General features: G+C 41.9%; 2 protein-coding genes across 2 annotated transcripts; one reads left to right on the top strand and one right to left on the bottom strand.

The window, feature by feature from the left end:
- Window positions 1-15,652: 15,652 nt before the first annotated feature.
- On the top strand, window positions 15,653-21,301 carry LOC311098608 (diencephalon/mesencephalon homeobox protein 1-A-like; the record flags this gene model as incomplete). The annotated part of the gene is made up of 4 exons (XM_084139140.1): window positions 15,653-15,806; window positions 15,940-16,118; window positions 18,672-19,056; window positions 20,877-21,301. 4 exons carry the CDS (start codon window positions 15,653-15,655, stop codon window positions 21,299-21,301), a joined length of 1,143 nt encoding a protein of 380 aa, XP_083995266.1.
- Window positions 21,302-29,959: 8,658 nt separating this feature from the next.
- nsun4 (NOP2/Sun RNA methyltransferase 4) lies at window positions 29,960-60,672 on the bottom strand. Its single transcript, XM_084188321.1, has 6 exons — window positions 60,347-60,672; window positions 50,862-51,247; window positions 48,941-49,095; window positions 48,644-48,804; window positions 30,770-30,894; window positions 29,960-30,564 (listed from the first exon to the last, which is right to left on the bottom strand). Exons 1-6 carry the CDS (start codon window positions 60,437-60,439, stop codon window positions 30,288-30,290), a joined length of 1,197 nt encoding a protein of 398 aa, XP_084044447.1. The 5' UTR covers window positions 60,440-60,672; the 3' UTR covers window positions 29,960-30,287.
- Between the last annotated feature and the right edge of the window lie 11,417 nt (window positions 60,673-72,089).

The raw sequence follows: 72,089 nt of genomic DNA, 5'->3' as shown, positions 1-72,089 counted from the left end.
TTACTCAGTACTTTGTTGAAGCACCTTTGGCAACGATTACAGCCTCGAGTCTTCTTGGATATGACGCTACAAGCTTGGCACACCTGTATTTGGGGAGTTTCTTCCATTCTTCTCTGCAGATCCTCTCAAGCTCTGTCAGGTTGGATGGGGAGTGTCGCTGCACAGCTATTTTCAGGTCTCTCCAGAGATGTTTGATTGGGTTCAAGTCCGGGCTCTGGCTGGGCCACTCAAGGACATTCAGAGACTTGTCCCGAAGCCACTCCTGCGTTGTCTTGGCTGTGTGCATAGAGTCGTTGTCCTGTTGGAAGGTGAACCTTCGTCCCAGTCTGAGGTCATTTGCGCTATGGAGCAGGTTTTCATCAAGGATCTCTCTGTACTTTGCTCCGTTCATCTTTCCCTCGATCCTGACTAGTCTCCCAGTCCCTGCTGCTGAAAAACATCCCTACAGCATGATGCTGCCACCACCATGCTTCACCGAAGGGATGGTGCCAATTTTCCTCCAGATGTGACGCTTGGCATTCAGGCCAAAGGGTTCAATCTTGGTTTCATCAGACCAAAGAATCTTGTTTCTCATGGTCTGAGTCCTTTAGGTGCCTTTTGGCAAACTCCAAGTGGGCTGTCATGTGCCTTTTACTGAGGAGCGGCTTCCGTCTGGCCACACTACCATAAAGGCCTGATTGGTGGAGTGCTGCAGAGATGGTTGTCCTTCTGGAAGGTTCTCCCATCTCCACAGAGGAACTCTGGAGCTCTGTCAGAGTGACCATTGGGTTCTTGGTCACCTGCCTGACCAAGGCCCTTCTCCCCCGATTGTTCAGTTTAGCCAGGCGGCCAGCTCTAGGAAGAGTCTTGGTGGTTCCAAACTTCTTCCATTTAAGAATGATGGAGGCCACTGTGTTCTTGGGGACCTTCAATAATGCAGGCATTTTTTGGTACCCTTCCCATGATCTGTACCTCGACACAATCCTGTCTCGGAGCTCTACGGACAATTCCTTTGACCTCATGGCTTGGTTTTTGCTCTGACATGCACTGTCAACTGTGGGACCTTATATAGACAGGTGTGTGCCTTTCCAAATCGTATCCGATGAATTGAATTTACCACAGGTGGACTCCAGTCAAGTTGTAAAAACATCTCAAGGATGACCAATGGAATCAGAATACACCTGAGCTCAATTTCGAGTCTCATAGCAAAGGGTCTGAATACTAATGTAATAAGCTATTTCTGTTTTTCATTTTTAATACATTTGTACAATGTCTAAAAACCTGTTTTCGCTTTGTCATCATGGGGTATTGTGTGTAGATTGTTGAGGATTTTTATATATTTAATCCATTTTAGAATAAGGCTGTAACGTAACAAAATGTGGAAAAAGTCAAGGGGTATGAATACTTTCTGAATGCACTGTAAATCATTCCATAATTCTTAATCATTAGGCTAAAAACTGGTCTTACCAAAATAAGCCAATATATTGTTTTTATCTTTATTTAAATGTTTAAAGCAGGTGTGTGCATGTGCATACGTGTGTGCGTGTGCGCTGCAGAGGTAGTGTGTGTGCTACAGTAACAATGGAAGGGAGTGGTGCTTGGGAGAAAAATCCATTTGCAATTTAAATGGAAATGTAATGACCCTATGGAGGCAGTGAATAAGCCTGCTGATCAATTGATAATGTCATGGACAAATAGGTAAACAAACATGCCCATTAGCTCTGCACCTCCTCCTCCTGCCCCGATCTCTGGCGCTGGAGGATCTCAAACAAGGGGGGTAATTGTAACAAGGCCCTGCCTCACTTCTAGTGGCTGAAAAAACACACACACAGTCTCTCCCCACTCCCCACTGAGATGGACCTGCCCACCTCTTTACGGAGGCAGTTGGGCCCAGCAAGACTCCTTTGAGAGGCGGTGGGGAGGGATGGCAGAGGAGGGAGTGAGGGGGCCTCAGAGACACTAGAGAACAAGTGAGGAAGGTCCCAGAGCACAGCCGAGTGGAACCAGACCTGCTGCCAGGCCTCACCCAATCTGCCCCCCGAAACAGAGGCATCTGGGAGAGAATGAGGTGTGTGTGTGTGTGTCTTGGAGTGCCAGGGAACCCATGGGTATTGTTAACTGGTATGAGGATGGGGTTGGTGCTTAGTAATTGTGGGCAGCTGCCATGACGACATATGTCTTTCAGTTTGTTAAAAATATGGACTCTGAGATTTATTGTGACAATCAATTATTGGACTAAATGTAAGAGTTACACCCAATTCCCATGTTGCACAAATTCAAGCATTAACATTTTTAAAAGGAAGAGACAGCACTTGGATCTATTTAAATATTTCATTACCACTCCAGAACAAACTTCACTCCAGTCCTCCTCACTTGTCTCAAACAATGAAGCGCACATTTAGTGAAAATCAAAATATCTAATTTAACACCATTGAAATCCACAATTAACTTAGAAATTAATAGTTTAATACACTTATTTTCTCCTATCAGTCACAGTTGCTTAGTTCTATTGTCCTCTAGATTTCCAGGTTCAGTAAAAACTCTTGGGCCGCTCAATCTCTTAACATAATTCACCCTAATTGGGAAACAGATAAAGACTTTCTCTGACTTGATAAGGGTTTTTAAACATCTTGATTACAACAAAATGGTTGAAGTCTGCATCAATAGCTCTAGGACAGGGATGGGCAACTTTGATTGGGGTGGGGGCCACAAAAAATCTGAACTCATCATGAGGGGCCGCAGTTGCTCGCGGGTCTGAATACCCACATCCATGAGAGTTGGCCCACAGAGTTCCTTATTTTGGGTTCTTGTGCTAAATCTCACTACCTCCAGGTGGCCTTTTTCAGGTACCTGCTCAGCGAATAATATACTGCATACTGTACTTTTACAAAGAGCCTACTTCTGAATATTACCTCAGCCTTTGAGGGCAAGGACATATGGAAAAGCATTTGAGAATTATAATATCTTGGATATTGACCTATTTTGGTTGCATGCCAAGATCTAAAGGCTCAACTATTCTGCTACCACTATACAAGTTCCTTTGGAAGGGTGCCAAAACCTTACAAAACTACAGAGCTAGCCTCTGAAGCTCACCTTTACAGTATCTGACCTGACCACTGTCATAACACACCTGTATCACTGCTATGGCACCCTATGACATGGCGGCATATGGCACAGCTACAATGTATCTAAACCACAGTGAATGAAACAAGTAACAAAAGCTACACTCCAGAAAATTACGAGACAGTAGGTTAATACAGGATTAGTTTTTTTTACCCGATACAAGGCAAAAAAGCTTTTTAAAAGGGTCATTTGTAAAACAAGGAGTTTAAACCCAGATTATAGGACAACAATAACACAATCCCTTATGTTCAGTGCCGTAATACGCTGTGAAGAAGCAGATTTATACTTATTATGGCGATGCAGACCATCAGGCAGCCTCACTGGGAAACATTTGATCCCAAGATAGGTATAATCCCTGTGTGGGGAGGTGCTGTACCTTGATTATCCAAAATGTCTGAAGTATTAGCACTTCAATCCAGTTGGACTCAGAATATCCGAAATTGTGGAAGTATTAGCACTTACCACCAAGGGGAAAAAGTTGTTCAATCCACCAGTCTATCTGTGGTTGGGGGGGTTGATGATGCTATTGTGACACTCCTCAACATCCCCCTAAGCATTGGATTGCATTGGATTGGCTTAATTGGCTCTAATGGCTAAATTGTCCTCGCTCCTCACTTCATTAGCTTAGCGTTAGCTCTGTTAAAGTGGGAAGAGAGCCAAAGGAAGACGGTAATTGTCTGAGTGTTAATGACCGCATCACACAAGGCAACCGTCCAAATGTAACTCTTCTATAAGCATACAATGCTACTAAGGACGGCAGAAAATCTCCCAGAGTCAAGTGTATTTTTACCTTGCAAGCTCTCCTCAGATGTATTCCTCAAGAATTTCAAACCTGACAGTTCGGCCAAATCAACTGCATGTGAGGTTATAACCAAATGGAGGCACCGTGACTATCGGTATTTAGTTCATAACCAGAGTGATTAGTAGTGTGAACAACAGGTGGGCTGAACAGTTTGATCACAGGAGACCCAGACAAAACACCTAAGTGGATGTTTTGTCTGTGTCAGAATCTAGTCAATACAATACCCACACTGCTACATAAAAAAGTTTAATCAAGTACAATACACAGCAATGGTCTATTCAGCACTAGCACAAGTATTGTATATTTTCCTGCTGACTTCTTGCTAGATCTCCTTTGCCAAATAGTTTTTTAACCTCAAGGGATCTAACTTCCCTGGCTAAATAAAGGTTTAAAAACATAGCCTACATTCTCAGAGCATAATTATCAGTCCCTTGCCTAAATTGCCTCACTATCTAGTGCAGCAGGTAATACCAACTAGGCTACACCCTATCCTCCACAGCCCTCACTAAACCCCTCCCCACATGAGCTTCCATTCTCTAACCCAGATTATGGACTGATATTCCAAAGAGGAGCAGATACAAAGGGATTTGGGAAAGTAAAGACAGATGTTTTAGGCGATCGACAGGGAGGGGTTTTGCATCAGGGGAACAGAGGGCTTTGCTGGGAATTGTCATCACCAGGCAGATTGGCACCTACTGAACCCATCCCTTTAATTGGGAGAGGAATTTGGGCAAATTAAGGGCACAGCCCTATCTGGCTTTCTATATTAGCAGAGTGGGGAAGAGGGCAGACCTAGCAGTAATTCCATATATAGGGTGGATATATGGTAGATCAGGGAGCTCAAGAGGTAAATTCCTCCACTGTCTGTCATTGGGCTAAAGGTATGTAACAGGACCTGATCTAATTAGGCCGCCATATGGATACTAAAACCTCTTACCTAATATCTACTGATATGTAATAATCGGCTCTAAAATGCTGCTGTAGATTCAAATCTCTCTGCACTGGTCAGATCACACAGTTCTGATAAAATCCAATAACATAAACCCTCAGTACTGCAGGTGGGTGCTCAAAATGGCTACATTTCACTGCATTGAATGCCACAAATCAATAGGCCATCTCTCTGGGGATGCTGGTATTCCCACCCTGTGACCCAGCACCACCACTTCTCCCTGCTGGCCTTTCCATCATAAGCTGCTGATTCAGTACTAATCACCCAGTCAGTAATGAGGTTGAGCCCTGAGCTCTCCAATCATTCCCCTTAATGAGCCCTCTCATCCTACAGGACTAACTGGGAGTATAAAGGCCACAGCAGCTGAAAGGACTGAAGAAGCCATTGTTAGACAATGACTGGATATGCTGACATTTCCAACACTTTTGGTGACGCTGAAGTTAATACTTTTAACACTTATAGGCATGCCATTTCTGCTATGATAGTGCACAGAAACCCATGTAATTCAAACTTGTAACACCTCACACACTTTGTGTCAGAAATAAAGTTGACTCAAAATGACATACCCAGGCTGTGAGTACATACTGGACACAGCTTTTTTGACCCTATAGGAGCGTTAGGTTGAAGCATGTTGCTACGGACAGCAATATAAAACTGCCCCCCTGAATGACTGTACGTGAAGTTGATCATTTCAGAGCAGATTCTCATCTCACTGCCTCTAAAAACTGAGTCAACAACATGCAACCATCTCTCAAGAGAAATGCAAACTGTAAACTACAAAAAGCATGCAAGAACTCAATGCTTTTTTGTGGTTACCAGGGGCAATCTTATAACTGATGACAAAAGCTTGTCAGTAATGGTTAGTTTCTCCAGGAAATTCACTCCTTTGGGTCTGAGCTCAACCCCAGAGTGTTTTATTTTTTACCCCTCTCAGTCCCCCCCCCCCCCCTTCTTTTTTATTTTTTCGAAGCGAAGGTGGATTAAGGCAGAGGGGCTTTTGTTTAGATAAAGCGAGGGATTAGGGAGAGATTTGCCCCCATAAAGTTGTGGGCTTGATGGGCCTTTTATCCCTCCATGTCGCTAAAGCTGTGTTGCCTCTGGATTAGGACTATACAATGGGGTCCCTTGTGCTGAGGGATCCGGGCCAGAGAGAGAGAGTGAGAAAGGGTGAGAAGGGAGAAAGAGATGGAGAGGGTGAGGGAAATAGAGGAGAGAGAGAGAGAGAGAGAGAGAGAGAGAGAGAGAGAGAGAGAGAGAGAGAGAGAGAGAGAGAGAGAGAGAGAGAGAGAGGGTGAGAAGGGAGAAAGAGAAGGAGAGGGAGAGGGTGAGGGAAATAGAGGAGAGAGAGAGAGAGAGAGAGAGAGAGAGAGAGAGAGAGAGAGAGAGAGAGAGAGAGAGAGAGAGAGAGAGAGAGAGAGAGAGAGAGAGAGAGAGAGAGAGAGAGAGAGAACGGGAGAGAGAGAACGGGAGAGAGGAGGAGGAGAGAGAGAAAAGGGGGTGAGAGAGAGGGAGAGGAAGAAGCAGAGAAGGGAGAGGGAAAGAGAAAGGGGGTGAGTGAGAGAAAAAATAAGAGAGAAAAATAATGGGGGAAAAGGTACAAATCGAAAGAACAGAAAGGATAGCAAAAGAGGTGAGAAGGATAGAGAGACAAGGGAGAAAAGTGGGGGGGTGAGAAGGATAGAGAGACAAGGGAGAAAGGTGGGGGGGTGAGAAGGATAGAGAGACAAGGGAGAAAAGTGGGGGGGTGAGAAGGATAGAGAGACAAGGGAGAAAAGTGGGGGGGTGAGAAGGATAGAGAGACAAGGGAGAAAAGTGGGGGGGTGAGAAGGATAGAGAGACAAGGGAGAAAAGTGGGGGGGTGAGAAGGATAGAGAGACAAGGGAGAAAAGTGGGGGGGGTGAGAAGGATAGAGAGACAAGGGAGAAAAGTGGGGGGGTGAGAAGGATAGAGAGACAAGGGAGAAAAGTGGGGGGGTGAGAAGGATAGAGAGACAAGGGAGAAAAGTGGGGGGGTGAGAAGGATAGAGAGACAAGGGAGAAAAGTGGGGGGGTGAGAAGGATAGAGAGACAAGGGAGAAAAGTGGGGGGGTGAGAAGGATAGAGAGACAAGGGAGAAAAGTGGGGGGCTGAGAAGGATAGAGAGACAAGGGAGAAAAGTGGGGGGGTGAGAAGGATAGAGAGACAAGGGAGAAAAGTGGGGGGGTGAGAAGGATAGAGAGACAAGGGAGAAAAGTGGGGGGCTGAGAAGGATAGAGAGACAAGGGAGAAAAGTGGGGGGGTGAGAAGGATAGAGAGACAAGGGAGAAAAGTGGGGGGGTGAGAAGAGAGAGAAAGAGATTGAGTGGAGAGAGAAAGAGCGGGAATTATACAGCTTTTAGAGAGAACTGACAGGTTGAAAACTTTTAGAGGGGGATTTGCTGAGGAGATCCTGAGATCTTGTCATGAATAAAAGGATTTCAGGAGGATTCGGAGGCGTGGCATTAACAATAAACCAAAAAGTGTCCCTGTCCCTTTAACGCAGGTATCTAATTTGGAAAATATGGGAGTAAAAAAACGGGTTTAAGATGAAGGTGCTGCTAATAACGCGTCTAAGAGATGGCTCCTGGCAAATTGCTTTGTTATTCTTGTCAAAAAAGGTCTCCTGAAAGAAGTCGATTTTAAACTACACATCAAAATGATTAATTGCCCTGGGATGAACAGATGCTGAAATACCCTTGAATGGAGCTGCGGAGGCTAAAGCTAGCTGGATTGCAGACCTAATGTATTCATGAAGTTACAGAAACATCATTAGGACTATTAATTAGCTATTAGTGAGCAGTATTCACTGGCAGTGAGACATTTTTCCCTCTTCTGTTTTTCTCCCAAATCTAAAAAGTAGTCTATTTTCATTTTTATGTAAATAAAATTGAAGACAGTCATCCAATTGGCGAATAAAGTTCCAACGCGCCATTATCAACCTTTTTTATAGGCTGCCATCTTAACCTACATTATTTAAAAACTAACTTCTATATGTTTTCAATTGTCAAAACACATAATATAGAGATCAATGAATAGGCCATAGGGAATTAATACTATAGGAATAGGCCTAAAGGCAAATCACATCAAAATGAGGGCTAAAATAACGCTAAAACCCAGGATAAACCTTCGAATAGCTCCAGTCCCAGGACCGTGGGGTTATATATCGGAAAGGTGAGGACACTTGGCAGGGCTGGAGAGGTATTCTTAATGGGAAGCTCTTGTGACACTCCGGCCTTTAAACCTTTCAGATGCGCTGGACAGTAGTCGCGCTAAGCCCAGCGCAAAGCAGCTTTGGAGAAGAGGCGCTGAGAAGAACTCTTTCTCGCTTTAATTGCTTTAGAAACGGTCTTCACAATGAGAAATTGCCTAGATTTACCTCCCGTTTAAATTCTTATTTCCATTGGTTCACAAGTTAATCCTCTTTCTTTCTCAGACCTCAAGAAGAAACCGAGTGATAGACGAAAGCGATGGAAACCGGAGAGGGACACGAGTTTGGTTGCGGGGCAGAGAAACAGTATAGCAAAACGTTTTACTGTTGAAATTACTATAGTCTACCATAAACTGAATAGTCTATGCATGGACGTTATAATATCTGCAAATGCAAACACGTTTGATAAAATAAAATAACATAATAATAATCATAATAATAACAATAATCATAATCATAATCATAATTATTGTTGTGGTTATTATTAGGCCTATAATATTAATGTTATTATAACGTTGAAATTACATTCATTTCAATCACGCTCATTTAACCAAGTATAGGCTACATAATTTTGTCAACGAAGTGAATAGTTCTGAATAGGACGAAGTATTCAGTAAAAAGCTTGCCATAATTCAACCCAAACAGCCTAATTTAAAGCAAAGATAAGGACCAACTTCTAAGCGTGCAACTTGTGCATTTGGACCATAAGGAGCAAAATGATTCCTATACCACCAAATTGAAATCTAGACAATATGTTATCTAGTGTCTAGAGATAATGTGTAAAAACATAAAACTATGTTAACCCTATTTTCTTGGAAAATCGCAAACTTGTTTACTGCACAAAAGTGCTCCATAATGGTTCCAGTTTCTCAAACTTTTGTATATCCCATGCAAAATCATATTCCATGTGGTTTAGCTTCAGACTGCAGATATTGACAGCAGTAGGCCTACCTTCGAATATAATTGGAATTAACTTTATAACATTGTTTACAGTGTAATCCGTGCATAATACGTGCGTAATTTATACACATCTTGGGTATCTGTAAAACACCAACTCTCTCTCTCTCTGTCTTACACACAGACACACACACACACACACACACACACACACACACACACACACACACACACACACACACACACACACACACACACACACACACACACACAGTTGGACAGAAGTGTACGTTTCCCAAAGAAAGTTTATCCTTCAAAATTCAACTACTTGAATTGCAGAACAGGCTAAACATTCAAAGTCCAAACATATTCATGCATTTGAGTGTCATACATATTTAAAAAGGGGGCATATGTGATATAGAGGGTGAAAATGCAATATTCTCCATTCCATAGGATCTTTTGTCTGCAATTCAAATATCTGTGGATGAGAAACATGGTCAGAGATAAAACTCCGGTTAGGGAGTTTCACGCTGCCCTCTTTCCCCAATAATCTTTTACAAAATATGCAAGCTTTACATTAAAAGGCTACTTTGCGCTGCCCTTAATTCCCACCTAAACGGTTTTGCTCCGCGAGAAGAAATCTTCTCTAAAAACCTTTCAAGAAGAGAAGGGCATTATTGTTTTAATCCTCTTACCCGCAGTCATTTTAAGACAGGGGTTTTTGGAGGCTGGGATGGCGTCTTGTCTTCCCTATCCTAGCCCAAATCCTTCAAGGCCGGGAGAGATTGTAAAGGCACTAGCCTGGCATCTATTAGCGATCTCTCCAAAGTCTTTCCACCGCGCGCTCTACTCCAATTGCATGAGGAAAGCCGAAAAGCAAATACAAATCCACGTATAAGGTATTCGGTTCGCCAAAACGCAAAGACTTGCATCCAAGGACATCACTAATGTCAAAGTATTCTGAGAAATAAACATTTAATTGCAAAAAAATACAAAATTCTGAAATGTCTTACGAAAAAATACAAAATAATTTAAGATACGGATTTTTTTTATATATAAAACTGCAACGACTGTGTCTGTCACTGGTAATTGGAAACAACAACTTTGTAGGCTACTACATTGAAATAAAAGATGCCCAATTTTCCATTTATAAATCAATATAATTAATTATTATAAAAGTATCTAAAATATTAGAAAATAAGTATTCAATCTTGTTTTATCTAAGTTTAAATATAATTTAACAGCGTTAAAATTCTGGAAATGTTATCCATCTACCAATTAAGGGCTACACAATATCAACACAATGTATGTATTCACTGACATCAAATATCCCTCAAAGGCAAGAAAAATATCAAATAGAATATTAATGATCTATTACAAACATCTTATAGGCGTACTTATTTTGTACACTTGTTTTCCAGAATTAAAAGGAGTTGGTACTCTTCTTAATCCATACATTTACTGAATGTTTATCAATTCAAACACAAATGCAAAACAAATACATGTAGACTGACATATGGGAATCTGCAGACATTATATTCTAAAGTTTATGATTTGGAATTGTATAGGGACATTGGCCAAAACTCTGCTACTAGTGGGGGAGAAATAGTCTCTTTCTTTGATTGACAGCTTCAAGGACCACTAGAAATCTTACATGACCTCACAGAGCACGCTTTAAAATCCCTCTTCAGCTCGTGGCCGGGTAGATGGCAGCTTCCTATGTTGAGCAAGAGACGCAGACGATTCAGTCACGCGGAAAGTAGCAGAGCGCGCGTTTTTACACAAGACGAAACTGTGGACTTGCAATCGTTCCTTCCAAATCGCATGAAGAGCACGAGAAAGGTGGACATTATAAACAAGGAGACATAGCTATAATAAGAAATCCTAAGAAATCACTTTAGAATCGGGATACACTTTAGCATCACAACATCCAAAGACAACTCGGCTGTGTTGGCGAGAGGTAAGAACTTTTTGGACATCTCTGGGACTGTGTCAAACTTGTAACATGTTAATACATTGCTGGAAACAACAGTGTTGATACAAATATGGTGACAAAAATTATGTATTGGTGCACACTCTATGCATATAATATACCTTATCTTAATTGCACGATATTATGTTTTACAAGAAGTCGTCGTTGTGCCAATATCGAGCGAGCATTTACAGCTATAGTAATTATACTTTGGGCGCAGATGCGGCAAGACTCGACATAAGGAATAAAGTAGAACTATATTGAATTCGTACAGATTCATGTACATCTTTGTTGAATTTAAATGTGATGCAGTAAAACAATCCAAAACATTTCGAAGATACTTTTTTACCACAATTGGCTAGGCTATTTCATGGGAATGTGAGGTCATGCAAAAATGAATGGGAGATCTTGCAATTTTTTTATCTAAAAAAATAATAATACAAATTAATATGTAGATATACAGTGTTTTGTGGAAGCACTTCAGCGATTTCCAGTTAGGAATTATGAGGCAAGAACTTATTGAGTGTATGAGGCTTTCATGGCCTTCTATTGCTATTTTTATAGCCATAACAGCCACATCCTCACTTAGAAAAAAAAGGTTCTGGATAGAACAAAAAATAGGTTATATTGCTTGCTTCATATGTGGCACCCCTAAAGGTTCTACATTGAACACTTTTGTAGGGTTCTTTGATCAGAACCGCAGGAGTTCTTCTTCACTGAACCAAATTGGTTCCATATAGGGTTCTATATGGAACCAATTTCGGTTCTATATAGAACCTTAAGGGGTGCCATATATGAAGCAAGCATAGAACCCTTTTTGGTTCTATCAGAACCTTTTTTTCTAAGAGTGTAGACCTATCATTTCTCTTTCATTATTCTTAACATTCAAACAAAGTACATTTTCCACCCTCAGTTCAGATGGAATAAGCCCATGCAATTGTGTCAATATGAAATTGCAATTAAATGATGGTTTAATCGTAAATTAACGAATAATAGTTTGGTTTAGGCTGTTGTTAACCCGTGTGGCCTCCTCTTCACGGGAAATTCGCTAATCAAACACTTGTCTCGCGGCCTTTGACAGTCTGGAATACAAAATATGTCTGACACCATGGGCAGATTGTCGCTTGCCATACACGAGCCGCATAGGGCCCAAGGGTTTTTAGTATAACATTTTTCCTAATTTAGTCAGATCATAGAGTTGCACTGTACATGGCAATTTACATAATTACGTTTTAATAATCGAAGCATTGAGCAGTGCTGCCTGTGGCACTCAAACATACAGCCTGGAGCAAGGATAGGCGTATGAATAGACAACAATGGCAGCTAGACAGAATAAGCAGGTTTGTGTGGTAAATATGGTAGGCCTATCATACATGCGCAATGCTTGTTATCAATATCAAAAATAAGGAAACACATGAGAAGCGTAAATGTAAAAATAACAGTAGAAGCCTATCCCTAGTTCTCCTATCTCTCTCCACGCACGCACGAACGCACGCACGCACGAACGCACACACATGCACGCGGATGAACCGCACTGTACGTCCGTCCGGTTGATGATGAATGGAGGGCCTCGCAGTCGAAACCTATTTGCACTTCCATTAGACGGGGAGCCAAATGGAGATCAACATGCATATTTTACCCGCGGAGAAGCCATACATCTCAGCCAAAACGTTACCCCGGGGCGATGGGATAAGAGGCCGCGAGAGAGGGGAAGGAGGAAAGCGGGACCCATTCAACTCAAATACTTGGGGGAGCAAAGTAAATGTTTAGCGAAGCACCTTCTGTCCAGGCGAATTAAACTATTCCCTCTTGCCCTGTGATCACATTCATCAGGCACTGTGACTTAATAGGTTGGGAATGGGCACTGCGGGCATCATTTACACACCCACACCCACAGCTGCCATTTGCACACACAGACGGCTGCGAAATGGATATCAGCTTCATGGTGCTAAATCTGACTTTATTGCTCAAATTATTAGTGGTTGCAAAAACGTTTCATAATGCAAGGGGAAAAAAGGCAAGTTCGTACTTATTTGGATGGAGTGTTTGATTTCAATTATTTTATTTTATTAGTTAGTAAAACAATTTTCATGGCCCAATAGAGATCTCTATTTGAACTCATTTTGTAATAACACAATTATCAATATTATTCATACTACAATTAGGGTATAACATTATAAAATAATCATAGTAATATAATAATCACTAATAATAATAACAACAACAACAACAAATAATAATAGTTTATTACCAGGCCTATTCAATTGGTGTGCAGGTTACAACTATAGCCTATCATTTAAGGTCTTACTGTATCATAAATTAACATGATCAACGGATTAAGTAATATTGGATTAACTGTTGTGAAGTGAATTAACTTCAAATAAAGGCTTACTTGTCAAACGTGTTAGCAATTACATGTAATATTCAATTAAATACATCAATTTGATCATTATCACAGACTGCATGAAGTGCAGCATCACTGTTTTCAGAATTGAATTGTGTGTGGATAAATTAAATTCGTGACTGAATTTGAATTATAACAGCATCTTTAGCCTTGGGCAAGACTTGAGGCAGTTAATTATATTGTATAATGTTCTTATGTAAAATGTCAGATATATAAAATTAGAAATAGCCATGAGCACCATGACATTTCGAAAAACGACGACCTTTTTGAATGACTTGAATACCTACATTTTCAGTCAGCCGAATTACACATGGACATATACATTTTTGGATTAACTTAATTCAAAACATTCATCTTAGAAACATTTTGTCCCCAGTAACCCATGGTGAACTTTCTGTATCGAAGATGCTGAGTGGGCCAATGAAAATAGGCCTAAAGGAGCACAGACACCGGTGAAGAAAAAGCATTATGGGCTACCTCCCAGGCCTAGCATGTCAAAATGCTATAGTGAGGCAATTTAAGACTAGGATCGCTCTCTAGCTTCCAAGTCCCCAGATACCTGCCATGCATAGGAAGATTCATTTCTTATTTCTTGGACCTCTCTGTAATAGTCATAACTGCTCGAGCCGCCAAGATATCCCTTCTTGTCAACGACCTCGATACTAATACATATCTAATCGTGTCCTGAAGCAGTTCATTTAAAGCGGCGAAGGACCTACAAAAATGGAGGATGAGATAGTTGCCCTCGGAGACCTACATATAAGGCTTTGATTCCTTGTTGTAAAGTTATTCTGTCCAATAAACTCAAGGCTATAATTTGGGTATTTTGATTAGACTTATGGTAACTTAATATAAACCAACATTGTCCAACAAATAGTAGTTAAAATGGAATAGAGTGACTGCTAAAATTCATAGGCTAACCAAAGGACATAATTCTAAAGCAAACGTATTGACAGAAGGTATTTCAATTTCAATAGCCTATCATAACTGTTCAATATAATCCTCTGTGATTTCAGGTTACCATTCTGGCCCGGAACAAATCGTTTTACAGATGAAGGATCTTAATTTCAGTCAGTTTGCTACAGCAGGAAAATAATCCTGCAGCAACAGTAAATGTGAATTGTGTGATTATAATTAATGGACATTTTTGTCAGGGTTGATACATTAGTAAGGGAAAATCAAGTCTGAAATTTCAAAGTGGAAATTACAAACTTCAAAAGCCTTTTTAATCCTCAAATACACTACAAGTTTAAAATGTCATGCATTGCATGACAGTTATCTTGCAACAGGGTGATTAAATTAAGATCCTATATCTGTATATCATTTCGAAAGCATTTAATAAACGCAATGATCTCTCAAAGCATGCAGCGCTTTCAAAAGGGATTTGCACTTTTGCTGCGATCACAGGGAAATGAAGTGATTAAATTTATTTATAAGGCATCCGTCACGCTTCATTAAGTGAACGAGTGATAATTACCCCAATTAAAAGCCTTTTGTACAATTAATGGCTTGAACCAAGCGATAATTGGATGTTAATGGATAACGTTTTTGTCTGACTCCAGTCTGCCGTGGCGAAAGGAAATGCGTCTATATCCGATTCAAATGACCACCAAGGAGATAAACTTTCAAGGGATATACAAGATGAATGGGCCTAGTCTATTACAAGCGCCACACGACTTTGACATTTTAACATGAACAAATTAAGCCATGGTTTATCAAGGATCAACCAACCTACAGATCACACGAAAGGTCTGCAACTTTTCATAAGGTGATCAAATGATGAAATACAGTATGCATAAATTGAACGTGCCCCACTGTCTACTCTAGGCCCTACCTACACACAACATCGAAAATATCAGAACGCGTCAGATACCCCAAACACACCATGACAGTCGTGAAGAGGGCACGACAAAGCCTATTCCCCCTCAGGAGACTGAAAAGATTTGGCATGGGTCTTCAGATCCTCAAAAAGTTCTACAGCTGCACCATCGAGAGCATCCTGACTAGTTGCATCACTGCCTGGTATGGCAACTGCTCGGCCTCCGACCGCAAGGCACTACAGAGGGTAGTGCGTACGGCCCAATACATGTGACAAATAACTTTTGATTTTGATTTGATAATTTTAGCCAACAGTGAATTTAGACCGTTCATTACACGCGTATCCAAAATGGGCAGGTTAACACACGCAAAAAATAGCCTATGAACAGCCCGGACAACTCCCCTTAGAGATAGACAAATAAAAACATGCAAGCAAATACTAACATGATTTATATGTGTGTGTTCCCACAGGTAGTGTCCGTCATGCAGCACTATGGAGTGAACGGCTACTCTCTCCACGCGATGAACTCCCTGAGCGCCATGTATAACCTGCACCAGCAGGCCGCGCAACAGGCGCAGCACGCGCCAGACTACCGACCTTCAGTGCACGCGCTCACCCTAGCTGAGAGACTTGCTGGTAATTGAGTCCAACAAACAAACCTTTACACACATACACACCTTTCAATTCATTATAACTTTCGGACATATTCCCGTGTCTAATTAATTAAACTTGCCGAGTCTCTTCTCTTCCAACGGCTGCACATTTCAAGACATCATCCTGGAGGCTCGCTACGGGTCCCAGCATCGCAAACAGCGCCGGAGCCGCACCGCGTTCACGGCACAGCAGCTTGAGGCCTTGGAGAAGACTTTCCAGAAGACCCACTACCCCGACGTGGTGATGCGCGAGCGCCTTGCCATGTGCACTAACCTCCCCGAGGCCCGTGTGCAGGTATGGAAGGCAAAGTCACTACAGAATTAACATTCAGAATACATAGTACCATAGTCTGACATACACATAATACTATTGGTTGATATGGCACATATTGATGAATTGTATCTGATCAATCATAATTCATGACACATTTTTATTTTTTTATTTTTTTATTTCACCTTTATTTAACCAGGTAAGCCAGTTGAGAACAAGTTCTCATTTACAACTGCGACCTGGCCAAGATAAAGCAAAGCAGTGCGATAAAAACAACAACACAGAGTTACATATGGGGTAAAACAAAACATAAAGTCAAAAATAAAACAGAAAATATATATACAGTGTGTGCAAATGTACTATGTTATGGAGGTAAGGCAATAAATAGGCTATAGTGCAAAATAATTACAATTATTATTAACACTGGAATGATAGATGTGCAAGAGATGATGTGCAAATAGAGATACTGGGGTGCAAATGAGCAAAATAAATAACAATATGGGGATGAGGTAGTTGAATGGGCTAATTTCAGAATGGCTGTGTACAGGTGCAGTGATCGGTAAGCTGCTCTGACAACTGATGCTTAAAGTTAGTGAGGGAGATAAGAGTCTCCAGCTTCAGAGATTTTTGCAATTCGTTCCAGTCATTGGCAAGCAGAGAACTGGAAGGAATGGCGGCCAAAGGAGGTGTTGGCTTTGGGGATGACCAGTGAGATATACCTGCTGGAGCGCAGACTACGGGTGGGTGTTGCTATGGTGACCAATGAGCTAAGATAAGGCAGGGATTTACCTAGCAGTGATTTATAGATGGCCTGGAGCCAGTGGGTTTGGCGACGAATATAATAATAATAATAATAATAATAATATGCCATTTAGCAGACGCTTTTATCCAAAGCGACTTACAGTCGCAATATGTAGTGAGGACCAGCCAACAAGAGCATACAGGTCACAGTGGTGGGTAGTATAAGGGGCTTTGGTGACAAAACGGATGGCACTGTGATAGACTACATCCAATTTGCTGAGTAGAGTGTTGGAGGCTATTTTGTAAATGACATCGCCGAAGTCAAGGATCTGTAGGATAGTCCGTTTTTACGAGGGCATGTTTGGCAGCATGAGTGAAGGAGGCTTTGTTTTGCGAAATAGGAAGCCGATTCTAGATTTAACTTTGGATTGGAGATTCTTAATGTGAGTCTGGAAGGAGAGTTTACAGTCTAACCAGAAACCTAGGTATTTGTAGTTGTCCACATACTCTAGGTCAGACCCGTCGAGAGTAGTGATTCTAGTCGGGTGGGCGGGTGCCAGCAGCGTTCGATTGAAGAGCATGCATTTAGTTTTACTAGTGTTTAAGAGCAGTTGGAGGCTACTGAAGGAGTGTTGTATGGCATTGAAGCTTGTTTGGAGGTTTGTTAACACAGTGTCCAATGAAGGGCCAGATGTATACAAAATGGTGTCGTCTGCGTAGAGGTGGATCTGAGAGTCACCAGCAGCAAGAGCGACATCATTGATATACACAGAGAAAAGAGTCGGCCCAAGAATTGAACCCTGTGGCACCCCCATAGAGACTGCCATAGGTCCAGACAACAGGCCCTCCGATTTGACACATTGAACTCTATCTGAGAAGTAGTTGGTGAACTAGGCGAGGCAGTCATTTGAGAAACCAAGGCTATTTAGTCTGCCAATAAGAATGCGGTGGTTGACAGAGTCGAAAGCCTTGGCCAGGTCGATGAAGACGGCTGCACAGTACTGTCTATTATCGATCGCGGTTATAATATCGTTTAGGACCTTGAGCGTAGCTGAGGTGCACCCATGACCAGCTCGGAAACCGGATTGCATAGCGGAGAAGGTACGCTGGGATTCGAAATGGTCGGTGATCTGTTTGTTAACTTGGCTTTCAAAAACTTTCGAAAGGCAGGGCAGGATGGATATAGGTCTGTAGCAGTTTGGATCTAGAGTGTCACCCCCTTTGAAGAGGGGGATGACCGCGGCAGCTTTCCAATCTCTGGGGATATCAGACGTTACGAAAGAGAGGTTGAACAGGCTAGTAATAGGGGTTGCGACAATTTCGGCAGCTAGTTTTAGAAAGAAAGGGTCCAGATTGTCTAGCCCAGATGATTTGTAGGGGTCCAGATTTTGCAGCTCTTTCAGAACATCAGCTGTCTGAATTTGTGTGAAGGAGAAGCGGGGGGGGGCATGGGCAAGTTGCAGCGGAGGGTGCAGAGCTGGTGGCCGGGGTAGTGGTAGCCAAATGATTATTGAAATTCTCGATTATTGTAGATTTATCGGTGGTGATAGTGTTTCCTAGCTCAGTGCAGTGGGCAGCTAGGAGGAGGTGCTCTTATTCTCCATGGACTTTACAGTGTCCCAAAACTTTTTGGAGTTAGTGCTACAGGATCTACACATCTTTAACATTGGGCAAAAAATGTCAAAAAAATGACTCAGGCCAATTATTTTTTACAAGTTTTCATAAGACAAATAGTAAAACACACATACACACAGAATTAGCCTTTCTCAAACATATTTTTATAATTATCAGGGAGCATGCTTCTAACCGTCTCCCAACCTTGCACATTTTAAACAGGTGTGGTTCAAGAACCGCAGGGCCAAGTTCCGCAAGAAGCAGCGCAGCCTGCAGAAGGAGCAGCTCCAGAAACAGAAGGAGGCCAACGGAGAGGGAGGTGACAAGGAGGAGGCTCCCACCACCATCACTCCAGAGAACCAGCTCCCCCCATCCTCCTCCTCTTCCTCCTTGGAGGTTGAGGGTCCGCCCCGTCCATTGGTGTCGGAAATTAGCATGGAGTTAAACGTGACCTCGGCAGAACAGTCGGGCTGCGAGTCGGCCACCGAGGACAACGCTACCGATAAGGAGGAGGAGTCTAAGCCACAGAGGGAGGAGCTCAAGAGTGAGAGGGCGATGACGCCAGGCAACGTCTCGCCACCCTGCAGGCGGCTTAGTCCCAAACCCGGTAAGGACAAGGTCTTAAATTGTGACTGACACTTGTACATCTCTAATATACATAGCTTCATTGGGGGCATTAGAAAACAGACAAAGTCAATCAAATTTAGAGGCATCCTTCAGGATAGTCAATTAAGAGTAAACATATGAAATGCTTACATTGTCGTCCAACATCAGTTCATTTCAGTCAGTGGCAAATGAAGAGGTGGCACAACAGCTTTGCCGGTTCTTAGTAAATTATACATAGGTCTGCCTTCCTGCCTACCAGAGAAACTTAGTTTAAAGTCCTCCTCCAGTCTCCTTTTCACCTGATTACTTAACAAAAGGCACATCTCAATAAGATGTGCCTTTGACATAAGAGGGGGACCTTCCCTCTTTTGTTCTCTATTGTTCCTCAAGCAAGGTGGGAGGCTGATGACATCACAAAGTCCCCATCAGACCAACTCCTTGAATGCTGTACTCTTTGAAGTTTGCAGTTGTGTCTAAAAAAAATGTTTTACACTTTTGTGAAGTGTACTTTACTGCAGGGGTATTCAACCGGGGGTCCGCGGCCCCCCATGGGTCCACTGAGGTACTGCAGGGGGTCTGCAAAAATATATGTACAAAAAGTGGCACTTTCATTTTTATTTCAATGTTTTTATGAATATCAATAGCAACAACAGACACAGCAAATGTTGAATTATACCTACAGTAGAAAAGAGGGGAATATCTTATTTCTAATGATGTCAACTTTGTTTCTCAAATATTGAGCAAAGTACACTCACTGGAGTATCTGACATAGGCTTTGAAAAAGCACCTGTGAGAACCAGTCGTGGCAAGTGACGCTGGCTGCTGGAAAGCTTTCTTGACTTGGACATACATTTTTGCCAACACATTGTGCTTGTTAGGGAGCTTATACACATTATTTTGTAGTTGTATTGTTTGTATAATTTTGTTGTTGTATTGTTTGTATATTGTTATTTTACATTTGTGTGACTGTTCTTGTCTATCAGTGTATCAGTGTTTTGTTACTTGTCATGTTTTGTGTTTTTGTGGACCCCAGGAAGAGTAGCTGCTGCTTCTGCAAAAGCTAAATGGGGATAGCTGCTATTAGCTTTTCCGTCATAATGCTTACATTTTAGAAGGGAGGATTCAACTTTATATTCAAGTAGATATAGTTTACCCAATAGCAGTTTTACATTTTTACATGAAGTGGGTAAAGTTAGTAATCATTTTATGAGCAGAACGGCACAGTTAGGGGGATAAACTTTATTTCCAAAAGATCTAAGCGATCAAAACGATTCGTTCTTGAAACGGGGGTGTCACCAAAGCTGTGTTGTATTCATTAGATATGTCTTTCAAAGATGCATTATAAGCTCAAATTTTTTTCAACAAAAATGACAATTATGATAATAACTGTGACTATTTGCATGACAATTAATCGTTAACCCAAATTCCATAATCGTCACAGGCCTAATTTGGAGTTACTTTTCTAGCTAACAGGCTATGGTAGAGTTGACACTTCTTCCAATTATAATGTGGGGAGGTCAAAATAATGAAAAACTATCTACCAAATCTATTCATTTTAAAATGTTGAATATTTGTCCTTGCCATTATCATTCACTGGATAATAAGACAAGATATGTGGAAAAAAACATGTTTTGCTATCATGATGGGGGTCTCTGGGTCGCTGGTTTGCCTGGTGGGGGTCCCTGGGCAAGAAAAAGTTGAAGACCCCTGCTTTACTGTGTTTATAATTGGGATATCGCTTTTCAACAGGAAAAGTAAAACAAAATCACTGGAGGACATCTTTAATGTTCTTGACTCTTATCTGTTTTTTCCTTTACTCAGAATCCCCCATGGTCTCCCCGTCTGTGACGCCCTCGTCCATTGGTGTCAGTGGTGGGATCTCCCAGAGCCACTCCTACTCCTCCTCCCCGCTCAGCCTCTTCCGCCTGCAGGAGCAGTTCCGCCAGCACATGGCTGCCACCAACAACATGGTGCACTACCCTTCCTTCGACATGAGCACCCCCTCCTCCCTGCCCTACCTGGGCATGAACGTCAACATGTCCCCGGGACCGCTGGGCTCCCTGCCCTGCCAGTCATACTACCAGTCCCTGTCCCACCACGCGGCCCAGCAGGTGTGGAACAGTCCCCTGCTCCAGGCCTCCGGAGGCCTCCCCAACCACAACAGCAAGACCACCAGCATCGAGAACCTCCGGATGCGGGCCAAGCAGCACGCAGCCTCCCTGGGACTGGACACGCTGCCTAACTGAGCCACAGGATCTGAGTGCGGCCTAGCAGGGGCATCAATCCCACCCATCCCATGTCTGTAACCTCTGTAGTCCTGTAGGAATCATACCCTCCAGCAGAGGGTTTAGGGACATTGGTAGCCAGAGTTTAGAAAACCAAAATCATCTCACCCTGGACCGAGTTCTCTCCAGCTTCTTGCTTTATCAGTTGCCTAATTTCTGGCTTTCCACACAGCAGAGTGAAACACAACAAAGCACGCATAAAAAAAGAATACTTATTTGACCAACAACACCTGATGAGTCTAGGTATTCCTTACTCTTATGCTGCTTTTCGACTAACACCAGCGTTACACTAGTGTATACACCCTTATGTTATACTAGGGAAATTGTGTTTCCATAGCTAGGGCTGACAGTGAGGACTTGTTAAGAGCAGAATCAACAACCTCTGCATAATCAAAACAGTTGCTTTGTGAGGTGTTAAAGTTCACAGTTAGCCATTGTTATGTAAATGTGAGCTGAAAAGTACCAGTGACCTGGCTTTGGCCCCAAGTGAGAGCAGGTCCGCCGGAGCCATGGCCCAGTGAGACACGGGTGCCGGTCCGTGTAGATGGAAACAGAAAAGTCTGAGCCTTTTGGGTAAAACACTGGGGCAAATCCTGTATGGAAATGCACCATTAAAGGGAAATGGACTCTAAACCTGACATTGTGAAAGACCAGGCTATACATAGGGTCTCTACAGCTGAGCAAATACAGTTCCTTTATAACAATTTACCTGTCTAGTGTTGCACTTGGTGAAAAATACTCTGCAATGTAATGTTTACAGAATTGAGGCACTTTTAAGGGAATTTGGGTCTTCAGGGGGAAAAATTAATCTGTGCCAGCATTGGTACCATTGAGAGACAACTTGTACTGTGGGACCATTAACAATTCAATTAGGCCTTGTATAGCACATTCTAAAAAGGCAAGCACATACATAAATATAAACTCAAGCCATGTTCTCCTCTATTGCTTAATTAGAAGTGACTAATTTACCAGTTTAATGGCCAGTATTAAACCACTTTGTATGGAGACTGGCTTGGTAATGAGAAAATTATTTCAGTGACTAAATGTGCAAAGCTTTTAATTACATTTTGCTCTGGGCAGATGGGAAGGAAGCATATGCAATTACGAACATGTATACCATTTATTATTCCCTTATATCCAAAGCTCTGAAGAAAAAAACTGCCACAAAGGTAAGCAAATGATGTGTCACAACTCAATGTGTCCTGCTGCACAACCAAAATAAGACAATACAACAAGTAGAAACACAACTGGAGAAATGAACCTGCATATTTCATGTTTACACCTCTTTTCGCCATCTACCCCTTCTGATGTAACTTGGTAACAGCATCCCTACACAAACTGAATAGAGGGTCCTTTAGGGCTGGTGGGGGGAGTAGTATACAGAACTTCCTGTTGTAACAGGAAGTTACTCTTTAAGCACTTGGAGGAGTGGCCAGTCTTTCAATTCTTGTCAATTATGTGTCTCTGATTCTCTCTGTGCTGGGATCCCATCAAGTCCATCCACTCTGACAATGTAAATTATTTCAATATGTAAATTAAGAAGAAGAAGAAGTCTATCTATTAATGTTTACTGGTACGGGAAATATAAAGGTTCTCATGTTGTAAATATATCATAAAGTCCGAGTTGGGGATTCCTGTAGTTGTCAGTTGTAACATTGTATTCAATGGGCTCACGCCATTTCCTTACCTTCTCTTCCCTGGACTACCGAAGGTGTATCGTCTGGTTGTCTATGTGTCTCCTCCAGTCGAGTTCCATTGTGGCTGTGATATTAAAAGTTCTACTGTTTCTCTCCAGCTGTCTCTGTCATACTAATTGGTCCAGTGGTAGATTTAAACGATGGAGAGTAATCCATAGGCATTATTCTTTTTTATCTGTTAACAATGTAGGTTTGAACAGTGATGTTGCAAAATAAACCCTAAATAAAGCAATGCTTGGAGATCTTTATACACAAGGCTTCCTTCAATGTTTTTGTTCTCATATGACAAAGCTATTCACAGCTACTTCTAGAATAAACACAACATATACATATAACATATACCACATATATGTAACATATATACATACACAACATATAGTTGCCACTACAACATTGAGTTTGTAATACAGCAAGAATGTTACATTAGATTGAACAATAAAGTTAAGGGGGGCATAAAAACAGTAAAAGACAGGTTCATATTCATATTGCAATAGGGGAAGTCAGAGTGCAGTGTGGAGGAACGGAAATAAACATTTACAGGATGAGAGAGAATGTGTTAAACAAGGAGGGGGGAAAGAAAGGTGACAGGGATAACAAGAGAGAAAGACAGAGAATGTTTATACACAGGAGCATGGCAGAATTACAGAGAGAGAGAGAGAGAGAGAGAGAGAGAGAGAGAGAGAGAGAGAGAGAGAGAGAAAACATGGTAATCTGGAGAAATAAAAAGTGTGTGGGGACATAAGCCATCCCCGATGAATAAGCAGCCCATTATCCTGAAGAATGACGGCCCGGGGTGGTGATTATGCAGCTATTATATCTTAAACAGCGTGGTTTGTCAAAATGCATAAGACCACCCCCCCCCCTACGTCTCTCTCTCTCTCTCACACACAACACACACACACAGTCTAGCCTCTAGTAGGGTTCTATGTTAGGACCACTGCCATCCTCCCCAACACCACTTTCTCTGCACCCTTGATTTGCCTACTAAACTGTATGCCGAGAGCCTGGCTGTGTCATTGTTCAACTGCTAATTGATTTGGCCTCGTTAAATAGATCCTCCCTCCCGGTATAAATACAAAAAAATGTACACAAGGCATCACCTGCTGTAACGGTGAATTTCTCTGTTATGGATGAACACTACCTCAAAAGCGGACACATGGGATAACAACACAGATTAGCATTGCGAACTTGAACGTAACACCGAACTTCAACCTTGCTGTGTTTTATTACATCGTAAGCGCCCTATTCCAAGGGCATCCTTGCTGCAACACTGATATGATTCTCGATACGTAAAGCTGAATGTCCTTGTTATTCGAGGTAGCAATTTCCCCCCTGGGATTTTAAACCAGCAAACACTACCAAGTGGTCTTTATCCTACCCCCAAACACATAAATGCATGGACACACATACACACACACCAGTGCCTGAGGGCCCAATGGGGATTGCTGTAGTGTAGATTGTAATGATGTAGGGTCAAGCGTGTTCAGCCCTTGATGCAGGATAAGGTGCTCTTCTCTATAACATTCAGAGGAAAGTCTGCACATTGCCCAAATAGCCTACCTCCCAATCCCAACAATATCTCTGGACATCAATCTATAAATTAATCTAGCTGGAATAAGCCTCTACACCATAGCACACTGGATCATTGAGTTGAGCTCTTCTCTCATCATCAGTAACACTAACAATATGACTCTTATCCAGTCAAATGCTGTTCCAAGGCCTTTTTCATTTTGTTTCTGTTGTCCTAAAGGAGGGTCAATTCACAAAATATAAACTTAACCATCATGCTGAGCTGGTTCAAACAGGACAAGTGCATACATCCTGCTTGTTTGGAATTAGTATTTGGGTTATGCTTTATTTTACAGTCCTTGTCCACATCACTAAGGATCTATTATGATCCACACACACCAACACAGTTGTGAAGAGGGCATGACAACGCCTCTTTCCCCTCAGGAGGCTGAAAAGATTTGACATGGGCCCTCAAATCCCCCCAAAATTATACAGCTGCACCATTGAGCGCATCTTGACTGGCTGCATCACCGCTTGGTATGGCAACTGCTTAGCATCTGACCGCAAGGCACAACAAAGGGTAGTGCGTAGGGCCCAGTACATCACTGGGGCCGAGCTCCCGGCATCCAGGACCTCTATACCAGGCGGTGTCAGAGGAAGGCCCTAAAAATAGTCAAAGACTCCAGCCACCCAAGACATAAACTGTTCTCTCTGCTACCACACGGCAAGCGGTACTGATGCACCAAGTCTGGAACCAACAGCACCCTGAACAGCTTCTACCCCCAAGCCATAAAACTGCTAAATAGTTAGTGAAATTGTTCAATAAATATTGTAGCTACACGGACTATCTGCATTAACCACTTTTGCACTCATCACATACACTGCTGCTACTGTTTATCATCTGTCACTTTGTTCCTAGTTATATGTACATATACTATATATACACAAGCAGTGGAAACGTGTTCTCTGGAGTGATGAATCACGCATCACCATCTGGCAGTCCGACGGACAAATCTGGGTTTGGAGGATGCCAGGAGAACGCTACCTGCCCAAATCCATAGTGCCAACTGTAAAGTTTGGTGGAGGAGGAATAATGGTCTGGGGCTGTTTTTCATGGTTCAGGCCCCTTAGTTCCAGTGAAGGGAAATCTTAATGCTTCAGCACACATGACATTCTAGACGATTCTGTGCTTCCAACTTTGTGGCAACAGTTTGGGAAGGCCCTTTTCTGTTTCAGCATGACAATGCCCCCGTGCACAAAGCGAGGTCCATACAGAAATGGTTTGTAGAGATCAGTGAGGAAGAACTTGACTGGCCTGCACAGAACCCTGAACTCAACCCATCGAACACCTTTGGGATGAATCGCCCAACATCAGTGCCGACCTCACTAATGCTCGTGGCTGAATGGAAGCAAGTCCCTGCAGCAATGTTCCAACATCTAGTGAGAAGCCTTCCCAGAAAAGTGGAGGCTGTTATAGCAGCAAAGGGGGGACCAACTCCATATTAATGCCCATGATTCTGGAATGAGATGTTCGACGAGCAGGTGCCACATACCTTTGGTCATGTAGTGTATCTACATAAATGACCTCGTACCCCTGCACATCGACTCAGTACTGGTACCCCATGTACATAGCCAAGTTATCGTTACTCGCTGTGTATTTATTATTGCTTTTATTATTAAGTGTTATTACTTTTCTATTATTTCTCTATTTTCTTTCTCTCTGCATGTTGGGAAGGGCCTGTGAGTAAGCATTTCACTGTAAGTCCACACCTGTTGTTTACAAAGCATGTGACAAATAATATTTGATTTGTGTACTTACATATTTACCAAATAGCTACATATTGCTTTCTTTGGTACCTAATGAAATAATTAATGCTGTTGATATCAAAGCTGAAACATTTAAGGGCTGACAACGTCCAAGAATAATGTAACTAATAGCCGATAGTGGGAATACTGTTGAAGCAGCTGAACTTGCAGATTGCTGATTCCTCAGGAGCGAGCCCTCCTGCACAAAAATCACAGTGTACCATTCAATCAGTGGTTTTTCTCTCCCGCCTCCATGGTTCTCTTAAAGGTTTTAACCACGCAGAGAATGAAAAGTGCGACCGTAAGAAACCCTGGCCCATTGAGGTGACAGGCTCAGCCAGAATATGATCCTAATCCTGTTTCCAGCAAGCTTTGAGCCCGTTGGCATCGCAATTTAGCCACATATTCTCAGAGCTGTCAATCCAGGAAATCCCTCTAATAGCGCATTGCCCAGATACACATCAAAGTGCTCCTGGAAACCACCGGGAGCTTAGTGACACACACACTAAGAGGGGGACACACACAACTCTGATGTTCAACAGGCTTTCAAACATTGAAGCATTAAAAGTTTGAAGACTACCAATCCTTGAACTATTTGAATCTTTCAAGCAAGGCCATGCTCAGAATAAATGTATTGTCTTTCCACATGTTTGTTGAAGAGAAAGTTCCTGATAAAGAAAAGAGAGGAAAAGAGACAAGAACTAGAGACAGAGGACAAAGAGAAAGGAAAGAGTGATGGCCAGAAGAGGACAACAGGTGGTTGAACTCTGCAGCCTGGGACACGCTTCTTTAGTTCCACTTGATCTCCCATTCTATTCTTGCCCTTTTTTTAAACACTCTCCATGCAATCTCGTCCCAGGCTAATCCTCTTAGAGGAAGAAAAACCCCTATTTTCTAGAGGCCTGGCCAAGGCCAATGGACGCAGTGCATTGCCTGTCCTTGAGATACTGTCAGTCAGGAACACATGCACATAAAGTATTACACACTATATAATCAAATTGATATTGCTATGATTTTCCATTGAATCCTTGCATAGCATCCAGTAATATAAGAATTTGTATAGTCAGTTAATAACTTGAAGCTTTTTCAACAACATAAAAGGGTAACGTAGTGTTGGGAAGATGCCTTATCTTGCCTCAAGAAAGTAAGTGTTGGGAAACCACAACTCATCTCAAGTTTTGGCAATTTATTCAACATTTACCGTAGAGCCTGAGAGAGATCTGTCAAGTCAGCTGATACCTAATAAAGCTTTTTGAAAGCCATTGAAAAAGTGTAATGGCAAAGTAGTGCGAAGGGGAGGCCATGTGTAGTGTTTGAGCCCTGTGGCGTGTTGGTTTCCTGCTGGGCCCACTCTTCATGGTGCATCTGGAACAAAAGACCCCCACTGGTGAGATCCTCTCACTCACAGCGGACAGGGCCAGACGTCTGATCCTCACCTGTGGGCCTAAACACCCAGCAGAAGCTTCTATATGTACACATAGATATGTGATCCTGCGTCCAAGGCCAATCATAACCTTTTAGGGGGGTGCCCTGATTTCCATTCTGAGGGTTGTTTAAACTAAGGGCGTAAACATAGCTGAATAACCAGTCATCAACCTGGTAGGCCTATATCTCAAAGGTTTCTGCTCCACTCTAAACCGTAACCGTTCACCCCTAACTGTTATTAAATCATCACATCATATACTGTTTTCTGGGGACACACAAAACTCCCACATTCACTTATCTTGATTTTACTCTTCCCCTCGGTCTCTCTCACTCACTCCTTCTCTCTCATAAACACACAAGAAACACTCACTACCTCATGATATAGTCCAGTGTTTCCCAACCCTGGTCCTCCAGCACCCCCAACCGTACACATTTTCGTTATAGCCCTGAACAAACACACCTCATTCAACTCATTGAGGGCTTGATGATTAGTTGACAAGTTGAATCAGGTGTGCTTGTCCAGGGCTACAATGAACATTTGTACTGTTGGGGGTACTGGAGGAGCGGGGTTGGGAACTACTGATGTAGTCTACCTCTCTGGCACATAGGCCTAGAGCAAAGGAACACCATTGGCTAATTAAATAATGAACAGCCCAGTAGAAAGAGAAGGGGGAGAAGGGAGGAGTCACTCATCCCTAATAGTCTCCCATCCCGAGTGTTAAAACATGTAAATTTATGTAAAAACCCATAGGAAACACATATTTACAATACGTTTAGGTAATCACAAGATGCGGGCGCGTCGTCCTGGGCCCGCCGACGGAAGCAGTCAATACAGAAATAGTTTTTATGTGTCATTAATTCCCTTCGCATTCGCCGATACATCCTCTGTTACCGCGGTAATACAGTAATCACTCACAATCGGCCAGTGAAATTATCTGCACTCATCTGTGGAATAAAAAGGCGAAGGGGAAAAGGAGGTGAGAGATCCCATTTTGGCGTCGCTCTTGCGTCCTTAATGTTCATCTGGGAGCCGCCGAGCAAACAGCCTCTCCTCTCCCTCGGTGGCGACGCTCGCGAGCCGCTTAATGGCAGCGGGAAGTCGTTGACACTCGGCGGCGCTCGCTCGTTAGCCATGCGCACACCTCTTTCATGCTACATTGCCCGGCCGATGCAACAGAGAAGGTCATCGGCGGTGTGATGGGAGGAGAGGTACTATACCTTTGCACTCATGTTAGATATAAGAAAGACATTGCAGGCTGCATTTAAGTGACATCAAATAGGAAATTGAGAGAATTCAACCATTGTAACGACAGGCCTAGAGATTCTCAGAGCCAATGATTATTTGAGTGTTCATTATGAAAATGTTTAGAATCTGAATTAAATGTTCATATGAGAACACGATGAAATTGTAAAAGGTCACTATGGGACCACATCAAACAGACTTGAATTGGTTTATTGTTCTACCTCAATGGCTGGGATCGGTTTATTTGTTCAACCTCAGTGATTGGGCATAATGATCTAGAACAGGGCTGCCCAACCCTCTTCCTGTAGAGCAGGGCTGCCCAACCCTCTTCCTGTAGAGCAGGGCTGCCCAACCCTCTTCCTGTAGAGCAGGGCTGCCCAACCCTCTTCCTGGAGATCTACCGTCTGTGGGTTTTCAGTCCAATCTAATTTAACACACCTGATTTTACTTATTAGCTGCTCAACAAGACCTTAACTAGCTGAATCAGATATGCTAAATTAGGGTTGGACTGAAAACCTACAGGACAGTAGATCTCCAGGAAGAGGGTTGGGCAGCCCTGCTCTACAGGAAGAGGGTTGGGCAGCCCTGCTCTCCAGGAAGAGGGTTGGGCAGCCCTGCTGTAGAGATACCGTCCTGTAGGTGTTCGGTCAAACCCTCACCTAGCACACCTGACTGTAACAATCAGCTGGTTGATAAACTGAATCTGGTTAGTTAAAACTGGGGTTGGAGAGAAAACCTACAGGACAGTAGCTCTCCAGGATCAGGGTTGGAGCGTTGTGCTTCTGCATCACTTGCTCTTTGGGGTTTAAGGCTGGGTATCTGTATAGCACAACTGCTGATGAAAAAAGGGCTTTATAAAATCAATTTGATTGATCTAGAACCAAATAAGCGTTCTGTTTTTTTTACCCATTCTATAACAGTTGGACAGGGCAATATTTTGAGTGACGGTTAAGTTTATCCTCATGGGTCCAGTAACTTCGAGCCCTCTGTTTTCGATACATAGAGAGCTCCGACTTGTATAATTGTCTAATACTGACAACAAGAGGCCAAAAGTAGCACTGCATAGAAATGTGTATGTCCACTGAAAATTGAATGTTGAAACAGTTATATATTTTATAGTCTATTAATCAATGTCTTTATTTGCGGTGCTTCACATGAATACATAAATACGAAAAGTCTATGAGACGTTATGCCCGATTAAATCAGGTTGCCCCTGAAGGGATAAATAAAGTTGTATTGAAGGGAATTAAATCCATGTCCATCAGTTCTAGTTTAACCTCCGCAGCTTGCACATGTAGATGGGTCCAAAGTTAGCGGTGAGGTGGGGAAGGACCAGCTGTCCCAGGTGGGGGTCAGGGGCGAAGTGGAAGGTGTCCTTAAAGAGGCGTGTGAGGGGTCGAAGGTCGGCTACCTGCAGGCTGATGCCGTGTTCCTCCCGGGCCAGGTGCATGGCCCGCTCCACCACATACTCGTTCTGCAGCTGGGACAGGGAGCAGGTGGAGTAGAGCACCTCTCCCCCCGGACGAACCGCCTCGATACCAGCACTGGTGGAAGAGGAACAGGGAGAGATATTAAGTGAAATTATTATCAGATATCATATGATCAAAATAGGACCGCTGAGATACAAAACTACCATACATTGATGCAATGAATAGATACATAGATACGATCAAAGATCAACAATAATGTATCCGTTTTATGTGATTTTATTGCTTTTAACAATAACATGATAAGTTGCTGAACACTTACAGGAGGAGTTCTGTCTGCAGCTGGGGCAGCCTCTGTCTCTCCTTTGTCCTGGCCCTCTTGAAAATGTTGTTTTCATCCTCCATGACAGAGTGTCTGTCTGTGGTGCATGGAACATCAACAAGGACCTGCAGAGAACAAGGACATCAACTGTCTAACTGAAACCTCTAAACCTTATAGAATTGGGATAAGCTAACAGCAGTAAGGCAATTCCACGATAACAGACACTCAGATTTTTCACATTAACATTTATGCCAAACAAAAATCATTGACTTCAAAGTTTAACAAACCATACAAGTCTATGCACAATGACTACTTTTAACAATTTACACTGAACATTTTACAAAAAAACATTTACTGGAAGAACTGTGCAGATGCAGTTTGGTAACAGAATTTCTGTAAAATCTTCCTCCATTTTTTATGTGAACACATTTTCCCCAAACTCTTAAATATCGGCTCTGAATTAAGATTCAACGATGTCTGCAGAAAGAATGGGGTGTCAGCTATGACATGACACCTTGACTTGAACTACAGTAAGTGAAGTAGATCAACACCCGGTAACAGAATTGCGGTAACGGAATTTCATCATCTGTACTACACAGAAGTGCATAATTATGGATATTAATGTAATTCACTTCATGGTGATGTATCCTAAATAGGTACACAAAAAAGGTAGCAATATGCAATATCCTCCTTCGCATATTTGGGTATTATTCAACACACTGGCTATTATTTTAATGAGATCCGCCCCAAAACAAGACCAAATTTGTTGGTCCGGACCAAATCTGAACCAATCATAGACGTCTCTGTTTCACAAGTTTGGACATCAAAGTAGAGCACAGTAGAGGACAGTACAGTAAAGTAGAGTTCAGTACAGTACATTTTAGTGTACTCCACTCTAGTGTGCTCTACTGTGTACTTTACTGAACTGTACAGTACAGAAGTGTACTGCATACTTTCACATACATTCAAAGTAAGTATTCAGATATCTTGATTTCAGAATCCACTCATTTGAAAGGGTGTCCACATACTTTTGTACAGTATATATAGTGTACACTCCAATGCTTTTGGTATTTGAAAATAGTATTTGAAATAAGTATTTAAAAATCATCTTAAATACAATTTGGTCAACTATTAGGTTTTTACAAATAAATATTCAAATACTAAAATAAAAGTACTTGTTTTGGGCTGTGTATTGAAAATACTAAAATACACTGAAAACACCAGATACTCTATTGCACATATATTTGAACCCAGGTCTGCTGTACTGTACTCTACTTTTACTTTACTGTACTTTGCTCTCCAAACTTGTGAAACATAGACATCTATGATTGGTTCAGATTTGAGGGTCACGTGACCAGCTGGACAAGACGGCGGCTTAGTTTTTCGATCTCTCCAACTTCACATTTTTCTTCTGTTACTATTTTAATACCCAACTAATTTGACAACCGGTGGAACAACAGATAGCCGCCAGTACACACTGAACTCAAACAGGCTGTAAGGGATACAGTTGGAAATTTTGGGACAGAGGTATGAATAATTAATTGAATAAGACACGTTTTTGACAATTTCCAATTATTATTACTCAGTTCTATAGTTTGGGTGGCACCAGTGATTTAAGTAAGAAGGTAATGTCATCTAAAACAATAATCTGTTTTCCATTACGTGGAACTGTGTCCAGAATAAGTAGATCCAAGTAAATGTTTTAGTACCGAATATTGAGCTGATAAGCCAGCACCAACTTTTTGATGGTCCTAGCAGATTTGTTAAACAACAGGTTTCATATTTTGACTAGTTTATGTCTCAGGGACAGTTTGTACAGAACCGTATGTCAATGCAACAGGTCAAAATGACAATGATCACAAGAGAGGGGCTCTGGGATTGTTTAATTAGAAGGTGCCTATTCAGCTTGACGGGACACTATCATCTGATGTGTCTGAAGTATAATTCTGTATACGCATGGGTTTATCAAGACTTCCTGCCCAAGATGCAGTAAACTCGATTAAGATTAATACTTTTTTAGGACTGATTAAAATGTTTATTTTGTTTCTTTCAGGACTTATGGAATGTCCGCTACCAAGTTTTTAAAATATGTTTGCCAATGGTTCTGTGTCTCTCCCTTTGAGGGGCTTCCTGAGGCAGGTGCCTTAGGAGAGCAGTTATTGAGACTGTGTACTGTGCAGTGTAAAGGTGCCCGGATCCAGCTGTTGAGCTCCCAAATTAAGTAAGGCCTGGCCATTTTGTTTGTTTTTACCCTAAGATTTTTACCACACACACACACAACAGCACCTACACACAACCCACCTTGATAAGAAATGTACTGAAAAACCCAATGTAAACCTGATACACAAAATGTTTGAAATATCTTTAAATAATGTCTGAGGTACAGGGAAACAAACAATCACTTAATGGGGTTGAATGACCTCTGACCTTTGTTCTGACTTCCTGGTGAGGCCTGATCACCCTCACTAGAAAGACTAGAGACATTGGGTGAGATTTAAATGGGCTATGTAAACACTAGATAATTAGGAAGAAGTTAATAATTTATCAACAGTCCTTTGTGTGATTCGGAACAAGAGAAGGAGAGAGCGAGAGAGCGCTGCCCCTGAATTAGGGACACCTGTCTCTAGTCTATTTTACCATTACCTTATGGGATACAATTAAGTTAAGATGGAGTCATCAAGGGTTGTAATTCTAATTGTATTTGCTATTTTGATTTAACAGGCAGTGTTGTTGTTTCTTTTGGACGCATGTATCACGATGTGAGTCATGTGTCCAAAAGGGGAATTACTAGTCCCCTGGGGCCCTTTGGTAAATATGCAAATTGATTTTGTTCACGTCTGCCTTTAAAAAGGAAGAAATATATGTTAGTAATAGTTGACAGTTACTCCAAATGGATTGACGTTTTCCCCACATCAAGTGATATATAAAGAAGTGTATCGAATGATATATGAAGAAGTGTATCGAGTGATATATGAAGAAGTGCTGTTGTTGTTTTGTTTTGTTTGTTTTTAGTCTTGCTTCAATACAAATCTCGCCAGATTGGGTCTGCTGGATGGTTGGGATTTCTCCCTAAGGATTAGCCATCAACTCCCTGACCCTGTAACTCTGCAGTGAGATCGCCAAGATGATAGGGGAGTATAAGCCGATTTGGGGGGGGAAATTGATTGAACTGTGTGTTGTTATTCTCTTTCACATTTGTCTTAGACATTTGTATTGGTAGCAGTAATAATTTGTCATACAGTGAATAATTTGTCATTTGTCAGAAAGTAAATAATTTGTCTGGATTTCCTGAATCAGAAATTCCCTAAACTAAACTGTTGTTCTGGTCTGTCCACTCTCGAGGTTATGGCAAAGGTGACCACAGATGGTATCTAGATGCATGGAAGGGATAATTAAGCCGAGAACAGTGTGAACCTCACCCCCTCTAACCGACTGAAGTAAAGGCGAAAATAGCGTTCACTATGGTCCTGTCCTTCACCACTTCTACCGTGAGACATGAGTCCGAGTCAGCAACCTGTACACAGCATCCAATCGAAGCTATCAACTGCCTTTTTTCTCAGGAGTGCGACATGAGTCCACGTGGAGTGAGCATGGAGAGAGATCCCATCCAAATTTCTCTCATGCTGCTGGTGTACTGGTAGGACATAATGGACTGTGAAGAACAGTGGTGGCTCAGGTGCCATTGGGAGGACGAACTGAAACGTCAGAAGAATGAGTGCCGGGAGGGAGGGGGGTGGTCAACCGTGCCCGTAATTAATTTAGGCTTACCCAAAATTGTTTATTGATTGTGGTGGTCTGCACACTGCAAAATGTATAGTAATTTAGACTAAGAATGCATTGAAATACCGATCTGTCATTAACATGCCACTAGCAAACAAAAGCTCCAGCTGAAATGTCATTGCCAGAATCATAAATGAAATTGTGTAATGAAGCACATGTGTAACTGTATGAAGCGAAGGTCTTAAGGTTAAAACATTCTACTGCAACGGTTTTACAAGTACAACACAGAATGATTGTACAACCCAGAATGAAGGGTTTGAAAGTGTCTGTGGTTTTAAGTGTTGATTTTGTTTACTTACTACTTTGATTGTAGATTTTAGCTTTATTATGATGATTATGAATTAAATTAGACTCACTCCCGCTAATAGAAGTATAACCTTTATTATGATTTATTATAATGTTTACATTAAAATGTAATGATTCTTATCACACAAGTGATAAGAGGATGGAATGGGATGGAACATTTTATGTTTGTGCTTTTCTACTAACCAATGTCTGTGTCAATGCAAGTGACTGATTGGCAGATACTGATAGTGAGGATTCGTTCAACCTCACTATCAGTATCTGCAATTTGGTAGTACGGCCAGACCCTTGTTTTGAGAACAAAAGATATCTCAGTTTCAAGGTCTCAGCTTAGAGAGAAGAAGCCTCGTGAGGTATTGGTCGGTCACAGGAATGAAGCAAACGTTAATGATGAATTAATTATGAGTGATGAATAAGCTAAATCATGCAAATATAACTTGTCTGTATATAAGAGAACTAACGGAACTGCCCCGGGGGAGCTCCTGATCGACATGTGTACTTAGTGCATTGAGTTTGTTGGAACCTCTCCAGCTCGCTGATAATAAAGAATGATCACAGAGGTCAGACGTTTCTTGTAGCTGCCCACCAGGTTTGCACACATCTCAGGAGGGATTTTGTCCCACTCCTCTTTGCAGATCTTCTCCAAGTCATTAAGGTTTCGAGCCTGACGTTTGGCAACTCGAACCTTCAGCTCCCTCCACAGATTTTCTATGGGATTAAGGTCTGGAAACTGGCTAGGCCACTCCAGGACCTTAATGTGCTTCTTCTTGAGCCACTCCTTTGTTGCCTTGGCTGTGTGTTTTGGGTCATTGTCATGCTGGAATACCCATCCACGACCCATTTTCAATGCCCTGGCTGAGAGAAGGAGGTTCTCACCCAAGATTTGACAGTACATGGCGCCGTCCATCGTCCCTTTGATGCGGTGAAGTTGTCCTGTCCCCTTAGCAGAAAATCACCCCCAAAGCATAATGTTTCCACCTCCATGTTTGACGGTGGGGATGGTGTTCTTGGGGTCATAGGCCGCATTCCTCCTCCTCCAAACACGGCGAGTTGAGGCCAAAGAGCTCGATTTTGGTCTCATCTGACCACAACACTTTCACCCAATTCTCCTCTGAATCATTCAGATGTTCATTGGCAAACTTCAGACGGGCCTGTATATGTGCTTTCTTGAGCAGGGGGACCTTGCGGGCGCTGCAGGATTTCAGTCCTTCACGGCGTAGTGTGTTACCAATTGTTTTCTTGGTGACTATGGTCCCAGCTGCCTTGAGATCATTGACAATATCCTCCCGTGTAGTTCTGGGCTGATTCCTCACCGTTCTCATGATCATTGCAACTCCACGAGGTGAGATCTTGCATGGAGCCCCAGGTCGAGGGAGATTGACAGTCATTTTGTGTTTCTTCCATTTGCGAATAAATCGCACCAATTGTTGTCACCTTCTCACCAAGCTGCTTGGCGATGGTCTTGTAGCCCATTCCAGCCTTGTGTAGGTCTACAATCTTGTCCCTGACATCATTGGAGAGCTCTTTGGTCTTGGCCATGGTGGAGAGTTTGGAATCTGATTGATTGATTGCTTCTGTGGACAGGTGTGTTTTATACAGGTAACAAGATGAGATTAGGAGCACTCCCTTTAAGAGTGTGCTCCTAATCTCAGCTTGTTACCTGTATAAAAGACACCTGGGAGCCAGAATTCTTTCTGATTGAGAGAGGGTCAAATACTTATTTCCCTCATTATAATGCAAATCAATTTATAACATTTTTGACATGCGTTTTTCTGGATTTTGTTGTTGTTATTCTGTCTCTTACTGTTCAAATAAACCTACCATTAAAATTATAGACTGATCATTTCTTTGTCAGTGGGCAAACGTACAACATCAGCAGGGGATCAAATACTTTTTTCCCCTCACTGTAATATATATATATATCCTTTAAAAAAATGTATTTTCCTTTATTAGTTTCCAACCCCACCACCCCTCCCCTAATTGGAGTAAACTAGTGAACAACAACGCTTAGGCCTCTACTTCCAGCTTATACATACTGTGGCAGATCAGGGTGTTGGGTCAAGACGTTTACACAGATCAGACACGGACAGAGTATGATTAGCTCGGTTTCAAGGTATTTAATAATAAAATAATCAAAAGAAAAGGATAGGTCTCCCCCATGAGACCCTCTCCAGGATACAGTCTCCAACTACACAGAAGTTATCTTACTTCCCCCAGTCCTCTCTCATGTGCTGCCCTTCTGGCAGCTTTATGGGCCTTGCACAGCTGGTGAGCAATCCACCCTTAATTACTCACCAGCTCCCAATCAGCCCCACTTAGTCCTGTCCAGGGAGCCCGTCGAGACCTGGCACGTCCAGCAGATGGAGCCACCTCCTCGTGATGTATACTCCATCTGTTACCAGGCCTCGACGAGTCTCCCCCTGGTGGCTGACCTGCTGTACGCCACAATACTATATACATTTTATGGACACAGTCAATTTTACAATAATTATATTTTGTTTGTTTTTACTCCTGAACTTCCTCTACCCGCAACCTCTCCGATCATTTTCATTATGTCCATCCGGTGTGCCTCTACATGCCATATCCCCCAAACTGTGCTCTTTTTCACAAAAGCTCTCAACCTATAACCTACTTACTTATTATGGACACAGTATGTTTTACATTAGTTATTTTGTTGTTATTAGTTGTTATTAGTCCCAACCTTCAGCTCCATTCAACACCTCCCATCTATTTCTTAACACCATCCATTTTGGATTTCTACTTGCCATATCTTTCTCAACTGTACTGTGATGTTTCACAAAAGTTCTGAACCCTTCTATTCATTGTTTCTACAGATTGTAAATTGAAAATAAACATTTTTGCTAAAAGTATTATTATATTATATTATTGATCGATTGACTATGACTTTTCAGATCACCCATTAGTGCTATCTGCAGGGTTAGCTCCAGGTATATATTGCAATCCTTCAGCCATTCCTGGACCTGTGACCAAAAACAAGCTACAAATGGACAGTACCAAAACAAAATGATCTAATGATTCTGTCTCTTCGCAGCAAAATCTGCAGAGCTGGGAAGATTGTATCCCCCATATAAATAACATTATATTGGTTGCAAGAATTTTATATAATAATTTAAATTGAAAAATCTTAAGTTTTTTTTATCCGGCGTCGTTTTGCGTATCAGTTCATAAACCATTTGCCATGGAATCGGTACGTCAAAAATCTCTTCCCAACTATTTTGAATTCTATATGGGACAGCTGTCAATCCTTTGGTCCTTAAATGAAACTGGTATACTTTTTTATTTATCACAATTTTCTTTAACCAATTATGGTCTTTAATGCAGGGCCGACAGACAAGTTCCTTTTTCCCCTTTCCACTTTCCTCTTCCATTTTTGCGGTAATGCTGCAATTATGTGGTTGTAATTTTGGGTAGAGCAGACATTTCCATATGTTTTTGTTCGCTGCATGTGCGACATAACTCCACCAGTTCTACCTATGATATCATTTACAAAGATTATATATATATATATATATATATATATATATATATATATATATATTTTTTTTATATAATGTTTTTTTTATCAATTAGTATATTTGAGTTTAACCACAATATTTGTTGCATTATTTGTTCTGTAGTTTCTGGAGGATTAAATTGAAATTGCAACCAACTTTTTATGGCTTATTTTAGAAATAGTGATATTTGGGAGATTATTTCCATTTCAAATAACTGAAAGTGAGAGGTTGTAATCTGAAAAAAGGGGAAAAGGCCATTCTTGAACATGTGAGACAATCATACTAATTTACTAGAGAACCAGCTCGGATTTAAGTATAACTTAATGACGGACCCTAATCTCATACATTTTTATTCAGGTGGCATAAATCTGCCACATAAACGGACGAGCGTATTAGGAGAAAATAAAGTTGTCATGTGATAGCCTCTTCCTCAGCAGCTAAGAAATCTAAAGGAGTGGCTATAGTGGCACGGCACAATCTTAAAATCACGGTTATTGATCAAATAAAACTCTACGCCGTGAAGGACTGAAATCCTGCAGCGCCCGCAAGGTTCCCCTGCTCAAGAAAGCACATATACAGGCCCGTCTGAAGTTTGCCAATGAACATCTAAATGATTCAGAGGAGAACTGGGTGAAAGTGTTGTGGTCAGATGAGACCAAAATCGAGCTCTTTGGCATCAACTCAACTCGTCGTGTTTGGAGGAGGAGGAATGCTGCCTATGACCCCAAGAACACCATCCCCACCGTCAAACATGGAGGTGGAAACATTATGCTTTGGGGGTGTTTTTCTGCTAAGGGGACAGGACAACTTCACCGCATCAAAGGGACGATGGACGGGGCCACGTACCGTCAAATCTTGGGTGAGAACCTCCTTCCCTCAGCCAGGGCATTGAAAATGGGTCGTGGATGGGTATTGCAGCATGACAATGACCCAAAACACACAGCCAAGGCAACAAAGGAGTGGCTCAAGAAGAAGCACATTAAGGTCCTGGAGTGGCCTAGCCAGTCTCCAGACCTTAATCCCATAGAAAATCTGTGGAGGGACCTGAAGGTTCGAGTTGCCAAACGTCAGGCTCAAAACCTTAATGACTTGGAGAAGATCTGCAAAGAGGAGTGGGACAAAATCCCTCCTGAGATGTGTGCAAACCTGGTGGCCAACTACAAGAAACGTCTGACCTCTGATTGCCAACAAGGGTTTTGCCACCAAGTGCTAAGTCATGTTTTGCAGAGGGGTCAAATACTTATTTCCCCTCATTAAAATGCAAATCAATTTATAACATTTTTGACATGCGTTTTTCTGTTGTTATTCTGTCTCTCACTGTTCAAATAAACCTACCATTCAAATTATAGACTGAACATGTCTTTGTCAGTGGGCAAACGTACAAAATCAGCAGGGGATCAAATTATTTTTTCCCCTCACTGTATCTAATAGGTGTATATGCCGATACAAGAGCAATTTTCCTAACTGTTTCGAAAGGGAATTCTATGACTTGTTGAACAACAACTTTTTAGGATTTGACAGATCACCGTTTCATAAAAGGAGGCGATTTTAAATCATGATTTAGACAGGACTAGTGTAAATGAAAGTGGTGAGCAGAGAGAGGCTGGCAACCCATGCTCTGCGTGCTTGGGCTAATGACACAGGTGTTATTGATGTTTGGCACACTGTTAATCCTTAAGTTAGAGATTTCTTGTCTTTCTTCTAGACATAAGTCTTTCTCTAGGATTTATTTCATTTTTGCAACGATTTTTTTTTCCTTCAAATATATCAAATTCTTCTCTGTTACCCATTGCTCTCTCTGATCACGGGGCTGTCGTGTGCTCAGTATCTATGGGTGATTCTCCTTTTCGCGCTGCCAGATGGCACTTTAACAATACATTAGTAAGAAATTAGGGTTTTAGTTTGCAGTTTGAAGAGAAACGTTTGGGCACCTTACTGTTGGACATGATGCAGTTTTCCATTAATGAAGGCTCTTTCTCTAGGAACATTAATATTACAGTTCTCTCTCTTCTATTGAAAAAAGGACCCAACTGCGGCAATTTTAGACCTTGGTCGTTGCGCAACTCCGATGTTAAGATCTATGCTAAGGTGCTCTCTCGGCGCATCCAAGCCCATACAGTGCCTTGCAAAAGTATTCATCCCCCTTGGCGTTTTTTTCATATTTTGTTGCATTACAACCTGTAATTTAAATGGATTTTTATTTGAATTTCATGTAATAGACATACACAAAATAGTCGAAATTGGTGAAGTGAAATGAAAAAAATAACTTGTTTCAAAAACGTCAGAAAAATAAATAACAGAAAAGTGGTGCGTGCATGTATTCACCCTCTTTGCTATGAAGCCCCTAAATAAGATCTGGTGCAACCAATTACCTTCAGAAGTCACATAATTAGGTAAATAAAGTCCACTTGTGTGCAATCTAAGTGTCACATGATCTGTCACATGATCTCAGTATATATACACACACCTGTTCTGAAAGGCCCCAGAGTCTGCAACACCACTAAGCAAGGGGCACCACCAAGCAAGGGGCACCACCAAGCAAGGGGCACCATGAAGACCAAGGAGCTCTCCAAACAGGTTAGGGACAAAGTTGTGGAGAAGTACAGATCAGGGTTGGGTTATAAAAAAATATCAGAAACTTTGAACATCCCACGGAGCACCATTAAATCCATTATTAAAAAATGGAAAGAATATGGCACCACAACAAACCTGCCAAGAGAGGGCCGCCCACCAAAACTCACGGACCAGGCAAGGAGGGCATTAAATCAGAGAGGCAACAAAGAGATCAAAGATAACCCTGACGGAGCTGCAAAGCTCCACAGCGGAGATTGGAGGATCTGTCCATAGGACCATTTTAAGCCGTACACTCCACAGAGCTGGGCTTTACAGAAGAGTGGCCAGAAAAAAGCCATTGCTTAAAGAAAAAATAAGCAAACACGTTTGGTGTTCACCAAAAGTCATGTGGGAGACTCCGCAAACATATGGAAGAAGGTACTCTAGTCAGATGAGACTAAAATTGAGCTTTTTGGCCATCAAGGAAAATGCTATGTCTAGTGCAAACCCAACACTTCTCATCACCCCGAGAACACCATCCCCACAGTGAAGCATGGTGGTGGCAGCATCATGCTGTGGGGATGTTTTCCGTCGGCAGGGACTGGGAAACTGGGCAGAATTGAAGGAATGATGGATGCCGCTAAATACAGGGAAATTCTTGAGGGAAACCTGTTTTAGTCTTCCAGAGATTTGAGACTGGGATGGAGGTTCACCTTCCAGCAGGACAATGACCCTAAGCATACTGCTAAAGCAACACTTGAGTGGTTTAAGGGAAACATTTAAATGTCTTGGAATGGCCTGGTCAAAGCCTAGACCTCAATCCAATTGAGAATCTGTGGTATGACTTACAGATTGCTGTACACCAGCGGAACCAATCCAACTTGAAGGAGCTGGAACAGTCTTGCCTTGAACAATGGGCAAACATGCCAGTGGCTAAATGTGCCAAGCTTATAGAGACATACCCCAAGACTTGCAGCTGTAATTGCTGCAATTTTGTGTCTCATTTCTTGTTTGTTCCACAATAAAAAATATTCTGCATCTTCAAAGTGGTAGGCATGTTGTGTAAATCAAATGAGACAAACCCCCCAAAAATCATTTTTAATTTCAGGTTGTAAGGCAACAAAATAGGAAATATACATTTTAAATCTCCTGCTGCAGTACTTTCACTGGATGCATTGAATGGCCATATCTATGGTATTTTCTTGAGGCTATGGGCGTTGGTAATGGGTTCATTTTAATGAAAGGTGCTCTATGTCAATCCAACAGCAATGGTTTTGACAGGTAAGAATTGCTCTCCTCTATTTCCTGTTTCTAGAGGAAGTTGCCAGGGATGCCCACTGTTGCCACTGCTTTTCTCCCGCTCTCTTGAACCTTCAGCCCAGACTGTACGTCAGTCTACCCTTGTCTCGCCGATAACAATCCACATCATATCTCTCTATATGCCGATGACGTATTGCTGTTTGTTGAGGATGCATCTAAGTCTATTCCTCAACTGTTATCGATATTTGATCATTTTGGTAGCTTATCGGGTTTTAAGATCAAATGGCTGAAATCTGCGCTATTGCCACTCAATGATGCTGCAAAGTCCGCCAGCCTTCCTGCTTTTATGCCAGTAGTTCAGCATTTCAAATATCTTGGTATTGAAATCTCCCCCTCCTTAAATGTTATTGCTAAGAGTAACTACACTACAACTTCGAACTCGAATTGCTATTATTAAAATGAATGTGCTTCCCTGTGTAAAATCTTTCAGCTCAATGTTGCCGCTTGCTCCCCCTGTGGGATACTGGAGTAAACTACATTCAGCTATCTCCAAGTTCATTTGGAAGGGCAAACACCCGCATGTGAAGTTCTCAACAATACAAAGGGGTACACTAGATGGAAGTTTCTCTCTTTCAAATGTTTAACTATATTACTGGTCTTTTAGTTTATGCCCTCTAGTCACCTGGTTTGATTCCTCCTCTACTGTGTCATGGCGTGCTTTGGAGGGAAGTTTGGTGCACCCTTGGAGACTCCAAGATCTCCTATTTTTGAATATTTATATAAAACAATGCAAGCTACGCTTTGGTCCCACTATAACAAAGCAGGTTACCTGGCGCACCGCAGAAAAATGATGTAATATCTCATGTAAATGGAATGTGGGTTCCCCTATTTTCACCCAACTCAGGTCTTTTACTTGGTCGTCAACAAATACATTTTCCTCAATGGAAGAGTAGGAGAATTCATGTACTAGGTGATATCTACAGGGATGATTGCCTTCGTTCATTCCAAGATCTTAAAGATAGATTTAAAACTACCTGCCTCATCATCTTTCTTTTATTTACACCTTAGGCCTGCCCTTGGGGCTCATGGTGTTCCTTGGCAGTCAGCTTTGACGCAACATCCTATGCATAAGACTGAGTTTAACGAGCAAAACAAAAGGGTCTAATTTCCAAATGTATCATTTACTGTCAACTTCGTATAAACCTCTTCCTCTCGATACTCTATGGAAAAGAGACCTTCCAGGTTTGGATCAATATTTTAAATTGGGACCGCGTGTGATCTAATATTCAACAATCGTCTCAGAATCCTGATCAACAGCTCCATTATAATTTTGTACGGAGGACTTATCTAACTCCTCGTAAGCTGTTTCAAGTGAACATTTTTGAATGATGCTTCCTGTACATAGTGCCATCATAATGAACCTGGCTTGGGAATGCCCTCTGGTATCTATACAGAACAAAAATATAAACGCAACACGTAAAGTGATGGTCCCATGTTTCATGAGTTGAAATAAAAGATCCCAGACATTTTCCATACGTACGAAAACCTTATTTCTCAAATTGTGCACATATTTGTTTATATCCCTGTTATTGAGCATTTCTCATTTGCCAAGATAATTCATCCACCTGACAGGTGTGGCATATCAAAAAGTTTATTAAACAGCATGATCATTACACAGGTGCACTTTGTGCTGGGGACAATAAAAGGTCACTAAAATGTGCAGATGTCTCAAGTTTTGAGGGAGCGTGCAATTGGCAAGCGGACAGCAGGAATGTCCACCAGAGCTGTTGGCAGAGAATTTAATGTGCATTTCTCTACCATAAGCCGCCTCCAACTTCGTTTTAGAAAATTTGGCAATATGTCCAACCGGCCTCACAATTGCAGACCACGTGCAACCACGCCAGCCCAGGACCTCCACATCCGAATTCTAAACCTGCAGGAACGTCTGAGACCAGCCATCCGGACAGCTGATGAAACTGAGGAGTATTTGTGTCTGTAATGAAGCCCTTTTGTGGGGAAAAACTATTTCTGATTGGCTGGGCCTGGCTCCCCAGTGGGTGGACCTGGCTCCCAAGTGGGTGGGCCTACAGTGCATTCAGAAAGTATTCAGACCCCTTCATATTTTCAACATTTTGTTAGGTTACAGCCTTATTCTAAAATTAAATAAAAATTGTTCCTCAATTTACACACAATACCCCATAATGACAAAGCGAAAACAGGTTTAGAAATGTTTGCAAATTTATTAAAAATAAAAACAAATACCTTATTTACATAAGTATTCAGACCCTTTGCTATGAGACTAGAAATTGAGCTCAGGTGCATCCTGTTTCCATTGATCATCCTTGATATTTCTACAACTTGATTGGAGTCCACCTGTGGTAAATTCATTTGATTGGACATGATTTGGAAAGGCACACACCTGTCTAGATAAGGTCCCACAGTTGACAGTGCAGCATGTCAGAGCAAAAAGCAAGCCATGAGGTCAAAGGAATTGTCTGCAGAGCTCCGAGACAGGATTGTGTCAAGGCACAGATCTGGGGAAGGGTACCAAAAAATGCCTGCAGCATTGAAGGTCCCCAATAACACAGTGGCCTCCATCATTCTTAAATGGAAGAAGTTTGGAACCAACACTCTTCCGAGAGCTGGCTGTCCGGCCAAACTGAGCAATCAGGGGAGAAGGGCCTTGGTCAGGGAGGTGACCAAAAACTTGATGGTCACTCCACTCTGTGGAGATGGGAGAACCTTCCAGAAGGACAACAATTTCTGCAACACTCCACCAATCAGGCCTTTATGGTAGAGTGGCCAGATGGAAGCCACTCCTCAGTAAAAGGCACATGACAGCCCACTTGGAGTTTGCCAAAAGGCACCTAAAAGACTCTCAGACCATGAGAAACAAAATTTTCTGGTCTGATGAAACCAAGTTTGAACTCTTTGGCATGAATGCCAAACGTCACGTCTGGAGGAAACCAGGCACCGCTCATCACCTGGCTAATACCATCGCTACTGTGAAGCATGGTGGTGGAAGCATCATAATGTGGGGATGTTTTTTAGCAGCAGGGACTGGGAGACTAGTCAGGATCGAGGGAAAGATGAACGGAGCAAAAGTACAGAGAGATACTTGATGAAAACCTGCTCCAGAGCAGGACAGACTGGGGAGAAGGTTAACCTTCCAACAGAACAACGCGATCCTAAGCACACAACCAAGACAACGCAGGAGTGGCTTCAGGACAAGTCTCTGAATGTCCTTGAGTGGCCCAGCCAGAGCCTGGACTTGAACCTGATCGAACATCTCTGGAGAGACCTGAAAATAGCTGTGCAGCGACGCTCCCCATCCAACCTGACAAAGCTTGCGTGGATCTGCAGAGAAAAATGTGAGAAACTCCCCAAATACAGGTGTGCCAAGCTTGTAGCGTCATACCCAAGAAGCTATAATCGGCTATAATTTGGCTATAATCGCTGCCAAAGGTGCTTCAACACAGTACTGAGTAAAGGGTCTGAATACTTATGTAAATGTGATATCATTTCTTTATTTTTAATGAATTTGCAAAAATGTCTAAATCTGTTTTTGCTTCGTCATTATGGGGTATTGTGTGTAGATTGATGAGGGAAAAAAACAATTTAAATCAATTTTAGAATTATGCTGTAACGTAACAAAATGTGGAAAAAGTGAAGGGGTCTGAATACTTTCCGAATACACTGTATGCACTCCCAGGCACACCCATGCCATGTGAAATCCGTAGATTAGGGCCTAATGAATTCATTTCAATTGACTGATTTCCTTATATGAAATGTAACTCAGTAAAATCGTTGAAATCGTTGCGTTTATATTTCTGTATCTCCTTTTGTTTTGCTTTTAAATTATTTCTCTGTATTTCATTTCTCTCTATTTCAGAAGCACATTCTTCTTGCTGGCCTAAAAGGCAGCATTTTTTTAAATTGCAGATCGATTGAAGCCTCCACACCTACTGTCAATGGATCCTCACTTTTTTGGGATGTAATTTATATGGAGCATTCTACCGCTCGCATTCATGGAGCTGAAGAAGACACCAAAGGCTTCTTGCTGCTGAAACACTTCGTGATGTGTTGCTTTGATTTATTTTAATTTTTTATTTTGAACCATTTATGTTTGTTTATTTAATTTGATCCCATGGTCCTTGTGTGGGGTGTGATTGGGATGGGGGGGGGGGGGGGGTGTAACATCCTTTTGTAGGTATGTATTCATGTTTGCTGACAATTATTATTACTAAATAAACATTTGATCACAAAAAAAAGATTGGTTCAGATTTGTTCCGTTCCGGACTGGACCCAATCTCAACCAAACATGGACGTCTATGTTTGGGTCAAATCAAGGCCGGTCCAGATAGTACAAAAAAAAGAAAAAAAAGAAACGTCTGTTGACGTTGAAATCGAGGCCAGGGCGGACTGACCAAATTTCAACTACTTTTCAACGTTCATGGACATCCGGTGCTCAGTGAGTGAGGATGCTGGTTACAGTAAATGGAAAGAGAGGGGGCTCATGTGTATGTGTGAGTGTGCGTGAGAGATTGTCCAGACTATTTTCACACTTGCTTTGACCACCATATGAGAGAAAGAAAAGTAATGAGCTGAACATAACAGTATGACATTGTAGTCCAATCAATTGCAGTAAATCCGTTAGTAATTGTTCAGAAATTCTGTTACCAATTTTAATCACTTAATATATTAAACCAAATAGATATACAATACCAGTCAAAAGGTTGGACACACCTACTCATTCAAGGGTTTTTCTTTATTTTTACTATTTTCTACATTGTAGAATAATAGTGAAGACATCACAACTAGAAACAAAACAAAAAAACAGTTAGTATCTGGTGTGACCACCATTTGCCTCATGCACCGCGATATCTCCTTCGCATAGAGTTGATCAGACTGTTGATTGTGGCCTGTGGACTGTTGTCCCACACCTCTTCAATGGCTGTGTGAAGTTGCTGGATATTGGCCGGAACTGGAACACGCTGTCGTACACGTCGATCCAGAGCATCCCAAACATGCTCAATAGGTGACATGTCTGGTGAGTATGCAGGCCATGGAAGAACTGGGACATTTTCAGCTTCCAGGAATTGTGTACAGATCCTTGCGACATGGGGCCATGCATCATCATGCTGAAACATGAGGTGATGGCAGCAGACGAACGGCACGACAATGGGCCTCAGGATCTCATCCACGGTATCTCTGTGCATTCAAATTGCCGAAGATAAAATGCAATTGTATTTTCTTTGTCAGTAGTTTATGCCTGCCCATAACATAATCCCATTCTGTTCACAACGTTGACATCAGCAAATCGCTCGCCCACACAATGCCATACAACCGGTCTGCCATCTGCCCGGTCCAGTTGAAACCGGTATTCATCCATGAAGAGCACACTTCTCCACCGTGCCAGTGGCCATCGAAGGAGAGCATTTGCCCACTGAAGTTGGTTACGACGCCGAACTGCAGTCAGGTTAATACCCTGGTGAGGACGACATGCACGCAGATGAGCTTCCCTGAGACGGTACGACAGTTTCTGCAGAAATTATTCGGTTGTGAAAACCCACAGTTTCGTGAGCTGTCCGGGTGGATGGTCTCAGACGATCCCGCAGGTGAAGAAGCCGGATGTGGAGGTCCTGGGCTGGCGTGGTTACACGTGGTCTGCGGTTGTGAGGCCGGTTGGACGTACTGCAAAATTCTCTAAAACGACGGAGGTGGATTATGGTAGAGAAATTAACCAAATGATCTGGCAACAGCTCTGGTGGACATTCCCGCAGTCAGCATGCCAATTGCATCTCCCTCAAAACTTGACACATCTGTGGCATTGTGTTGTGTGACAAATCTGCACATTTTAGAGTGGCCTTTTATTGTCCCCAGCACAACATGCACCTGTGTAATGACCACACTGTTTAATCAGCTCCTTGCCACACCTGTCAGGTGGATGGATTATCTTGGCAAAGGAGAAATGCTCACTAACAGGGATGTAAACAAATTTGTGTAAAAACATTTAGAGAAATAAGCTTTTTGTGCATACATTACATTTCTGGGATTTTTCTTTACATGTTGCGTTTATATTTTTGTTCAGTGTAAATATAAGTGTTGATATTAGTTGGTCTTTTCTCCAACATTACTGTGTTTTAATGTATTTCTAATACCTTTTAAGACATTTTCTGGTAGATGTTTTCAAAGACACCTTTTCCATCTACTTGCCCAGAAATCAAAGCCTTACCTTATTACTAATATTTAAGATAAAAAATAGTTTAAAATCTATATATGCCTTAATTTCACAAAAATATACTAATAGCTTTCATTTGACACCAGATTTGACATATTCCTAATGATCTTCACGTTGAAGCTCATGGGTTGGGTCCTTTTACATGGAAAGGCCCAGTAATGTCTTACATTGCAGAATTTTTTATAAAACCAACAAATGTTGTCAAATAATCTCAGTACTTACTCTGTCAAAGGTGTCCCTTTCGATTTCTCCCCATTTCCTGCCGTCAAAGGAAGTAATGCGCATTCTTTCTTCTGTCAACAGCTCTTTGGGAACATAGCTGTTGAGGACCCGCTGGAGACGGTAGGTACGAGACACTGAGATGTCATTGACACACATAAATCCTGAAAAACATGCCATAACAAATAAACACCAGATCAATGCAAACTGAAATAGGACTGGAAAAAAAAGCTTTACCAGTCTGTGAATTAGACAGAACTACAACAATGTGTTTGCATCATATCTGCTAGACCGTCTTACGGATGGCCTGTGTCTGGAGCAGGGCCAGGGTCTTGCCCCCTGGGGCGGCACAGACGTCCAGCACAGTGTGTCCTTCCTGGACATCCAGGGCTAGGGCAGGCAAAACGGACGCCGCATCCATGAGGTAGTACCCAAGCATACCATACAAGTCGGGTCTAGGACGAGAATGGGAATTTAAAATCATACAACTTGGCATCAAATAATATCACAATATACAGTGAGGGAAAAAAGTGTTTGATCCCCTGCTGATTTTGTATGTTTGCCCACTGACAAAGAAATGATCAGTCTATAATTTTAATGGTAGGTTTATTTGAACAGTGAGAGACAATAACAAAATAATCCAGAAAAACGCATGTCAAAAATGTTATAAATTAATTTGCATTTTAAATGAGGGAAATAAGTATTTGACCCCCTCTCAATCAGAAAGATTTCTGGCTCCCAGGTGTCTTTTATACAGGTAACGAGCTGAGATTAGGAGCACACTCTTAAAGGGAGTGCTCCTAATCTCAGTTTGTTACCTGTATAAAAGACCCCTGTCCACAGAAGCAATCAATCAATCAGATTCCAAACTCTCCACCATGGCCAAGACCAAAGAGCTCTCCAAGGATGTCAGGGACAAGATTGTAGACCTACACAAGGCTGGAATGGGCTACAAGACCATCGCCAAGCAGCTTGGTGAGAAGGTGACAACAATTGGTGCGATTATTCGCAAATGGAAGAAACACAAAATATCTGTCAATCTCCCTCAGCCTGGGGCTCCATGCAAGATCTCACCTCGTGGAGTTGCAATGATCATGAGAACGGTGAGGAATCAGCCCAGAACTACACAGGAGGATCTTGTCAATGATCTCAAGGCAGCTGGGACCATAGTCACCAAGAAAACAATTGGTAACACACTACGCCGTGAAGGACTGAAATCCTGCAGCGCCCGCAAGGTCCCCCTGCTCAAGAAAGCACATATACAGGCCCGTCTGAAGTTTGCCAATGAACATCTGAATGATTCAGAGAAGAACTGGGTGAATGTGTTGTGGTCAGATGAGACCAAAATCGAGCTCTTTGGCATCAACTCAACTCGTCGTGTTTGGAGGAGGAGGAATGCGGCCTATGACCCCAAGAACACCATCCCCACCGTCAAACATGGAGGTGGAAACATTATGCTTTGGGGGTGTTTTTCTGCTAAGGGGACAGGACAACTTCACTGCATCAAAGGGACGATGGACGGGGGCATGTACCGTCAAATCTTGGGTGAGAACCTCCTTCCCTCAGCCAGGGCATTGAAAATGGGTCGTGGATGGGTATTCCAGCATGACAATGACCCAAAACACACAGCCAAGGCAACAAAGGAGTGGCTCAAGAAGAAGCACATTAAGGTCCTGGAGTGGCCTAGCCAGTCTCCAGACCTTAATCCCATAGAAAATCTGTGGAGGGAGCTGAAGGTTCGAGTTGCCAAACGTCAGCCTCAAAACCTTAATGATTTGGAGAAGATCTGCAAAGAGGAGTGGGACAAAATCCCTCCTGAGATGTGTGCAAACCTGGTGGCCAACTACAAGAAACCTCTGACCTCTGTGATTGCCAACAAGGGTTTTGCCACCAAGTACTAAGTAATGTTTTGCAGAGGGGTCAAATACTTATTTCCCTCATTAAAATGCAAATAAATGTATAACATTTTTGACATGCGTTTTTCTGGATTTTTTTGTTGTTATTCTGTCTCTCACTGTTCAAATAAACAATCCATTAAAATTATAGACTGATCATGTCTGTCAGTGGGCAAATGTACAAAATCAGCAGGGGATCAAATACTTTTTTCCCCTCACTGTAGGAGACAAGTAGCTTCAGTAAATTGTGATGATGAAACAGACTGAAGCCCAGATTTCAGCATTTTCCTCTCTCGTGTCTGTAAAAGAAGCGTTGCAAATCTCACCTAGAAGGCTTGAATCTGGAGATGTCTCCCCCGGGGAAAACAAAGCACTTGATATTGGTGCTGAGGTGAGGAGGAGCCACATCTTGACTGACACCAACAGACTCGATGGTTGAAGAGTTATCGTGGGGAGGAAATCCAGGCGCCTGCAGTCTCTCCAGAGCTCCTCCACCAACTGGTTGGCTGACAAAGTCTCTACATCCCTGGGACTGCAGGTCTGCGATGACCCCTTCTGGGGTGGCGAAGTTGTTTACCAGGGCCCCGTACTTCTGCTCACAAAGCATGCTGACGCGGACAGAGGGCCACTGCTCTCTCAGCTGTAGGCTGTAGGTGGCATCAAAGTTCTGTAAGGCCAGGTTTGTGGCAGGGTACTTGGGCTGAGAGCCAGCCTGTTGAAAGAGGATTTGGAAGAATTTAGAAAAATGTCGCTCGTTTTGTGCCCTGGTCTACCAACCGGTGCACAGGGTTGGGTAAAGCTGAATTTAGGCCAGGGGTATTCAACCCTTACCCTACGAGGTCCAGAGCCTGCTGGTTTTCTCTTCTACCTGATACTTAATTGCACCCACCTGCAAGCTTCAATTACGTTTTGCTAAGAAGGATTGGTGGGGAGTAAATCCAGACCTGTTTATATTTCTTAAACTGCATCCTTATTTTATTTGTTAATGGTGGTTGGCAACCAAAAAGGTCAAATGCATCCTTCCTTCATCCATTCCTTGAAGTAATCATTGATTAGACAGGTGATCACTAGGGCTCCTCCACCACATGGCTTTCACCTGTCCACTCATTCCTAATTAGTGACAAGCCTACGAGGGAGGAAGCAAGGAGGGCCCAGCACTTCAGCACATTATTAGCTGGAAGCGTCACAGAGAAACGCAGATAAAAACCAAAGCTGCTATAACGACATTGGAAACCATCTCTGATAAAAACATACTTTGGTAAGGTCACCATCGTTCCTTCTAATGTTAGTCTTTTCTCTCTGTTTTATGAAAGGAAATGTAAAATCCTGTGTTGACATCGCTAATTAACATTTCCCCTCTGACACATCTTTCAGTGCCATAAGCTCACTGCATGCTTGGGCGACGGCACGTTGTAGTAGTAGGCAAAAAGAAACCTGGATCAAAATAAGATAGAGACCATGCTTATCGGTATGTGCTTCTTTGCAAGGTGTTTGCTGTAAGATGGACAGACGAGGGGAGACAGGAGAAAGACAGTGCCGCTACAAGGCCGTCTGAGGAGAGGAGGGCAAGGAGATCATTTTCCTTGGCTAGACCACAGCCAACGACAGGGAATCCACACGAGCGGTGGTACACTATGCCGATCGGTCACGTATTCAAGGTGATCTCTTCGATACCAGAGAAAATGGGATGGGTCTTCTCCTGTAAGTTGTAGGTTGCCATCTAGCAGATAGCTAGCCATCTCTCTATCTGGATATTTCTAGCTAGCTACCCGTCCTGCTATCTACAGATTGGTTTTATCACATTATTTGGTGTACAAAGATTTTTGGTGTCCATTACTGGGCGTCACATGAAAGCTCCATACAAACAGACGCCATAGATTTTTCAACTAACCTGGTCTTACATTTTTTACATTTTAGTCATTTAGCAGACGCTCTTATCCAGAGCGACTTAGTTAGCGCATACATTATTTTATCGAACCCACAACCCTGGCGTTGCAAACGCCATGCTCTACCAACTGAGCTACATCCCCTGCCGGCCATTCCCTCCCCTACCCTGGACGACGCTGGGCCAATTGTGCGCCGCCCCATGGGTCTTGGTGATACTTTTCATCGAAAACTAGGAAAGTATCTTATAAATATCAGTTTTCAGTTGCAGGTGGTTCTACAAAACCCAGCGAAAACTCGGAAACATTAAAACCATGTTTTGTAGTGCGGGAGGTTCCTCCCCATCTTAGCTGCCGCACATCTAGCATTTCCCAGCATTTTTGCAGGAACTAGTCGTTTCTTAGCCCAACCGGCCGGCTATTATTCCTTTTACATTGTTTGTCATCTGCGTACAACTGGACTGTATGCAGCCAGCTATACACGTTTTCCCCGGCGACCGGCTCGTACATAAAACATCCTCCATTCAGGCTGCAAGTGTCGGTTATCTACTTAACGAGCTTTAATGGTGAGCCGCCTGTAAATGTAAAAAGAAAATATGCACACTATCTTTAATAAAACAACTTTCCACCACGCTAATGGCTAATGCTTCTTCCTGATGTTCAGCCAATCAGGTTGCCGCAGTTTGTTGTTTACCCCTGGCTGAACAGTGTGCAACATCCAGAAGTAGCATTAACCACTAATTTAACCACAATTCTTTAAGATTCTTTAATTATTTTTTATTTTTTGGGGCTCGCCATTAAAGCTAGTTAACGAGGAAATCAATGCCATTGCTGCCTGAATGGAGGATGTTTTATGTAGGAGCCATCGCCGGGGGGACATGAGTGTATAGCCGGCTGCATACAGTCCATTTAGACAGATGATGTTAAATGAATAATAGCGCCATCTGCCGGCCGGTTGGGCTAGTCGTTTCTATGCGACACGGCCATGTGTAGAAGTAGATGACAGCATCACACAGTGAGACCAAAACAAAGATCTATAGACATGCAAGAGGCCTATTTCACTCGATACAAAACATGGATGTAATCTTTCTGAATTTGTGTTTTTTGTAGAACCACCTGCAACTGATGAAGATGAGGTGGAACTGGAAAATGGACAGGGATTTGTCTGTTCTAAATGCACCACCATCAAGCATCTTAGGGAAGAGATCCTCTGGCTGTTCGCTCGGCTGCGAGAAAAGGAAAACCTGCTTTCTAAGTACACCGACCTTGCTGTTACTCAGGCAAACCAAATCTCCGTTTTAAATGCCTCCTATAGCAAAGCTGTCAATGAGTCAGGCGGTGTTGATCTGTCCCAATCCAACAGACAAGATGTTAAACTCAACTCTGCGGCCCAAGGGAGACTGGACACTCGCAAGGCATAGGAGATCAGGAAGGCAGTCTGGGCACCCATCTATCCGAGAAGATCCGATCCAGCTATCGAACAGCTTTGCCCTGCTTGAGACGGACCTACCAGCCCTGGGAGTCAGCACGGATCATGGGTGTATACCAATAGCCAACGGCCGCCCAGTGGCACCCACCCCCAAGGCCGCCACAGTTCAGCAGGTCGTTTCCCCATCGGATTCCATTATGACCACCATCATTGTGGGCAGCTAACGAAGGTCCACTGTCACCCAGGATCCCGTGTCCAACTCTCTCCTGCCCACGGTTCTGGCCAACTACTCCAATATTGACACCATCGTCACTCACGTAGGTTGTAACGACCTTAGTTTTCGGCGATCTGAGAGAGGACTACAAACATTTATTAAAGACCCTCACTAGCACAGGGAAGATAATAATTATCGCCTGGCCACCTCCCGTGCTACCAGAGGGGTTCGGAACGTTTCAGCGGACTCTTTGCCCTAAACGAGTACCTGAAGAAACTTTGCAACGACAGGAATGTCTCTTTTTGTGACAACTTTGATTTGATGTGGGAGCGACCAGCACTTTTTAAAAGAGACGGGATTCACCATAGCCGCAGGCGTTCCAGGATTATTTCCAGCAACATTGTAAACGGTTTTAGAGACTAACAGACAGGGTCTGGTAGTGCTCCAGTTCTCCCTGTCAGAATAAGCAAGAGGACTTGGAAACCATATCAACTCCTATAGAAATGGCACTATGGTTATTGTGAGTAACCTAATTTATGTTCCTTTAACTCCGCCTTCTAGTGAGTTTATAGAAACTGTCATCTCCTACCATTCTGACTGATTGGAGACGGTCAGAAAACGTGGTTGTAACGCTAATAATTTGGTTGTTATTCCATTGGTTACCTCTAGGCAGATGCCCCAGGGGCAGAGTGGCCCACACTCATTGAATATGACACTTTTAAAATGTTAGCGCAATCACTAGTAAAACCTCTCTCGTGAATGACCTCATTACTGAGCGCAAAGTTGATTGCATGTTTCTCACTGAAACGTGGCTGTCTTCAGACTGTAGTGCCGCCCTTATTGAAGCCTCCCCCTGGACTACAGCTTTTCATACTCTATCATAAAAGGGGAAATGGGTGGGACGCCAGCCTCTATTTTTATTAATGCTCTCAGGACATTTAATTTGGCAACTTTGGGTCTTTGAGCATCATGCTATACTGTTTAAATGTCAGCCACCAGTGCTGGCCAAAACCCTGTATAGGCCAACAAAGCACTGCCCCACTTTCTTTACTGATTTCCTGAACTATTGTCTATTGTCCTTGAGAACTATGATAAAATCATTGTGTTGAGTGATTTTAATATTCATGTTGACTCCAAGGCCATTGAATTTATGAATCTTTTGAGCTCTATGGACTTTATCCAACATGTTACTGGGCCCACCCATAACTGCGGCCATACTCTGGACCTGGTTATTACCAAGGAGCTTTCTATTGACATATCCTCTATTGTTGATGTTGCTTTATCTGATCACCACTGTGCATTTTTTACTACATTGTTGACCATAGCACAGGGTAACACTGAACGCATTAAGAAAAGCTATCTTACCTCTGAAGTTGCTACAGATTTTATTGAGTGTATTAACAACACTCGATAACCTAGTCGGCCTTCCTCTTGTGATGATTTAGTTGATAAGTTTAATAGCAAATTACAGGCAACCATTGATTCCATAGCTCCAGTAAAGTTGAAAAAGGCCACATCCAAACAGAGAGCACCTTGGATGAGTGAGGAAACAAATTAAAGAGAAATGGCAGAAAGGTAGAGCGGAAGTGGAGAAAGTCAAAGTTGCAGGTCCATTATGATATTCTGGGAGAGCAACTTGGTATATATAACAAGGCAATTAGAAATGCCAGACAGGCTAATTTAATCAGAATAATTTGAGCGTGCTCTTCTCGACCATAAATACTACCCTTGCAAACCCATGTGAACTTTCCTCCACATCTAAATGTGAAGAGTTTGCAGCATATTTCAGAGGTAAGATAAAACATTAGGCTGGGTATCAGTCAAGCAAGACCTGATGAGAAGTTTGATATGTGCCCTAGCCTACCACGCAAAGGCACTATGGATTTATTTTCCCTGGTTGACACAGACATGCTCAAAACTAAAGCCTTCTACCTGCCTTCTCGATCCTATCCCCACCACCTTCTTCAAAACAGTTTTTACTTGCATAGCTGAAGAAGTGCAAGCTATTGTTAATCACTCCCTGTTCACAGGCACTTTCCCCACTGCACTAAAAACTGCTATGGTGAAACCCCTTCTGAAGAAAAGTAATCTAGATTCTTCAGCTCTTAGCAATTTTTGGCCAATCTCCAACCTTCCATTTTTAAGCACAATTCTGGAGAAATGTGTTTTCAAACAATTAAATAATAGTATTTTTGAAAACTTCCAATCTGGTTTTCGGGCCCACCACAGACAGCCATAGTTAAAGTGGTAAATGATCTTAGAGCCAAAGCAGATACCAAACAGCTCTCTGTCCTTGTACACTTGGATTTAAGTGCTGCATTAGACACTCTTGACCATGATGTCCTTCTGGGCAGACTGGAGAGGTGGGTTGGCCTAAATTGGTTTAGGACCTATTTAACCGGTCAGAAGTTTGTCACCCTCTGTGAATATAACTCAGAGAAAATACATATCACATGTGGCGTTCGACAAGGTTTGATTTTGGGTCTGTTACTGTTCAAAAATATAAAACGCAACATGCAACAATTTCAAAGATTTTACTGTTACAGTTCATATAAGGACGTCATTCAACTGAAATAAATCAATTAGGCCCTAATCTATGGATTTCACATGACTGGGCAGGGAAGCAGCAATGGGTGGGCCTGGGAAGGTATAGGCCCACCCACTTGGGAGACAGGCCCAGCCAATCAGAATGAGTTTTTCCCCACAAAATACTCCTCAGCACCCCCCCCCCCCCCCCCTCCCCTCCTCAGACGATCCCGCAGGTGAAGAAGCTGGATGTGGAGGTCCTGGGCTGGCGTGGTTACACGTGGTCTGCGGTTGTGAGGCCGGTTGGATGTACTGCCAAATTCTCTAAAACAAAGTTGGAGGCGGCTTATGGTAGAGAAATGAACATTCAATTCTCTGGCAACAGCTCTGGTAGACATTCCTGCAGTCAGCATGCCAATTGCATTCTCCCTCAAAACTTGATACATCTGTGGAATTGTGTTGTGACAAAACTGCACATTTTAGAGTTGCCTTTTATTGTCCCCAGCACAAGGTGCACCTGTGTAATGATCATGCTGTTTAATCAGCTTCTTGATATACCACACCTGTCAGGTGGATGGATTATCTTGGCAAATGGGAAATGCTCACTAATAGGGATGTAAACAAATTTGTGCAAACCGTTTGAGAGAAATAAGCGTTTTGTGCATATGGAATATATCCAGGATCTTTTATTTCAGCTCATGAAAAATGGGGCCAGCACTTTACATGTTGCCTTTATACTTTTGTTCAGTATACTGTACCAGTCAAAAGTTTGGACACCTACTTATTCAAGGGTTTTTCTTTATTTTTTATATTTTCTACATTGTAGAATAATAGTGAAGACATCAAAACTATGAAATAACACATGGAATCATGTAGAAACCAAAAAAGTGTTAAGACATGAAGGTCAGTCAATCCGGAACATTTCAAGAAATTTGAATGTTTCTTCAAGTGCAGTCGCACACGAAACTGGCTCTCATGAGGACTGCCACAGGAAAGGAAGACCCAGAGTTACCTCTGCTGCAGAGGATAAGTTCATTAGAGTTACCTCAGAAATTGCAGCCCAAATAAATGCTTCAGAGAGTTCAAGTAACAGACACATCAACTGTTCAGAGGAGACTGTGTGAATCAGGCCTTCGTGGTCGAATTGCTGCAAAGAAACCACTACTAAAGGACACCAATAATAAGAAGAGACTTGCTTGGGCCAAGAAACACGAGCAATGGACATTAGACCGGAGGAAATCTGTCCTTTGGTCTGGAGTCCAAATTGGAGATTTTTGGTTCCAACCGCCGTGTCTTTGTGAGACGCAGAGTAGGTGAACAGATGATCTCTGCATGTGTGGTTCCCACCGTGAAGCCTGGAGGAGGTGTGATGGTGCTTTGCTGGTGACACTGTCTGTGATTTATTTAGAATTCAAGGCACACTCAACCAGCATGGCTACCACAGCATTCGGCAGCAATACACCATCCCATCTGGTTTGGGCTTAGTGGGACAATCATTTGTTTTTTAACAGGACAATGACCCAACACACCTCCAGGCTGCGTAAGGGCTATTTTATCAAGAAGGAGAGTGATGGAGTGCTGCATCAGATGACCTGGCCTCCACAATCACCCGACCTCACCCCAATTGAGATGGTTTGGGATGAGTTGGACAGCAGAGTGAAGGAAAATAATAATATAATAATAATAATAATAAGCCATTTAGCAGACGCTTTTATCCAAAGCGACTTATAGTCATGTGTGCATACATTTTTACATATGGGTGGTCCCGGGGATTGAACTCACTACCCTGGCGTTACAAGCGCCATGCTCTACCAATTGAGCTACAGAGGACCACTTCTGTAGCCAACAAGTGCTCAGCATGTGGGAACTCCTTCAAGACTGTTGGAAAAGCATTCCAGGTGAAGCTGGATGACAGAATGCCAAGAGTGTGCAAAGCTGTCATCAAGGCAAAGGATGGCTACTTTGAAGAATCTCAAATATAAAATATATTTTGAGTTGTTTAAAGTAATGTACTGTCGTTTCTCTTTGCTTATTTGAGCTGCACTTGCCATAATATGGACTTGGTCTTTTACAAAATAGGGCTATCTTCTGTATACCACCCCTACCTTGTCACATCACAACACAACTGATTGGCTCAAATGCATTAAGAAGGAAAGAAATTCCATAAATTAAGTTTTAACAAGGCACACCTGTTAAATGAAACGCATTCCAGGTGACTACCTCATGAAGCTGGTTGAGAGAATGCCAAGAGTGTGCAAACCTGTCATCAAGGCAAAGGGTGGCTACTCTGAAGAATCTCAAATATAACATTTTGATTTGTTTAACACTTTTTTGGTTAATACATGATTCCATATGTGTTATTTCATAGTTTTGATGTCTTCACTATTATTCTACAATGTAGAAAATATAAAAAAAAAAAAAAACTTGAATGAGTAGGTGTGTCCAAACCTTTGAATGGTACTGTATAGGTATCCGTTACCCCTTGGCAGCATTATCAGAAAGCACAGCATTGATTTTAACTGCTACACAGATGATACACAATTTTACATTTCTGTGTCACCAGAGGATTTTAGCTCCACGGATAAATTATTAGAGTGTATTAGTGATTTAAATACTTGGATGGCTCACAACTTCCTCAAGCTAAATCAAGACAAGACCGAGGTACTTATTGTTGGAACCAAAGCACAGAGAGAATCTGCCCGCACATTTTAATTCACAGGCAATAAAGATAAAACATCAAGTAAAAAACCTGTGTGTTATTTTAGATTCTGAATTCAATTTCAAACCACACATTAGGAATATTAACAAAATAGCTTTTTACCACCTGAGGAACATTGCCAAGGTGTGGCCGTTTCTCTCTCAGGCTGATACAGAGAAACTCACCCATGCTTTTATTACAAGCAGGCATGACTGCTCTCCTGTCTGTTCTACCCAAGAAAGCCATTGGTCAACTGCAAAACATACAGAATACTGCAGCACGGGTACTGACCAAGACCAGACGGACAGCACACATTACACCGGTTTTAAGGTCTCTGCACTAGCTGCCTGTGAGTTTTATAATGAATTTAAAGATTCATCTATTGTTTTTTTTTTTATTAATCCACGATTGTGCACCCCAATACATGTCAGACATGCTTTTAAGTTATGTACCCAGTAGGTCCCTCAGGTCCTCTGGCCCTTTAACTATTCCAAAGTCTGGATAGTCTCAATTTTCGAGCAGCAGAAGGGCAAACTGCACAAACATACGGTAGAGCAAGTTTAAATATAATTTAGTCAACATTCTGGCGTGTAAAAGGAACAGTTACACAATTTTGCACACAAATGTCTCGGTCTGTGTATATCAATTAATTGTGTATAACAGCCTGATTAATCAGACTAGACAGCCACTTGTACTAATTAGCCATTTAAGTGTGCTCTGAACACCTGTTTGTAAGCATAACTGAGGAGGAAGTGTAGTTTGTCAACTGGAGGCACACGCAGCTTATGGATCTGTGCAAAACTGCAACAATTTCTTTACTTTAAAGATGATTAATTGGTGATATGAAAGATAAGGGGCCTACCAGCATATGTTTTGCTAGCGATTATTAACGTTTCTACACGTTAAAACAAAGCCTCGGAATTGTACTTCACACGCAGCCAGCCGTGGCGTGGTCGAAGCTAAACGCTGATAAGGGTTTGAGCGCTAGTTAACCGCCAACTTTAATCAACGACTGGTTGTGGATTTTTCCAATTATTGTTAGCCAACTACGTCGTACATACCCATTTAGCTTTCACGCGATTCCGTCGGGGTGTCAGGCACCGTAAATCTTTAATTTTCCTAAGCAATATTCTCGTGTCCATGAACGCCGCCATGTTGGTGTACGACACCCTTTCCAGTCCGTCTTTCCATCTGACAGAAATAGGGTCCCCCTAAGGGACACACTTCACGCCACTTCGATACAAAGTGTTTTTCGTAGCAGATTTGGAAAGTATTTTCGTACACCCTAACCCTTTTCCTAACCTCAACTGTAGTCTCCTAACCTGCTATGAAAGTAACTTCGGTTTCATACCAATCCTATGGAGATGGTTGGAGGACCGCCATCTAGAGAGAATAGAAGCATTCTTCCGGTGAACTTTATAGCTACGTTATTTCCTGCGTGTGGCCTAACACGTCCTCCAGATTCAAATCTTGTTAGCTAGGTCCTATTCCTTCAACCAGTGTTGTCTAAAATTATGGTTATCCAAAACAAAATAATGTATGGGGGGTCTGATGAGGTATTGTACAGTATCAATCTAAATATTTCAATGTTTTCTCTGCTAATCCGAGCAATGTATCAAATTTGAAGTTAACGTTACGCAACTCGAAAGTCATTAGCAAACTAGTGAGCCAGCTAACGTTTGCTGTCTAGTTTGCTAAAGGCATTGGTAGCCAGGCTCGCGTCCTTGGCAGCTAGCTACCAAGAGGCATGGCGAGGCAGCCTTTAGTGATTATGCCCCCAGCCTCTGGAATAGCCTGCCAGAGAACCTGAATGGGGCCAAAACTGTGAACATATTTAAAGGAGATCTTAAAACACATTTTTTGCTTTGTTTTTCCTTAGGGTGATTTTTAGTAATTATGTTTTTTATCCTCTTATGTTTGTGCAGTAAATATTTGTTTTATTTTCATTGTTTTTATTAGTTTTTTTTCCTATGAAGGACATTGTGTTGCATTCATTTAGCAGACACATTTATCCAGAGCGACTTACAGGAGCAATTAGGGTTAAGTGCCTTGCTTAAGGGCACATCAACAGATTTTTCACCTAGTCGGCTCGGGAATTAGAACCAGCAACCTTTCGGTTACTGGCACAACGCTCTTACCCACCAAGCTACCTGCCGCATTCGATGTCTAAAATGTGTTGTATAAATAAAGCTTGATTTGATGAACTGGAAACTAACATTTCTAAGATACTTTATTCGTTCTTGATTCAGTAAAAAGTATTGCCAAGAACAGGTTAGTTCAAATCTATGCTGGCGGTTTGTATGGGGCTTTCCTGTAATGCCCAGTAATGGACACCAAAAATATTTGGTTATATCACATTGTACGCTAGATAATCTGTAGCTAACGTCCTGCATGTGCGCAAGCAAGCGAAGCTGAAGAGGCTTGCTGGAGCTTTCAGCAATTAGCATTCGCCTACTCATAGGTGCAGTCATTTGTGAGATGAATAAATGCTCCTGCTGCAGCAGCCCTACGTTTTGAGAAGTTTAAAAATATCTAGGTACCTCAACATTCAAATCTTGTTAGCTAGGTCCTTTTCCTTCAACCAGATTGCCTCTTATCTGCTCGTCGTCCCCTTATGCCATAGTTTGTACATCTCAATTGTCAGTCGAAACCACATTTGTTTAAGCAAGTCAGCAATATCAGCTATGTTTTTTTTTAAAGGCAGTAAATGAGGCTGAATAAACTGTTTCGCTGCCAAACAAGGCTCGACAGGTGTAGCAGTAGTAAGGTGTTGGGACTCTGCTGTTGGGACAGCTTTATGTAGGCCCTTACAGTTTGTGGGCACCGTTTGTCACCATTATAGTCCAATTAATGTATTGTTTAGTGTTGTGGTGTGTAGTGGCTTTGCTGGCATGCATAACACATTTTTGCGGGGAGTTTGCCCCACCAAGATTGACATGCTAAAATCGCCACTGCACCTAGGTATGAAACATGAAATGAAAACTAGCTTTAGATGTAGATTATTTGAAAAAATCAAGTTGCTTAACTCATCTGATCATCATTTTCAAAAAAGGTTAGCTAATTGCTATTGAACCCATAACCTGTCACGAATTCAGCCGAGGCTGCTGCTCCTCCTTGCTCGGGCAGGATGTTTGCAAATTTATAAAAAATAAGACTGAAATATCATATTTACATTTACAGACCCTTTACTCAGTACTTTGTTGAAGCACCTTTGGCAGCGATTACAGCCTCAAGTCTTCTTGGGTATGACGCTACAAGCTTGACACACCTGTATTTGGGGAGTTTCTCCTATTCTTCTCTGCAGATCCTCTCAAGCTCTGTCAGGTCGGATGGGGGGCGTCGCTGCACAGCTATTTTCAGGTCTCTCCAGAGATGTTCGATAAGGTTCAAGTCCGGGCTCAGGCTGGGCCACTCAAGGACATTCAGAGACTTGTCCTGAAGCCACTCCTGCATTGTCTTGCTTGTGTGCTTAGGGTCGTTGTCCTGTTGGAAGGTGAACCTTCTCCCCAGTCTAAGGTCCTGAGTGCTCTGGAGCAGGTTTTCATCAAGGATCTCCCTGTACTTTGCTCTGTTCATCTGTTCATCTTTCCCTCGATCCTGACTAGTCTCCCAGTCCCTGCCACTGAAAAACATCCCCACTGCATGATGCTGCCACCACCATGCTTCACCGTAGGGATGGTGCCAGGTTTTCTCCAGATGTGACGCTTGGCATTCAGGCCAAGGAGTTCAATCTTGGTTTCATCAGACCAGAGAATCTTGTTGCTCATGGTCTGAGTCCTTTAGGTGCCTTTTGGCAAACTCCAAGCGGGCTGTCGTGTGCCTTTTACTGAGGAGTGGCTTCCATCTGGCCATAAAGGCCTGATTGGTGGAGTGCTGCAGAGATGGTTGTCCTTCTGGAAGGTTCTCCCATCTCCACAGATGAACTCTGGGGCTCTGTCAGAGTGACCATCGGGTTCTTGGTCACCTACCTGACCAAGGCCCTTCTCCCCCGATTGCTCAGTTTGGCCTGCCGGCCAGGTGGACTCCAATCAAGTTGTAGGAACATCTCAAGGATGATCAATGGAAACAGGATGCACCGGAGATACATTTTGAGTCTCATAGCAAAGGATCTGAAGACTTATGTAAATAAGGTATTTCTGTTTTATATTTTTAATACATTTGCAAACATTTAATTCCAGTAGTTAATTGCAGCTGTGGAATCTATTTAAATACTACAGATGTGTAGTGTCAGGGAAGGCTTGAGACCACAGCATGTGTTGTATCTATTCATGTTAAGTCACAGATCTTGTTAATGTTGTTTTTCTTCTGGACAAAATATTATTTTCTCTATACACCAGCTACCTGAGCCATTAGACATACAATATGTGCATTTGCCTGTTTATGGCTGACCTGCTGCTTGTATTGGGGATGGGTGCAGACTTCACAGATCTCTTTGTGGCCAGTGAATGAAGACTGGCCAGGTGACTAAACAATCTGGAATTGGACTGCATTAAAATTCAAAGCACTGCAGACCCTGTTTCCCTCTACTTCCAGTCTTTACATTACAGTTCAGACCATATAACTAGTTTATGAATGATTAGCCTCAGTTGGTTATTACACTAACTACTGTAGCAGCCAAGGAGCCCCAAAGTCATAGGATGGAATGCATTTTCCATATAACCAACTAATGGACACTTAGGAGTTGCCACAAATTAGAAAAAGGTGTTTCTTGGTGTGACTGTCACGTTCGTTGAGAGACGGGTCAGACCAAGGTGCAGCGTGGTATGCGTACATATTTATTAATGACTATAAACACTTGACAAAACAACAAAAGCAATGTAACATGAAGCTCAAACAATGGCTACACACTAACAAGCCAAACACGAGTCAAGATCCCACAACTAAGGTAGGCAACCAGGCTACTTAAGTATGATCCCCAATCAGAGACAACGAGCGACAGCTGCCTCTGATTGGGAATCACACCCGGCCAAACATAGAAATACACATTCTAGATCCTAAACATAGAATCTAACAACATAGATCTCAACCTGAACTCACACCCTGACCCAACCAACAAGAGTTCTCTAGATCAGGGCGTGACAGTGACATACTTTGGCAGTTTTAGAAGCATATAGTTCAAAGTCCATTTCTTTTATTTTATGATCTTAAAATATAGGCCAAATAATAAGCAAATCTTGAATTGAAACTGGTAGAAATGGGTAATAAGTAATTTGTATACTGTACACCAAGTAAATTTAGTTACACTTTATTTGCTTAATCATTTCAGAAGTTCACACATGGTCAATCATGATAATAAACTAAAGAGTAAAAGTCAAACAGTCGCTGGCAGTGCAGGTCCATGATGTATACGGTTATAAAAATAGAGACCATCACTTGAAAGACAAAACCATAAACAAATTAAATGTTAAAATCAGCTTCTACCCCCAAGCCATAAGACTCCTGAACAGCTAATCATGGCTACCCGGACTATTTGCACTCCACCCCATCTTTTTACCCTGCTGCTACTCTGTTAATTATTTATGCATAGTCACTTTAACTCTACCCACATGTACATATTACCTCAACTACCTCAACTAGCCGGTGCCCCCGCACATTGACTCTGCACCCGTACCCCCCCTGTATATAGCCTCCCTACTGTTATTTTATTTTACTTCTGCTCTTTTTTTCTCAACACTTTTTTGTTCTTGTTGTTTTATTTTACTTTTTATTAAGAAATAAATGCATTGTTGGTTAAGGGCTGTAAGTAAACATTTCACGGTAATGTCTACACCTGTTGTATTCGGCGCATGTGGCAAATAACATTTGATTTGATTTGATTTTAAGTGGTGTGGATATCAACATGATCATGTGCACAGTCTGTGGTGTTGAGGATTTCCTCCTCACCAACAGTTCTCCTGGTTATTTTTGCCAACAAACTTATCCATCGAGGCCTGCAGAGAGAAAGAGATCTGAGTCTTTTGCTTTGGACACAGAGCAGTGGAAGCTTGGACATGACACACATCATCAATGCCGGACCTGACCAACCCTCAAAGGGGTGATTCCACTAGGCTGGATCTATGGACATCATTGCACCTTTTCTAACACAGGGTGGCAGTATACAGTAGGATAACAGTAAAGGTCACCTCAGACTTTGTATGAGGTGCAAAGCCAAAAAATACACAAAGGAAGATGTAAGAAACGACTTGGACACTTCCCATTGCTTCAAAGGTTTGTATATTATCATACAAAAATTATACTTAAATCCAAACTGGTTCTCTAGCAAACTAGTAAGATTGTCTCACCCAATGTTCAAGAAGGGACTTTTTCCCTTTATTCAGATTACAACCCCTCACTTTCAGGTATTTGAAAGGGAAATCATCTCCCAAATATCACTATTTCTAAAACAAGCCATAGAATGTTGGTTGCAATTTCAATTGAATCCTCCAGAAATGACAGAACAAATATTGCGACAAATAGTGGTTAAACTCAAATATACTAATTGATTAAAAAAAATTATTTTTTGAGAAAATGTTTAAAAAAAAGGTATAATCTTCGTAAATGATATTATCGGTAGGACTGGTGGAGTTGTCGCACATGCAACTAACAAAAACATATGAAAATGTCTACTCTTCCCAAAATTACAACCAAATAATTGCAGCATTACCGCAAAAATGGAAGAGGAAAGTGGAAGGAGGAAAAAGTAAGGAACTTGTCTGTCGGCCTTGCATTAAAGAACATAATTGGTTAAAGAAAATTGTGATAAATAAAAAAGTTTGCCAGTTTCATTTAAGGACCAAAAGATTGACAGCCGTCCCATGTAGATTGCAAAATAGTTGGGAAGAGATTTTTGACGTACAGATTCCATGGCATAGTGTTTATGAACTGATACGCAAAACGACGCCGGATTCAAAACGTTTTTCAAAAATGTTTTCACTTTAAATTATGATATCAAATTCTTGCTATCAATAGAATGCTACAGTGGGGAAAAAAAGTATTTAGTCAGCCACCAATTGTGCAAGTTCTCCCACTTAAAAAGATGAGAGGCCTGCAATTTTCATCATAGGTACACGTCAACTATGACAGACAAAATGAGAAAAGAAAATCCAGAAAATCACATTGTAGGATTTTTAATGAATTTATTTGCAAATTATGGTGGAAAATAAGTATTTGGTCAATAACAAAAGTTTCTCAATACTTTGTTATATACCCTTTGTTGGCAATGACACAGGTCAAACGTTTTCTGTAAGTCTTCACAAGGTTTTCACACACTGTTGCTGATATTTTGGCCCATTCCTCCATGCAGATCTCCTCTAGAGCAGTGATGTTTTGGGGCTGTCGCTGGGCAACACGGACTTTCAACTCCCTCCAAAGATTTTCTATGGGGTTGAGATCTGGAGACTGGCTAGGCCACTCCAGGACCTTGAAATGCTTCTTACGAAGCCACTCCTTCGTTGCCCGGGCGGTGTGTTTGGGATCATTGTCATGCTGAAAGACCCAGCCACGTTTCATCTTCAATGCCCTTGCTGATGGAAGGAGGTTTTCACTCAAAATCTCACGATACATGGCCCCATTCATTCTTTCCTTTACACGGATCAGTCGTCCTGGTCCCTTTGCAGAAAAACAGCCCCAAAGCATGATGTTTCCACCCCCATGCTTCACAGTAGGTATGGTGTTCTTTGGATGCAACTCAGCATTCTTTGTCCTCCAAACACGACGAGTTGCGTTTTTACCAAAAAGTTATATTTTGGTTTCATCTGACCATATGACATTCTCCCAATCCTCTTCTGGATCATCCAAATGCACTCTAGCAAACTTCAGACGGGCCTGGACATGTACTGGCTTAAGCAGGGGGACACGTCTGGCACTGCAGGATTTGAGTCCCTGGCAGCGTAGTGTGTTACTGATGGTAGGCTTTGTTACTTTGGTCCCAGCTCTCTGCAGGTCATTCACTAGGTCCCCCCGTGTGGTTCTGGGATTTTTGCTCACCGTTCTTGTGATCATTTTGACCCCACGGGGTGAGATCTTGCGTGGAGCCCCAGATCGAGGGAGATTATCAGTGGTCTTGTATGTCTTCCGTTTCCTAATAATTGCTCCCACAGTTGATTTCTTCAAACCAAGCTGCTTAGCTATTGCAGATTCAGTCTTCCCAGCCTGGTGCAGGTCTACAATTTTGTTTCTGGTGTCCTTTGACAGCTCTTTGGTCTTGGCCATAGTGGAGTTTGGAGTGTGACTGTTTGAGGTTGTGTAGTGTCTTAGAGTCTGTGATGTGCTGACCTTTGCAAAAAATGTGTTAGAGGAAATTTGGCTCTAGGATTTTGCTGATGTTGCAAAGTGGGGTAACAGATGAACTTTACTCTACTTTGCTGAAACATCTGGAAAGCATTACTAAAGTTCATGGAAAGATGATATGGGGAGAGATGTGAAAAAGACCAGGGATTGGATTTTAGAATCACACCATATTACGTCATAAATGATATAAAACCATGTCTTGAACAATAGGAGGGAGGAATAGCGAATTACAGAATTTGGCTCTTGCTGTTCTCAAGATATCTGCAGGTATCTGTAAATTCGATGCTGAATACCCTTTGTTATAATAAACCTTTATAAACAAAGTACAGTGTCGGCGGACTCCTTATCACCACAGCATGGATCAGCAAAGGTGTGTCTTTTAGACACTACATTTAATGGCGACGAGGTTGTTTTATTTTTATTTTTTTTGGGTCGTGCTACATCTTTTCTCAGCATTCCATTCCTGGGCTACAAAGTGACTCCCGCTCAAGAAGCCGGCAAATAAGGTGAGCTTTTTTTCACTAATATTGGGCGCTGGCCGTTTTGTGAGTCCAGAGAGTGTGTGCGTTCAAGATGTACCGTCAAAGAATCTGTGCGTGCGCTTTGCTGCTTTTTTTTTTTTGCTGTGTGATAGGAATTCCGTTCTAAATTTTCTAAATTAGTTTGCGTTGAGAACAACGCAAAAAGTGGGGAGTGTCTATAGGGCACACCGATAGGACACATATTTTGCCTTGGAAAAAGTGTGAGAGAGTGTCCAGGAAAGGCATGAAGGAATAAAAGACAGTATACTTTAGGACGCCGTTAATTTAAGGAAGCCCTTGAAAAAACAAGGCATCAATATGATGGCCATAAATCTTGATAGTTATTAGATTAACTCTCAAGTCAGTTCTGGGAACTGCAGGTTTAAGACAATATGTTCAATTGTATGTTTACCGATCAGAAATCTATTTGACGAAATGTTTGTCTGACGTAATCCTCTCTTTTGAATGTCTAAAACCTGAAGGTAGCAGAAATTTAGCAAAAGGAATATAAAGAAAATTAGGAACGGCGGTAAGCATGCTTTGTATGAACGGATGCATTCCTCTTGAACTGTGTGTGTGAGAGAAGGACAGCCTATGTCTCTCTGTGTGTGTGTGAAACAGAGAGAGGGGGGGCTGCGTCTCTGATTACTTCCAGCTGTGTGTCGACTAAGGCTCTGACAACAGGGATTTTACTCTTTTGTAAGGAAATATGTTAGTTAAGGTCAAAAATCTTATGAGTCTCTAGAAAAAGAGAATGTTTACTTACTAATCATGAGCCTACAGGGAGGACTTTTTAAGAGTGTATAGAGATGTTTTGTAATTGATAACAGCATAACTATCAATCTGCAAATTAGGATAAGTGAAAGATAACATAACTTGGAAGTGGGATTTGTGTTCTGCGTTCTGTGTGTTTCGTGTTCGTATGTGAGTTCTGTAGAGTCTTGTTATTGTCTATGGGAGGAGAGAACGGAGCAACAGCGGGTCTGTCTGTTCCTTTCACTCTGAAATCACATTGGTGACTGAACTGCGCACGCGTAGGATTTTATGAGTTTAGCCACTCCCCTGCACTGAACTGATGGGAGAGTCAGTCTCAGAGCAGACAAAAAGAAAAAGGGAGGGGGAATCTTGCACACAAGTGAAATGTTCTGTTGAATTAACTGTTGCTTGACTGTAAAACTGTTTGGTTGATAATCGGTTGAGTTGGTGAATGAGAGATATATTGACGGATTAAAAATAATAATAATAAAATAAATGAATAAAATAAAATGTTATTGAGCTATTTATAATATTCCTGAGTTAAGCTGTTTGCTTATTTCTTAGCGTGAATGTGAAAAAAAATAATAATATATATATATATATATATATATATATATATATATATATATATATATATATATATATAAATAATAATGAACTAAATTCTTGTTTGTTCTTTTGTCTTTCTGTCATATGAGAGACGAGAAGGAGGAGACAGAGAGAGAGAGAGAGGAGGTGCTAACATCAGCTGGCATCGATGACAACCACCCAGCCAAATTAAGGCCAGTACTGTACTTATCCACAAAACCTACTTTCCCTTACAGGATTTAATTGATACATTGTGTCTACATAGAATTTTTCGTGTTGTGACCATTTCGCAGGAACTTGGCAACAGACTGATGAATTGATGTAATTGATAATTGCACATTAGAGTTTTTGTCAATGACTTGTTTTGATTAGAGTTGTGTTGGAAATCCAGCATTGACATTATTCTGTAAAATTAAGGTAATTAGGTGCTTATTAAGCAATTGGGTTGTGAGTAGTTGTGGGTAGTGTTGCTGGTACAGGTCTTTTATTTTTGAATTGCTCTGGAGTTGACTACTTTCCTTTACTCTTCCTCATCGGATGTGGTAAGACTGCCACTAATCAATAATTTGGTAAAATAAAATTCACAGAATAATTGATTGGTTGATTGATTGATTTGATTAGTAATTGATTGATTGATTTGATTAGTAATTGATTGATTTATTTGATTGATTAGTTGATTGATTGGATTAGTTGATTGGTTGATTGATTTCATTGATTAGTTGATTGATTGGATTAGTTGATTAATTGATTGATTGGATTAGTTGATTGATTGATTTGATTAGTAATTGATTGATTGATTGATTGGTAATTGATTGATTGATTGATTAGTTGATTGATTGGATTAGTTGATTAATTGATTGATTGGATTAGTTGATTGATTGATTTGATTAGTAATTGATTGATTGATTGATTAGTAATTGATTGATTGATTGATTAGTTGATTGATTGGATTAGTTGATTGATTCATTGATTTAATTGGTTAATTGATTGCTTATTTTTTAATTTAAAAAAAAAAAAAAAAAAAAAGGAGGGAAACAAGAGGGAAACACATAACATAGTCATTACAATGGGGAAAAATGACATCAAAACTACAAAAGCAATTACTCCTCTTCATGTAGTACAGAATAGTAATCCTCTAGTTAATGGTATAGCAAAATTATCTGAAAAATGGAATAAACGTTGGCCTGACATTGAACAACCATGGCCAGTGGAAGGGACTCTTAACCCAGACGTCATCAAGATAATGCAAGTGCTTGTATCCACGTATAAGGCAGATCAAAAGAAGGGGAAGACAGGAAAACTTCGTAAAGAAAAAAGACAAAGAGAGCTGGGTGTTCTTAAGCTGTTTGAAAATGAAGGACAAAAACTGATAAAAGATACAAAAGATAAGAGAGACAGAGGTACAGAGAAAATGGCCAAAGAGGTGAAGGTGACAGAAAAACTAATTGCAGAAGTCAATACACCTTTCTCATATATGGATTCAGCAAAAACACCCCCACCTTATGAGAAAGAAGCCAAGTTTAAGGACGTTTATCCTCAGCTTCCAGTGATCATTCAGGAGGGTGATTATTGCATCAGAGATGAAGATGAACAAATAATAGAGAGAGGACAAGCAGAAACGACCATAAAGATGAATCCAAACTCCAAAAGCAGGAACAAAACGAGATGTCTGGAGACTAAGGGTAGAGTGAGGTCAAGGAGGATGGAACTTGATGATGACGATGATGATGATGATGATGATGATGATCAGAGTGATTCAGAAGAGATCATGGGTGGATATGACCCTGTCATCAGACAGAGGTTGGCCAGAGCGGAAAGAAGGGGTGATGGAAGTTGGAAGAAGAAGAATACAAGTGATTTGAGTGCTGGTGAAAATGAAGATGGAGACAACGATGAAGATTTGGAGACTAAAGGTGCTTCATATTCAAGAGGATTTTATCCTCCAATGACTAACACAGAAGAAATAGAAAGAGATATAGACCGATGCGTATCATACCTGTATAAGGCCAATAATTTAGAAGAAGTAAAAGAACTGGAAGAACAACTCAAGAAGCTGAAGACGAAGGAAAAGAAGCTGCTGAGAAAAGAATCCCAAGAATCTGAGAAGAAATATACATTGAGGCCAAGGAAAGATGGCACTAGTAAGAAAATTATGCCGGTGATCATTCGAGGACAAAACCTAGAATGTAAGCCTTTGCAGAACACCGATATGTCAGATATACTTGAGAAGCTGCCTACTCTTCAAGATGGAGCATATCCTTGGATTTCAAAGTTGGAAGAAATTACGGTGGGAACACAGTCTGCCATAGGAGACATTAAGATACTTTTGGCTAATCTCCTTGGGATTCCAGGCATGGAAGAAATTTTTCAGAGAGCTGGACTTCATAGATATGTGGGAACTGCTGTGAATGATCCTGAATTGTTGGCTGCAAGCAGGAATCGGCTGTGGAGAGCACTGAAAGATACGTTTCCAACAAATGTGCATCCTGACAACATTCTGATTGACCCACTAGGACAACAAGAAAATCCGAGAGCCTACGTGTCAAGAGTTCATCAAGTGTGGAGAAATATTACCGGAAATGATCCAGATGTGAGTCAAATTGAGCAGTCAATCTTGAGAGCTAAACTACAGATGGGACTGCCCTTACCGGTAAGGAGCAAACTGGCAGAA

The sequence above is a fragment of the Coregonus lavaretus genome (genome assembly GCF_964263955.1).
Source record: "Coregonus lavaretus genome assembly, chromosome: 23".
Lineage (NCBI taxonomy): Eukaryota > Metazoa > Chordata > Actinopteri > Salmoniformes > Salmonidae > Coregonus > Coregonus lavaretus.
The sequence above is the reverse complement of the archived record's forward strand: the minus strand, read 5'-3'. Positions and strand labels throughout refer to the sequence as shown.

Excerpts from the sequence above, each read along its gene's own strand:
- nsun4 (XM_084188321.1), bottom strand. The coding sequence starts at position 60,439 with ATGGCGGCGTTCATGGACACGAGAATATTGCTTAGGAAAATTAAAGAT. Across the intron at positions 49,096-50,861 it reads TCCAGATTCAAGCCTTCTAG|ACCCGACTTGTATGGTATGC; the intron begins GTGAGATTTGCA and ends TTCTCGTCCTAG. Across the intron at positions 48,805-48,940 it reads GCTCCAGACACAGGCCATCC|GATTTATGTGTGTCAATGAC; the intron begins GTAAGACGGTCT and ends CATGTTTTTCAG.